The following is a 72,089-nucleotide window of genomic DNA, read 5'->3' on the forward strand; positions in this document are numbered from 1 at the left end:
GTCAGTGGTGTGATGAACAAGTATAATCTGTTGTTTACTTGCCACCAATTACAGGATGTGAGAGCATGTTCCCTGTGGCTGGAGTCAACCAGAAATAGAAGTGAGCTGAGCTTCTTTTGCTTTAGTTGATTCTGCAATCTCTTTCTTTCCAGACTGAGAGATAACATCTTTGATTTTTGATTTGCTCTAAATTTTGTTGATTTGTTTGTGCAGTTGAAACTTCTACTATTTATTGCTCAATACATGTTAGATATTGTATATTCATAACATTATAAACATATATAGCAATTTACTTTTGCTGGTTAAAAACAGCAGCCATTTGTTTCTTTATGTGTATTTTTCATCTTAATCTCAGCCATAACCTCATGGACTAAATTATCTTCTCTGAGCTGATGGGCTAATAGATTACAGGAAACTGATTCTATCAGGACCTAGGACTCTGCTAGGACTTCTAATTCTACTTTCTAATTAAAATAAAATCTCATATAGACATAGCATAATATTTTTGACACATTATCTTCCAGTCAAATTGGACTGATTAGTTTCTTTGCTGTGTAAAGTTTCTTAGTTTTTGTTTGTTTGATTGTTTGTTTGCTTTTTCACTTTAGTTACTCTACTGCAGAGCCCTTCTTCAGACTTCCCTAGACAAAGTACATAGCTTAAGAAATGCTTATTAAAAGAATCATGACTAAAGGCTAACTTTTCACTTAGAAAAGAATAGTTCATGGTGTCTGAATCTTTGTTGCTTTTCAAAGGTACTGTTAGGTGTCACACTCCCAGAAATTAATACTGCTGTCTCTTGCAAAAAATGGGAGGGGAGAAAGAAATAGAAACAACAACCCAAAAAGAAAGGAACTGTAGAGCAGTTACTTTCTTGCAAAAGGGTCTTATGCGCTTGGAATCACACAGCTTTCAATGAATGATATTGTGTAATATGTACCATCTGGAATTAAAATACTTATCATTTAGTAAAGTAGATAAAGAAAGAACATTTGGACATTTTTACAATATGTTCGTAGAATAAGCAATTTATGCAACAAAGATATATAGAAACCATTTTTTTGCCGTCATTTATTTTTTCATATTTCTTGCATGAAATATGAGAAATTAAATGTAAAACTAGTTTTCTTGTGAACTTTTCCTTTGGGTTTGCCAGTAAAGAGATGATATAATTATTTCCAGATTTGCATTGGTTTAATTCTGTTGTGCATGTGTATGTGTCTGTGTGTGTGAAAATGTTAAATGAGCTATCATTTTGGAATGTTTATTCTCATTTACCACTATGCACAATTTAAATTTAGTAGAATTACAACACACTTTTGGCATGAAGTCCCTGAACTAATTATGTGGTATTTAATTGCAAAGTGGATCAGTATATATTTACATAGCATCTGTAAAGATCATTTCAAATGGGTGTGGGCTTATTTTATTTTCTTGTGAACATGTTCAAATCCATAATTCCAATTCAGAAAGATAACTTGGAATATTAATTCAGTTCCCTCAGTCACAGCTGTTTTCTATTATAAACACAGAACTGACTTGGCAATTCTCAGTTTATTCTGTTGAGATCTTTTTCCAAATATTTGGAGAAATACTGGAATATTTGGAATTATTATTTAGGACCAAAAGATTCTGTCAGATAACTTAGGAACTGTTGAACTATCTTGGCCATTTAGTATTGCTAATAATTTAGATTGAGTATTCATTCTTCGTAAGGTTTATTTGCTTAGATTCTGAGAGTACCAATTTTCATCTTCCTAAGAAATGAACTGCTTTCAGAGAACACTAATTAGTTTTATTTCTATCAGAAATTATGCATGTATATATTTAAAGTTTGATGTATTTTGTAGGGCTGATAACTGAGGGTCGAATCTAGTAGCGATTGATGCATTTTCCCTTTTCTGGGCTCTCTTGTATGCAAAGATTTTTATAGCAATAGCTACTAATGCAGTCAGATTTTCCTTTAAGCACTAAGCACCTAGCAGATATACCTGTGTATATTAGTGAACAGTAACAGTTAGTCTGATAAAATGTGGGAGAAACACTCACACAATCTATTATTGTGTACCTTTACTAGTTGTTCAGTAAAATACTTAGACAGTCAAGAAAAGAAAATATTAAATTTTCTGAGGACTACTGTTATAGAATGACTTGTGCCCCCAAAATTTATACGTTAAAGCCATAATCCCCAGTACCTCAGAATGGACTGTATTTGGAGATAAATTCTCCAAAAAGGTGAGTTTTTTAAGGTAAATTCTTATCGAATCTGACTGGTGTATTTCTATGAAGAGGAAATTTGAACATCCTGAGTGATACCAGGATTTCATGTGCACAGAAAAAGGACCATGTGAGGACACAGGGACAAAACGGCCACCTGAAAGCCAAGGTGAGAGGCCTCGGGAGAAACCAAACCTGCCAACACCTTGATCTTGGACGTCTAGCTTTCAAAACGGTAGAAAAGAAACTTTTGCTGTCTAAGCTACCCTATCTGTGCTATTTCATTTTGGTAGCCCTAGCAAACTAATACAACTGTCACTCATAAGAATATAAAGATTTTAATGTTTTAAAAAGAGAAGCACATTTAACTGAAAATTTAGAAAGAATGATAATCAACTATAAGTTGTTTGGAGTTCCATAAATTAAAAAAAGAAAGAGAGAGGAGGAAGCTACATGGTAATTTCAATATTTAACTGAAGAACAAAATCTTGTAATTAGAGAAAACAGGAATCCTACTAATATCAGGCATACAGGGAGTGAAAGTGTATGGAGACGAGGTGTTGTTGGATTACTAACAGTGGAACATTTGAGCAAAGCTGTTTATGTAAGCCTAATAGAGCAATGCAATTTTACTAAAAGCATATACAATATTTACTCTCAAAATGAAATAAGTGCCTACCTCTACATTTGAAAGCCTAAATGTTGCCAAAGGTCATTCAGATTCAGCCACCGCAGTCACGTAACCCAGGGGACCATGCATAATTCCTTTCCCTTCCTGCTGTGGCTCCCTTATGACACCCTATTCTATACACCTTTACCTTTAACTCCCCACTTCCTGACACTTTCCCTAAAACTTCTCCTTCCGGCTTCAAACATTTATCTCATCCCAAGACTCATACACACTCCAGGTAGAAGATTTCAAACAGCTACATGACATTAAATCTTTAGTAGCATAATGATGGACAGGGAAGATGCTGTCTAAGCACACTTGTCTCATGTTTTCCCAGGATCCCATTGAAATCATTGCACAGAATTTTTAAAAGGACTAAATTTATTACAGCAAAGAGGATTCAGGAGGAGGTCAACTGTGGATGGCAGATTTCAACATCTCTTTGGATGATAGTGGAAAGAAAATGAACATGTGTCAACTAGCGTGTCAGAGAGGACAAAGTTACATTTCAGTATTTGCTGAAGGATGGATACAGAAAAGAAGCCCATCTCTTATCCTAACCTTGGAAAAAATGATATTTATATACTCACTATACACTAAACTGTCATTTTTAAACTTTCACATTTTAGAATCAGTTTATAGGCAATGCATGGAAAACGTAGTTAATGTTTAAGAAAAGGTAAACTTGAACAACTTTGACCATGAAATTAAAGGAATATTTCACAGAAGATGATGGAAGAATAGAGGAAGGGTTCTCTTTTCACATAGAGAAAATTTGAGATAATTTTCTAGAGTTGTTGAAACTAGAAATAGAACTGTAAGGTTTTATTTAAGTTTATTGCCTAAGTTAAGAAATACAGATAATAAGATAGCTATCAAAATCTAGGAATAAGGGAGTGGATAGGTGTGAGTATGCTAAATGGTTCTCTATATCAGAGTCAATAAAGCATGCATAAACTTGCTAAATCAGGAATGATAAAAACATGTTCTCAGCAGTATGGAGAAAACTACAAAAAATTAAACCAATAAACATTTAAAATGTCACTTCTAGAGAACTGGACTGGGTTGAAAGGGTGGGGCAGGAAATCACTTTTTTTTATTGGAAGCTTTTCTTCGTTATTTGATTTTTTACTAAGCTCATGTATCATTTAGTTATAAATAACTTAAATGGAAAATATTAAACTGATTATATAGCACTGTTTTCGAACTTTATCAGTTTACATCACTGAAAAGATATGCAAAATATGAATGAATTATTAAGGATAGGCTGTAATGCCATAATAACAAATAACCACAAATTCCAACGGCTTAATACCCACCCACCCAAGTTACTTTCCCTCAAATGCTATCTGTCCCTATGGCAGTTAGCAGGGCAGCTCTGTCCCATATAATCCACCAGAGAGCTACAGAGAGAGCTGACAGAGTGGCAGACAAGACTCACTACCATGGGAACCTGGAGCATGTGTACGTTTCTCTCCCTCGCAACAGTGGAATGGAAAAGAGGATTGCACCTCAGCAATGAAATCCTCTGACCTGGAAGTGATACCTATCACTTCCACTCCTTGCCCAGTGGCCAGAACTTATCATATGGCTTCTCTTCTTTCTTTCAAGGAGATGGGAAAGTTTAATCCTTCAGTGTGCCAAGAAAGAGAAGAAAATAGTGTGGGTGAACACTGGATTTCTCCAATACAATAAAGAAATATGCATTTAAAGATTTTGATAGGTTCAATAATATAATTAGTATTTTGGAGCCTCTACAAACCATTAGATTATGAGTGAAAAAAGCCTAACACATTTTCAAGTCCTTTTTCTACCTCTAGGTATTTTTTTCTAAAATTTTATGATAAAAATTTTCAAGCAACAGTATTGAAAGAATTTTACAGTGAGCACCTATATTCTAGGTCTTTTGACTTTATCATTATCACTTTGCTATATTTGCTTTATCACGTATTTTTTCCAGATATATTACTGTCTAAAACTTCTTTAGCATAACTTTGCTTAAGGAATTCAAATAATAATAATACCAATAATACTAATGATAATAATATTTATTGAATAATCAACAAGGTCCTACTGTATAACACAAGGAACTATACTCAATATTTTCTAGTAACCTATAAGGGAAGAGAATCTGAAGAATATATATATATATACACACACACACATATATATATATACATATATATGTGTGTGTGTGTGTATATATATATATATATATAACTGAATTGCTGTGCTGTACACCTGAAACTAACATGATATTGTAAATCAACTATACTTCAATTAAGAAGATATTTACCAAGCACCTACTGTAGTCTAGGCATCTTAACTACACTATTTCTTATCCTCAGAGGACTGTCATGTAAAGTACATATTATTCTCTGACTACTTTAATTAAAGAACCAATGATCAAAGAGTTTGAGTAACTTGCTCACGTTCCCTTAGCAGATCTAGGATTCAAATCATTTGTATCTGACTCTACATCCTTAATGCTCTTACTACTGTATCTCATCAGCCTTGATTTTAATACATCAGAAACTACTGTCACCTAAATCACTTTCTCTTTCCTCCTAAACAAACAGTGTATAAAAACTGTGTGTTTGATCCTAATGTGCTAATCTTGTATAGAAAATATGTTTGCTCCCTCTCTGTTTCCATCTTTCTGAAGTCAATGTTTCTACTTCTCAACCTGGATAGTGTTCCTGGTCTATATTCCCACTAACCAACAGCTTTGTTATGTCACTTTTAATGCAGGCTGGAGGCCAGCAAATGGAATATATGGCAGGGCTCTTGCCCTGTTGGAAACAAACCCTGGCACCATTATATACACTATAGATAACTTTTCCTGTGAGTTTTGCAAAAGGCACTCCTGCTAGTGATTGTACTGTTCTGATCTTTTTTCCAGGATAATTTTAACTTGTCTTAAGAAATCTTTAAGAACTGACAACGAGTCTCTTTTTTACACTTGAATTGTGTTTACTCAGCTGAATGTCACAAAGAAAGTGATATTTTTCCAAAGGTAGAACAATAAATTCAAGATAATAGTCCTGTGATTTTATAAATTACGTGTTATATTTACTTAACAATTTTGAATTCTACAATATGCTGATATTATATATCAGCTATATCAACTATATCAGCTATATCAACTATATCAACTATATCATTTTCCTTCTTTTCCCAGTACAGAAATATTCTGAGCAAAGTATTCCTGAGATCTGTCTCAGATGCATAAAGAACAAAAATTTCCTAGAGCTTTTTGGTAAATATGACATTTTATTGTTTTGCTAAATTATAAATTGCCTTCAATACATGCAATGCTTCAGATATTGTGCAAAATATAATTTCATAGTACACAAACTTTTAAACTGGTATTTTAATAATCAATTACTATAAGTATATATGTAATATCTTAGAATAATTTTGTTAATTTTTTTCAACCATAATGGCATATTTTATCATGAGAGGTGGTATAACATAATGATTGAAAGCAGGAGCTCTGAAGCCAGACTACGTGGGTTTAAATCCTGTATCTGCCATTCGGCAGCTCCATGACACTGAACAAAGATACTTAAAACTATTTGTATTGTTTGAAAGTTTTCTCATTTTGTGCTGACTCTTCTCTGATTCCAGGATGCTAAAATAAACTGGAAGCACTTGCATCTGAGATTCTTACAAATTCAAAGTCCTTTGGTCTCTTTGACCCCAGTGACATTCACTTCCTCATTTTATTGGTTCCTTTCCATAGCCACACCGAGAATCTCATGTCTTAGCATTGGGACTCAAGACATTTTAAGGTATAGTCTCCCAAGCTCAGATCACTCATTTTCTTCCAGGTCTTGTATTCTGTAATTCCCCTCAAACCTGTACTTCAGTCTTTTTTTTTTTTTTTTTTTGCGCTGTACGCGGGCCTCTCACCGTTGTGGCCTCTCCCATTGTGGAGCACAGGCTCCGGACACACAGGCTCAGCGGCCATGGCTCACGGGCCCAGCCGCTCCTCGGCATGTGGGATCATCCCAGACTGGGGCACGAACCCGCGTCCCCTGCATCGGCAGGCGGACTCTCAACCACTGCGCCACCGGGGAAGCCCTGTACTTCAGTCTTATTTCTTCCAATTTTCTTGTCCCCTCCTGATTTCATCTCTTTCACTATCAACTTCAGTCTCATGGTTCACTGGCCCCACTCCTTAACCCTCAACTCCATTTCATTGTTTACCCTCCCAATGCACTAAAACTTAAAACTTACAACTTGGATCAGTTCAGTCATTTTTCTCAGTTCCTTATTTGTAAAATGGTCTGGTTTGGAGAAAATGTGTGCAATTTTGTGTACTGGAGTCCCTACTTGTAATAAACTTTCTACCTATCAGTTATCGGATACTTTTTATGTGTCAGGTGACAAGAACTGCACATCTGTTCTCTCTCTTTTCTCCATAGCAAAAGTGTAAGATCGTAGATATTGTTTTCTATTTTGAAGATGAGGATCCAAAGCTTAGAAATGTTAAGACATTTTCCAAAGATCAAATAGTTAGTAAATGTCACAGGCAGAATTTGAAACTCAATCTTTTTCCTCTAAAGCACAAGCTCCTAACCACTGTACCATGTAATTACCAATATACATGGTAATACATGGCTTCAAATACACTACTTTTTTAGATGCATTCTATTGTCCTTTTATTACTTTTCTCTTCTTGCCTTCTTTTGGACTCAATAAATTCTCTTTGTCGTTCTATTTTTCTCTATATTAGTTTGACAGTTATACATTCTTTACCTATATATTGTGGTTAAGTTTATTTAAAAAATTATTCCTTATATATTATATACAATCCTAACTTTAACCAATAAACTTTATACTCCTCCTTGCCAATGCATGGTTCCTAGAACATTTTAAGTTTTAAGTATCTACATATATTCATCTCTCATCTATCTATCTATCTATCTATCTATCTATCAGTATACACACACACACATTTACATTCAACCATTTGGGAGAATTCATTGGATTCTTTGACACCAGTTTTGTCAAAGATGTCATCTGGGAATTTTCTTCCACCATGCCAGTTGTTCTGTCTAGTTTTTTTCTTTTTTTTAAGGGAAATCAAATAAAAAATTCTGTTATAAAGTTCTTACTACCAAAAGTCCATCTTTTTTTTTTTTTGGCGGTGCGCGGGCCTCTCACCATTGTGGCCTCTCCCGTTGCGGAGCACAGGCTCCGGACGCGCAGGCTCAGCGGCCATGGCTCACGGGTCCAGCCGCTCCGTGGCACGTGGGATATTCCCGGACCGGGGCATGAACCCGTGTCCCCTGGATCGGCAGGCGGACTCTCAACCACTGCGCCACCAGGGAAGCCCCCCATCTTTATTTTTTTAAACATTGTTTGCAAATACATTTCTCATTATCATTGGACACTGCCTTTTCTCTTTTTTTTTGCCTGTATGTTCATGATATTTACATGCAGAGATCATGGATAATGTTGTTTTGTTTTGTTCTGTGTTTTAGTTAGGGCCATAAATGAGGGACTGAGAGTTTATTATGACCCCATCCCATATTATAATCCCATCTCCTATTCTTCTTGATTTTCTTAATAGTCACAATGTATACATCAAGATTCGTAAATTTTAGGGACATTCTAGTAACTTTGTGCATATATTAAAAAATTAAAAATGAAGGAATTGATTTTAGAAAGCTCATTCTATTCCTCATAACTTCATGTGTCAATGCTTAGAGTTATGTGTGCATTCTCCTAATCCATCCTCTGTCCCTGACTCAGTCTTACCTCATGGGAACATAGATATTTAAATGCAGAATTCTTCCAAAATTATTGGAAATATCAATAAAATTTAGAAAATTTCTCCTACATGTTTATATATCTATTCAGGCCTCTCATAAACCTCATTTAACAACTTACATGACATCTCCTCTTGGATAAATAAAAATAATTTCAAACTAACAACGTCTAAAATCAAACTCATGATCTTCTCTTCTAAATGTGTTCTTCTTAGGAAATGTACTGCCATCTATTCAATTATGCATGTCAGAAAACATCTCACCTTCTTGCTCTCTTCCCATCTGTCCAATCAGCCATCAGATCCTAATAATTTTACCTCCTGATTTTCTCACAGTGTCCACTGCTCTCTACTTCTACCACCACGATCAGTGAACTTACACTTCGAGATACCATTTTTTTCTAATTTGTATTAAAATCCTTACTGATCTCCTCACGTCTAGTCTTAGTTTCCTCCAAATTGTTTCACTCACTGAGCCAAGAAGAAACTTTTGTGTATGTGCATAAATATATTGTATATATCTATCTAGTACATATCTCTATTTATATTATATACATATGCACCCAATGATAATAAAAAACACTTATCACTTACCATGTGTTAAGCACTCTTCAAGGCACTTTACATATTGTAACTCATTTAATTCTCACCATAAGGTAGGTATTATTATTTGTCCTTATTTTATAGATTAGGAGAAACTGAGACACCGAAAATTTAAAGATTCTGCCCAGGACCACAGGACAGTGAAGCTGGCATTTGAACTCAGCAATTTTAGCTTCAGTATTAATATTCTTTACCACTATGTGATATTACCTCAATGAATGTAATCTCTTACGACTTAAAACTCTTCAGTGACTTCCAGATTGTTCTTAGGACTATAGACTCTTTAAACATGGCATGGAATATTCTCCCCTTTCAGTCTGTGTGGTTAAATACTTCTCATGCTTTATGTGTTTCCTTAACCATTATTTCTTTAGAGAATCCTCCTTTCAAATTCCTTTGCACCATGCAGCTCTCTGTTAATATAGCTTACCACAGATGAAATTTTACATATTTTTGTGATTATGTAGCTAATTTGTGTCTCACCCACTGTAGTATAAATTGTGCACACTGTTATATTCCCTGTGTGTAGTATAGTCTAGTACAGCGGTCCCCAACCTTTCTTGCACCAAAGACCGGTTTCGTGGAAGACAACTTTTCCATGGACCAGGTGTTGAGGCGGGGAGGGGGCGGGGATGGTTCAGGAGGTAATATGAGCGATAGGGAGTGGAGGATGAAGCTTCGCTCACTCACCGCCGCTCACCTCATGCTGTACGGCCCCGTTCCTAACAGGCCAAGGACCAGCTGGGGACCCCTGGTCTATTATATATATGGCACTCAATATATATTTTATGAAATAAAGAAAAAAGACAGGAAGGAAAGACAGAAAGAAAAAAAGGAAGGCTGAAAATTCTTAGAGTTGAAAAGGTCTAAAAAGAACATTTTACAATTTTGCTTTCAGATCAGGAATTCTTTTCACATCCTTTCTCTCATTTTTTTAAATTGAAGTATAGATGATTTACAGTATTGTGTTAGTTTCAGGTTTACAGCGTAGTGATTCAGTATTTTTGCAGATTATATTCCATTATAGGTTATTACAAGGTAATGGGTATAATTCCCTGTGCTATATCCTTTCTCTTGAATCGTCTCTCTGAACAGTTTCAGTGGTAGGTAACTGTACCTTAGGAAGAGCTGCTTCCATCGCTGGGTGACTCTGATCAAATATTAGAAAATTCTTCCTTAGCTAGCTATGAAATATGGCTCCTTATAAATTTCACTCATATGTTCTACTTACTTTCATTTTGGAGCTTCCTGGAATATGTGTCATCCCCCTTTTCACATAGCAAGTTTTCAAATATTTAAAGTTATTATGTTTCTGTTAACATATTCTTTTCCCTCAGCCTAACAATATCTGATTACCTGTATTTTTATGACATAATTTTATATGACATTATTTTCATAATTTTCTTTATGTGCTTTGAAGTATTTTAAACTTTTTCTTTTTCTTAATGTCTTGCCTTCAGCCAGCATTAAAAACCTGTTCAATGTATGTTCATTGTTCTTTCCTCCCACCCCCAAATAAATTTTGGTATGAAAATACACAGGCAATCCTGCACATTATTTTTTCTTCTTGGGAATTCACTTAACAGAGTAACATATTAATTTTCTGAGAAGCCTTGGATTAAAGTAACATGTTGGGCTTTCATTAATGTGGTGATTCACAAATGTATATGATCCTTTTTCCAAGGAAATATATTTATAGAATTTTTCAGAATAATGTCTGGAAAAATATATGTAAATAGATGTATTAATCTGCATGGAATATTTATTGTTAATAACATATACCTAAAAAAGTCAGAAATATAAGAAAACTGTACTTTGTTACTTAACAAAATCCAGTTTTGTTTTGTTTTTGACTCATGAGAAACAGGTATATTATGTCAAGTGATTAGAATATAAATTTTTTCTCGTGTTCACTAGATAAAAGAGGAAAACGGGTAGGAGAAAATATATTTTAATGTACTCATGCTAGAAAAATGGAATTAATTGTTACTATAACACTTTTTATTAAAAATATATTCTTAATAAGACTTGTGAATAAGCCTCCTGAAATAAATATTTTACTTCTGTTTTGTTGGAAAGCATTCACTCTTTTTATTTCAGAAATCCAAAAAGCACTGGCAAATATAAGGACTGAACAATTTGCAATTCAAGTGGATTTCAAGTGTTAAAACACTAAGGTTCTGTCAGAAATGTGTTACAATAAATGTAGAACTTTAATTACTAGAGTACACTGTACTATATCTAAGAACAGCAGATATAAGAAATAGGTATAATGAACTAAAAATGACTATTGCTCTGTTATTTGATATTAAATGACTAGAATTTTCTTGTTATAAAGTATCTGATGCATTTCATACCCATTCGTGAGCTAAATACCAAACTTATACTTACAAATATTACTTAACAATCTGAATTTAATTATTTCTTTATAATTATGATAAAGAAATATCTCATTTTTTCATTTTCTCTAGAAATTCCTACCTCCTGTTAGATGTTGTGTTTATACTGTGAATATAATATCTGCATAAGCAATTTTGAACATTTGCAAACAAATATATCCTTCCTATTGAATCACAATGTATTTGTATTATTTGGTATTAATAAGCTGTGAGAGAGACGAAAAGGAACTATCTTTGAGTTGATAAACTATCTTAACTCTGTGTCTGTTTTATTAATTAAAGAAAAGCAGTCTGTGCTATATATCAAGGGGAAAAGCAATTTGAATAGAAAAAAAGTAAGCTATACAAATAAAAATGGTGGCCATAAGCAATTAGAAAAGTGATTTTTATCTTAAACCTATGAATGGCAACCAAATTTCAGGTCAGAAATATGAACTCATTAAATGAATTTTAGACTGTTGAAGACATGTTTAAATAATGACAGCCTGAAGGAGCCTGAAGCAGGTCATTAAATCCATTGGGATTGGTGGTTTGATTTCATTTCCATCCAGACGGAGGTAGCGAAGATGAGGTCCGTAACTGAAGGAATCATGTTCCGCAGGCAATGTGATAGGAGTGGTAGGACATATTACAGAGACGTTCACATCTACGGAGACAAAGAAAGCGTGGATAAATGAACTGGAATACAAGAGACTAAGGATGGGAAGACCAAGAGCTATTATAACAGTCTTATGGAGGGTCTAGTGGCCTGGTCTATGAAAGTGGCAGAGAGACAAACCTTTTTCATGTAAGCTGGAAGTTATGCATATCTGTTTTATAGAAGTAACCCTGAAAAAATGTGCATCGTACACATAGTCATCTCAGTCCATACTTTGCTATGCTTAATACAGAGCACTAGAAAGGACATATTGTTAAAAGTTGTGATGGAAAAAAGTTGTATAAGATATATCACTTGTCTTATTCCTTTAGCAAGCCAGATAAGGCATGATTTGATTACTGTAGAATGAGAAAGGTAGTATTTGGGCATTAGAGGTGGAAACAATGGTTCAGAGCTGGTACTGAAAGAATGGGTAGGTGCATGGTGGAATGGAGGAATAGATGGATGCAAAGGAAGGAAGCCAGTCTATTATTAGAGAAGGTGCTTGAAAGTTACCTTAAAAAAATGCAAACACTCAAACTAGTAGTACATGATGATAAGTTTTTTATAAAGTGCAATTAATATAACTTTATATATGTGATATTTGCAGAAAACAACCTTGAATCTCCATACTTAAGTGTATTTAATTGGAAATGAAACATTTGCCAAGAACTGAATTACAAAAATTCAAACCAGGAACTATCCTGTCAGCCTTTTCATATGGTTAAGATGTGAGAAATCATGCACCTGCCTTGGATCAGAGCCCTTGGCATCAATGTCTATACTGAAGTTTAGGAGCATTCAGGAGAGAAAGCCTCTTAAACCAGCGAAATTCTGACAAGTGTGCATAATAGCTGATCTCAACCATGAATTCATGTACTCCTTTTAAATCCTATTTTGAAACTGTTTTGAGGAAGAGATCTTCCCTTAGAAGATAAGACCCAACTAACTTTGGCAATGACCTTCCTTTTGTGTCCTGACTCGTTCTGAAGGATTTTATGCTTACAGTGAGGGTGCTTTGTTCTGATCTTATGCCATTTTGTGAATTCAACTTGCTAAAAATAATGACTCTGTATAGCAGATTTATATTCATCAAGGTATTTTTTCTTACATATATTATAACCTCATCATGACATAACCTGTATTGGGCAACATTATTATTCTCCCCACCTGGGCATTGCTGAAATAGTGGTTCAGACGGGTAAGGCAATGTGCACCAGGTATTTCAGCAAGTAAGTGGCAGAGCGGAGTCCCAGCCTCTTCCCTTTCCTACTACACAGGGTCCCTTGCCTGCTGGAGAGATTATGTCCTTTCTGATGTGTTATCTCCTATCCTTATCACCCTCATGACCCATAACCCATGCATGTGTGAATAAATAGAATGTAAAAACAAGCATTCTAAATTTAATTATATTTTCATAAATTAATTATAATGTTTCTGAGAGTACCAAGAAGTAACTTGTTCGAATAGATAACATTTTTGTCAAATTTAAAGTCCCCTAAGGTGTTCAGAAGAAATAAGTATTTCCATCATTTTGGATAAGAAAAGTTCACTGTCCTATAAATTCTGAGAACTCTTCATATAAGAGGTATGTTTCTTGGCAACCACTTCATTAACAACTAGACTAGATTATGAGGTAAGAAGAAGTAAGTACTTTAGCAGTTATTATAATGCATTGTGATACAATGGTGAGCCAAGAACTCTTGCCAGGGAAATTCTTCTTTTCCATTTCTTTTCTTGGAATATAGAAATGACCATGCTTGATATCTACATTAAGCAGCAAGTAAATCAATTTCTCTTTGTTGATGTTGTTGCTGTGAAAACGATTTTTACCTCTATTGATAGAAATTTGTCTTAAGTCTCATATTCTAGGCATTGAAGAAAAATGTGCTATGATAATAATGTTGGAGTGGGGGAAAAAACACCTAATATGGGAAACCTTAGGTTCAGGTCCTGGCTATTATACTTATCCTTTGTCCTTGGAAAAATAGCCTCACTTAGTTGAGCCTCAGTTTTTCTTTCTTCAGAAATTCCTAATAACAGCACACAAGGTTCTTTTGATGATTAATTTGTGGTTCTTAAAGTGTGGTCCCTGGACCAGCAGCATCCATACTACCTGAGAACTGCGTGGTTAGACCCCACCCCATACCTGTTAGGTGGGAAACCCAGAGGCTGGAGCCCAGCAGCCTGTGTTTTATAAGCCCTCCAGGTGGTTCTGATGCACATTAAGGTATGAGAATGATTGGAAAATAGAAATATATGAGAAAACTTTGAAAAAAACTCTCTAAAATAAAAGTGGAGGAAGAACAGAGTCCTCTTCTTTGTGTAACTTTGTAAAACTATGTAAGTCCCTAGCATAGGTGCCCAACTATGTGTTGAATTTTGCTATCTCAATCCTAAACACTCTCATTCTCAAGTTCTCACTTCAGGGGAATTCCCAGTTCACAAATAGTGCTCTGTGTGGAATCCCTTTAAATTAACTTCCTACATCAAATGTCTATGGGACTTTTGTTGTCAGGTAAGGAATGCACCTGTAGAAGCACAGAACTTTCATCAGGAAAAAATAACATTTATTTAGGTTGATATTAGCTGCTGTACTATTTGGTTCAGTGCACAGATTCAGCTATTAACATTTTTTTTTCTGTTGCATCTTTTGCTTTAACTACAAGATTAAACAATGTGTCTCATCACCATGGAAAAAAATCACTGCGGTGGGAGCAGCCTGCTCATGAGTTCCTGGATTTTATGCTCAAGTATGCTGTTAGAAAAAAACCAAAAAACATTGAAAAACTGAAGAATACCCAGTGCAAAATAGTCTATTCTTATAGGTTGGATGTTTATGTAATTATTTGCTTAATGAAAAGTTTAGTGAGTAATAAGCAGGCAGCACAACCTTCTGACAATTATCTGTGTCATTTTCCTGCAAACTATCCAATTGATTCTCATTTTAGGAATGTATTTTATAAGGTTGTTCAGAAACCTCTTCAAGATTAGCTTTCTAAAGGGCTTATGCTAGGGTGGAGCATGCATGGATACTTGCCAGGCTGGTATCATCCCCTGTAGCTGGACCAAGATATCGTCTACATCTACACCTGAGTCATCCTGGTCTCAGGCATAATTGTGAAGATGCTAAGTTTGCCTTTAACGTCTCCAGCCCCTTCTTTATATAACCACTTCTTCCCTTCATGGCACCTCTGCCTCCAAGACACTTTGCACTCATCTCTCACACGGGGAGGAGGAAGGGTACTCTGGGATGAAGTGAGAGAGTAGCATTGACATATATACACTACCAAATGTAAAATAGATAGCTAGTGGGAAGCAGCTGCATGGCACAGGGAGATCAGCTCGGTGCTTTGCGACCACCTAGAGGGGAGGGGTAAGGAGGGTGGGAGGGAGACGCAAGAGGGAAGGGATATGGTGATATACGTATGCATATAGCTGATTCACTTTGTTATACAGCAGACACTAACACAACACTGTAAAGCAATTGTACTCCAATAAGGATGTTAAAAAAAAAAGCTATTTTCAGGAAAGGAGTGTGTATTCTACCTTGTTGACTGCCATTAGTCCTAAGGAGTTGCCAACTTCCAGGGACATTTATTTCAATTTCAATTGAGCAAAGCCTTAAAGTACAATATTGGTTTCCCATGTATGGTCCCCAGAACATCAATCTCAGCATCCCTAGGAAACTTGCTAGAAATGAAAAGTCTCAGGTCCCACCAGACCTACTCAATCAGAAACTCTGTGATGGGGCCACCCATTTGTGTACTCTGAAGTTTGAGAAACCCACTGATCTAAAGCAGAAATTCTAACTAGGGTGATTGTAGGCATCAGCTGTCCTGTAGGTTTTAGGACAGAGGTCCCTTCCTGATACCTCCTAAATCATATTCCTTCTATTACTATTCATGAGGTTGCTTGTGGCTGGGGTACACTTTCTTCAGTAAGTCTTCCCACTGAGGCAGAAATATCAGAATCTCCTCAGAGTAAAAGAAGATAGAGACATTTAGTTTCTCCAACAGGTAATAGCCCTCTGTAGATTACTAAAATCCACTTTTCAATTTGCAATTTGAACATTTGAACTTCTTGGTTCATTGACACTGTCTGTGAATAGACAAAACTTGAAAATACACTAAAAAAATATCTAAGGGCATGAGAGCTGGAGAGAAAATGAACATTATTGATATTCTTAAAGAAGATATAGAATAAATTTAATAACCATGAATATCTTAGTCAAAGACACACCCTGATGCTTACTTACTTTTAATTTTGTTATGATCGAGGTGAAGGTGCTGCAGATGAGCACTGATTCTGGGGACCTTTGTGAGTTGATTGTGAGACAGTTGAAGATCTAGAATTGATGATACATTAAAACCACTAGAAGGGAGGCCAGCATCTGATAATTTGTTGTGGTTGAGTCTCAGGAAGGCCACTTTAGGAATCACATTAAAATAATTTTCTGGTATTCCTTCAATGGAATTGTTGTCTAAAAACAGCTGCATAGTATTGGCTGGTAATCTTGGTGGCATATTCCTCAGGGAGTTCTTAGCCATATTTAGCTGCATGAGGTTCTTGAGTCCTTTAAAGGTGTCTCTTTGAAAGGCATTGTCTAATAGTTTATTGTGCTGCAGGTCAAGAAGGGTCAGGTTCTCCAGATTGCTAAAGGTCCCTTGAGGAATTCTGGACACCTTGTTTCTAGCTAATTGTAATTGTTCTAAACTTCTTGGCAATGGAGAAGGTACCTCCTCTAGCTCATTATCTTCCAGAAATAAGAAAAGCAGCTTCTTCAGTTGGCTCAGGGCTCCTTTTTCAATTCCATAGTTGGTTATTTTGTTCTTGTTTAGATTTATCCATCTCAGCTGGGTGGCATTCTCGAATGGCTTCTCAGGAATGGTTTCTATCAGGTTGTTTTCAAGATAAAGATACCAGATCCTTGATGGTATAGCAGGGATTGCTTTGAGAGCCCGGTTTTCACAGTACAAAGCGGTAGGGAAACTGGGGGGACAGAAACATTCCCTGGGACAATGGAAGTCATGCACCATCCAGTCCTCTGGGTCATTTGCCTCATAAACCTGTCTCACACTTCGAGTCCATACAGTATCTGTTATGAATAACACCCAGATGATGAAACAGATTGTGGTTGCCATTTTAGTACCTAGAGTAAGGGATACAATTGTCAGATGTTTAACGATCTTGACCTTTAGATAACTGCATGCACCAAAATGATCCATAAACATTGCTTCTTCATGGGGAGGTAAAGACACGTCAGCATTTTATACATATTTATCAACCAATACCTATCTATTTAGTGGGCACGAATACCCATCTATTTAGTGGGCACTATATGCAAAGCATTTTTGCAAACACTGAAACTGACTCACCAACTTGTAACTTTCTGGTTTTAACCCAATCACAATGAAAACCAAGAAAGAAAAAGCAAATTTTAGGAACTCTTAAGTGCTTTTCCATTTCAAGCTATTTAATGCAAGGAAGTTAACTGAAATCCAGAGTTGAACACACGAGTACAAAAAAGTGACCTTTTAATAACTCAAATTTAGAGTCTATGTTGTTCCTAAGAAGTTGGCATATGCTTTCACTTTTACTCCTAAATGAGCAGAACATCTGGATGAGATTTCCCAGGCTCTTTGGCCCTTCAACCAAAGAAATAGAGAGATCAAAGAACATTTTAGCAACTTTTTGTGAAGGAAAATTTTAGGATTTGAAGAAAAATGTGTGATTAATCTCTTGCTCTGTTGCTCAACTTCTCAGGTAAGTTTTATTTTGGGGGTTTAGGGAAAGACTTCTAATATTTTAAGTAGAGGATCAAGTTGTTTAGCCAAGAAATTTGGATTATGAAACTCTATATATAGATATAGCTATAGATGTTGATACAGATATATATCACACTCACATAAGTAAGCGGTGTTACTATGGTTGATAAGAAACAAGACAAAACAAAGAACATGCTCAGGATACAGGTGGAGCTCCATATTTTCAGTATGGATGCTAACAGAGCAAAGGTTAACACTTACTGATATGTGATACATTTAAAAGACATAAATCCTCCCCGTTGAGTTTCAACAAGGTTATGGGAACAAAGAACTATCCCAACAGGAAAATAATATGTATCTATATAACAATAACGTTCTTATCAATGTACATTTAGTTCAAACACTTGGTAATAAAGACCAAATAAATTTCACTGATTCCTTAGGAAGAGATAAAATCAGCATCATTTAGAAATGCTGATCTTTCAATTTTGCCCCTAAATCGAGGGAAATGACAAGCACAGAGCAGCTTCTGCAAGCTGTCAAATTTCTTGCGATTGCAGAATACTGCTCTGGTCATCTTCCAACAGAGACACATTAAAACATTATTTTTTTTTTTTCAGAATAGGGATTTGCTTTAGTTATTGAAGCAGTAACCCTGCCTCTGATGAATCATAACTTTGAATTCTTAACTTTAAGAGTTCTGAAAAGCGTAAAATAGTTTACCTTGCTGTCCAGGAATGTATCGCTGAGTCCTGTGTCTGGATCTGAAGTTTGCTAAAATCAGTTAAGAAAAAAAAAAAAAAAACTTTTACTAGAAGAATTTGTTTTTATTTTATGCTGTCTAGCCTCCTACGAGAAAAAATAAAACCTCCTCTGACCAGTCACCATGAACACCTTTGATCTATTGTTTCCACTTTGACAGAGCTTCAGAACACCGCTTACCTCAGTTTTCTTGGCTCTTCCTCGTCCCTTTCTATTGGTCACTGCTCATTCAAAGTAATGGATTGACCCAGGCTCCACTGTCGTGTTTTGGTGAATCCTCCCTAATATATATGCATCCATGGCTCCAGCTTTAACCCCTCCAACAACCACAGCACCTCAGTACCTACGTAGCCCAGCACAGGAAATTCTGACTTTAATCTCAAGAACCTATAACAAAATTCAGTGCAACTTTCACTCTGAGTTCACAGTCCCAAAGATATTGTAATGCACTGATCTGGAGACCTGATCTAACAGCAAGAAACTAAAAGCAGTTTTGATTTCAACTACAACAAAAAGATTTTAAAGCATTTTTCTCTAGATGATCTTTTTAAAAAATTGGATACAAAGACATAAAGACCAATGTTTTCTGTTTATATGGAAATATTTTATTCATTTTTTTGTATAAAACAGATGCTGGGATTCTATTTAGATATATTGTTTTTGGTCAAGGGGAAAAAGATAAAAAATGTATTTGAAAAATTTTAAAGTGAAATCAGGAAAGCTCTACCTGATGTTGGCACTGAATATGGTGTATAGAAATAACTGTTTTATAGAAATAATTTTTGTGTCTCTATTTCACATTGGGAGCTTTATTCCAAATAATTATTAAAATGAGATTTTTCTTTCCTGCATTATAAAAGATGTTTTGCATTTAGGCCATTATAGGACATTCTGCTGCACTGTTTTGTTTTTTGTTTTTCTTTAACATACAAGTTTAGGATAATATGTCTTCCAGTTCTTGTAATTTGAGGGAAAAAAATGGTATGCCTCTTAAGGAAAGACAGAAAGTTTTGAAAATCTCATTTTCAGATATTACCCTGCTGATTGATTGTAATCATTTTGTTTTTCAAAATCTATCATATTCTGGGAAAAGGGAGTTGTATTGATATCACTCATTCAACACTGCCCACATAAATATTATCAAAGATAGAACACAGTAAAGAGGGGAGCGCACTGGACTCAAAAAATTTTTTCTGAACCACTTACTTCCTTTCTCCTAAACACAGTTTTGTCATCTACAACATACCGCTGGGGGCTTCCCTGGTGGCGCAGTGGTTGAGAGTCCGCCTGCCGATACAGGGGACACGGGCTCGTGCCCCGGTCTGGGAAGATCCCACATGCCGCGGAGCGGCTAGGCCCGTGAGCCGTGGCCGCTGAGCCTGCGCGTCCGGAGCCTGTGCTTCGCAACGGGAGAGGCCACAACAGTGAGAGGCCCGCGTACCGCAAAAAAACAAAAACAAACAAAAAAAAACATACTGCTGGACTACCTCGCAAGGTTGGCCCTAATTTGTTGTAAATGATTAGGAAATGTTAGCCTTTCTGTAGCATTAGCCCTACACTCTCAACTGAAAAATACCTTTAATTTTCAGAGCCTTGATAGCTTAACATCAAATTCAGACATGATCTCTTAGTAGCCCAACAGGTACACTCCTATCATATTTTAAGAAAAAAATCAAGTGTTAATTTGCTTTTGTCACAACAATGATCTCCTCTCTCTACTGCACTTTTCCTTTTCTCTTTCTTCTTTTTCTAAACCCTCAGTATAAAACAACAGATGATGTCTGAATCTGCATGGCCCGCTTTAGCTACTCTCTTATTTCTTAATTTTCTTTTTTAGCCAAACTTATTTTAGTCATTTCTTAATTCTATTACACAAATTTTGCTATGTGTCCATTGTAGGAAAATTAGTTGTACATTGGCTGCCTCCAATTTCTGTTTCTTATTCACCATTCCACCCATGATTCACCCATCAAAATAAGGTTTCTAATCCCTCTGCTTCCCTCACATTGCTCTAACAACAACAACAAAAAAGCAATAACCTTCATATTTACTAATCTGTTGAAGTCTTTTAGTGTTTCGCCTACTTGGCTTGTGACTTTGGGCAATGCAGACCCACCCCTTTAATAAAATGTTTCTTGGACTACATTCTCTCCTAGTTTTTCCTCCCCTTTCTTTGTGACTTCTCTCTATCTATGTTCTGAAGCTCTCTGTTTCCTCTAACAGTTTTTTAAAAAGCTTTTCTAGCATTTAAGTCTCTTTGAGATTCTAAGATCTCAAAGATTTTTAAACGATTCCAAGGTTTTAACCATTCCCTTTATTATGATGACTCCTGGGGCTCTTTCTTCAATCTAGCCTACGGAAGAAAAACTGCACTCCAATGTGTGTATCCACTTGCTTTCTAGACATCTCCTGTTGCAGGTCTCACAGCCATATATCTAAAATGAAATTCACTATCTCCCTTTAACTGCTCTTGTCACTTTATACTTTTGAGTGACGCTATCATCTTATTCAGTCTCCTAAACCAGAAATCTGGAAATCATTCTCAACTCTTCCTTCTTATTTTGTGAGCATATGATAGCAATCACATTTTAAGGACCCTGAGAGACATGATATAAATAAAAATGATCATCTACAATGCTTGCCAGGTTTGGTATCATTGTTTCCAGACTAAAATATAGGATGTCTTCTGCTGTTAGTATAATCTCTGTTTGTCTATGTCTTAATTTTTCCCATTACAATTCAATCTACCCTTCTTTGATTACTGATTCCTGAAGGATGGGGACTTAACTCTTCATTAGGACTGCTTAAGTGGAAGTTCAATAAATTAAATTAAGACAATGGTGCGAACCTCTGAGTCATGCTAGTTGTTATAAGAATTAATGGAAGACTCTGCCCAGTCTTATCTGACTCTGCTAAGAGGGAAAAATGAAGCCTAATGTGTAACGATGTGGCTTTGAAATTGTCCTTCTAATGACAGACTAATATTTTAGAAGTCCTTGGGGCTTTGGACATGGTACGTATCCAATAACTATTTACCAAATGAGCAAATGAACAAATAAACGCATAAGGCACATGTATCATTTTGATAGTTATGATTTTTTTGATCAGCATAACTACTATGTGTATAGGAATATGGTGAAGAACCTTCAAAATATGGTTAAAAAAATGTGAGTTAGAGTCTTCCTGTTGCATCTGACTAGCTGTTTGTGCGGGCACAGGTTATTTAACCATCGTAAGTCTACCCATAATTCACCTGTTCTGACTACTATGAAGGGTTGTTTGAAAATCAAAGAAGATAATGAAGGTGAACATGTCAGAAGGCCCAGAAATTTCTTTCAGCAGAGAATGTGATAGTTGGTATCTTGGCCCTCCTGAGAGAAGTCCTAGAAACTTGAGATGGAGTTAAAGTCTTGGTGGCTTAACCTCTTTTCCTTCTGTTAGCACGTTTTGATGTTTCCTGTTTGCTTATCTTGCTTGCTTCTACTCCTTAGTAAAAGGGAGGACGCTTTGCTAAACTGTCTTAGACTGGGGAATTTGTCTTGTTGCATTCCTAAAGATCGTTGACATTTAAAAAAAGAAGGCGATGCATAAAGGTATAAAAGACACGAAACTCTAGTAGGATTTCAAATTTGTTGGCATCTATGTTAGCAATAGTTGGACTGTTAGGTGCTCCCAGGACCTATGTTTATGTCCAACTGACTATATGTTTACTAAGAGAAATAATTTTCTCTTCATAGATCAATTTTAGCCTGTTTAACTAAATTCTGTCAAAAAATTTAAAAATATAAAAGGAATTCACTAAAATATATAGCTGACACACATGCATATACATGTGTATTTAAATTTTTTCAAAATAATACATTTAAAATATAGCAATGACACATTTAAAAGGTCAAAATTACTACAAAACTGATAATGAACCAAGCAATCCCCCACCCCACACTTCAGTGTAAGTCCCGCTCCCAAGAGGCCATTGTTTTCAACTCTATTCTGGATTTCTTTTAATATTTACTTCAATATCCTTGCTTGTACTTTTTGTTTAACTTATCAATTTTAAACATCAACTATTTTCTTTTATTTTTTTCTTTTTATTTTTTTTATTGGAGTATAATTGCTTTACAATGTTGTGCTAGTTTCTGCTATACAATGAAGTGAATCAGTTATATGTATACATATAACTCCTCCCTCTTGGACCTCCCTTCCACCACCCCCAATTAGATAAAGATTTAGCACATTTGCTCATTCCCACTCTTACCCCACCTGCAACCATTATTCCTTTCAATAACTCCTAATGTATGTATACCACAAACTTTGATTAAATATTTACTGCATGTTATTACATAATATAAATATTGTTTACTGCTGAAGAAAACAGTGCAAAATTAGTTTAATTCCTTCATTGTATTGCACTTAATTGCCATATATATACACACATACATATATATGTGATGCTATCTATACATATATATCTATGTCACTAATATTTTCCAAAACAGAATTATTTCTCAAACAGAATTATAAAACCATTTTGGAAATATTTTGACCCAGAGGGTAGGGTAACATAGTATGCTGGTTAAAAGTCAGATCTGCTTCGGCTTGAATAAATCTCTCTTATTTACTAGCTGTGAAATATTGAACAATTATTTATCTTTGCCTTAGTCTTCTCATCTGTAAATTAAGGATAATAATAATATAAATAATCATAGCAATAATACCGCCTCATAGGATTGTTATGAAAATTAAATGAGTTAGTATTTTTAAAGCACCTAGAACATGGTAAAAGTGTTCATAAAAAAAAAAAAAAACAGAAATATTAAGTTCACTTTTTTCTCCTGGGAGATATTTCTTCTGGAATTACATATCCTCCTACTTCAATCTAGTTTGCTTGCTGTTGTAAACCAACCTAAGCAAATTTGGTAAATGACAATTTTTAAGTTCTTTATGGTACATTTCAGTTGACTCATAATTAATGAGGGCTATAGGAATCTTCCCCTACAACCTACAAAGAGGTGTTAAGATTGATGAAAATAAGTTTAACTGTATGTTACATAACAGGCCTTTATTTTGCACCAAATATTTTAAAAATTCATGAAGTGAGTCTCCATTATAAAATTTCTTCAAATGTTAACTAAGCTTACCTAAGGTGTCAAAACTAATGCAAATTCAATATCTTATAATAACCTATAATGGAAAGGAATAGATATATGTATGTATAACTGAATCACTTTGCTATACCTCTGAAACTAACACAACATAGTAAGTCAACGATATGTCAAAGAAAAAAAACCAAACAACAAAATCAGCTGTCTCTGACAAAGTACTGTCTTTTAAAGTACATTTATGAATAATAGAATCCTTGGTCTCTGGTCCAGTGAGATTGTTGTGGTCCTGGACTTCCTTCACCCATCTCCTGGGTTAGATCCCTTGTTACTTTCTGAATCTTGTGTTCTGTTCTTTCTTGGTTAACTCCACAGCATTGGGGGAACACAGCTTCTGATCACTTCCTGTGCACGTGTTACCTCTCTTTTTTTGTGTGTGTGTGAAGTCACGTTTACAAAAATGTGTTTACTCAGCCCATCCACTTAACTGATATTTCGACTAGATACAATTCTAATTTGAAATAATGGTCCTTCCAAATTTTGAAGATACTCAAGAAAGTGATTGTCTTGTTGCTTCTTGAGTTGAAATAGAAAAGGTTAATAAAATTTTAATTTTCAGTTTTTAGAATGTGACCTTTTTTGCTCTCATTAAACTTTTGAGATTTTCCTTTCATCTTCAGTTTCTGAACTATTACAACAATATGTCTTGAGAGGGTGTATTTCACTCACTCACTGGGTACCCAGGGAGTCCTTTCAATCTGGAAATTCACGTCCATATGGTCCATCCATTTTTTTCTATTTTCTCTTTTTGAAAGTCTTAGATGGTGCACCTCCTTGTTACACTGTCTAAATCTTTGATCTCTTCTTTTCTGTTTCCATTATCAAAAGATTTTTATGCTTTCCAACAGATTTCCTTAATTTTGTCTTCTTTAAAATTTCTATATCATACTTCATGTATTTACTTTGGAAACATTCTCTGGTTGTTCCTTTCCTAAAGCATTCTTTTCTTTTATGTAATTACTACCTTCTCTTTTAATCTCTTCAAAATGAGACTAAAAACTACAAGGTTTCGATAGTATTGTGAGTTTTTTTCTGCTCCCTGCAAGAATTTTATTTCCCTTGATATCTTTTTTTTTTTCTTGGCTTGATTTGACCTATAGAGGTATTTCACATTGGAAACATTCCTCACATAGCTGATGGTGCTTTGCTGAATTTTGATACTTAAGAAGAAGCACTAGTAACCTTATTAGAAGATCTATGAGAATCAATAGCACTTGTCAGCTAAGGATCAGGTATTCTGTCTCTCTTTTTATATATATTACACACATACACACACATATTGGGAATAAATTGAAAAAGTCAACACGTATTCTTCTTAGTGTACTTTTTATAACTTTGATTTTTTAATTAAAACTGCTAACATGAATTTTTTTGGTTGTGACTAAATAGGAAATAACCTTCCATGCATAGTTTATCCTTTGTATATGAAGCGTCTTGAGGCTATGCTGTCCAAAATTTATCTGAAATTAGTAGCACACCCTGTCACTTATAAGCTATTTATGTTTTGATTCAATTTTGATATTTATGACTCTCTCTGGTGCCGGTTCCTCCAAGACTCTACAAGAAGACTTTGAATACCTAATCAAAAGATAAAAATAAAAATATCTCTGTGATTCTTGGGTGAGCTGTGTTACCAACTATCCAGAACCAATATGCTCTAGGATTGTTCTCCTCCAGCTTCTCAAGCTCCCTCCATTTCTACAAATGTTCCACCTTAGCACTATTGGCTTTCAGAGGATACTAAGATAACAGGAAGTGAGCAACTTGAAAGCCAATTAGTTTAAAGCTCGCTTCCAAAGCACTTCAGAAGGGGTCTCTTACAAGAAGTCATTTCATCAGAATAGTGAGAATTAGACTCATAATGTCTCCAGAATGTTGAGGAGATCCATTGAGTCAAATATGTATTCTTGTTCTCCTTAGCTTCTTATCAAACTGCCTTCCAGGGCATCCCAATCAGTCCTATACTGTTGCAGCATTTCACTCTCAATTTCTTCCTACATATCGTATAATTTTGATTATAATTTATATAATTATAATTGTATTTATACTCTTCTTAGTCAGCTGACCATAGAGAAAGCCCCCATGAGCCCCCGTGTACTTGATGAATCAGCACTGCTGACCAATTGAGATTAGGCTAGATAGATCAGGTAATACTAGGTTTATGAGTAGCTAATGTCAAATTGTTGTTTAGCTTCCCCTTGGGTCCAGTTTCTTAAAAGGATAGTAATTATTTGCTAAATATAAGCATATCCTTGCTTTGGAGAGCTAGGGTTTTAATTCTCTTACTAAGGCTTACCACACACTACATATAGCAACCTGACCTACTATGAACCCTTTAAATATCATTTAATCTGATGAGTGATAAGTAGCAGGATCACTGTGACCTCAGCTGTCTGGAGAGCCTTCTCTTGCCATGGGACAAACTCAAATCTTACAGCTTCTCAGCACCAGACTCACATGCAGTAATATGTGGCCTCCAAAATTCAAAGAGACTATTCATGTTCCTAGTGGTCATAGAGACATGGTTCAGCAAACTGCCTTCACTTTAGAGAGCTAGCCCAACTTTTCTTAGACCTCTTAACCTTTAAAATAAATCAATAACTTGACAGCCCTATAGTCTTCCATTGTATTTGGCTCCAATGTGTTGGCATTCAAGTGTCTAATTAATGTATCTAGCTAATAAAGTTTACCCTCTAGGTTGTATCACATGATGTTCTGTGAGATGGTATTTCTGCAGACTATAATGTGGTACAAAGCCAAGGAGTTAACACAATCCAGAAACAGTATGGCAAAATTATATTACTGTTCCTGCCTGGTGAAATAAAACAGACTGCTTCTAGTAATTTTGTTTATTGGAATAGAGGAGAAAGACATTATTCAGATCAGTTGCTTTATACAAAGTACTAAGAGCTATAATGATTTGGACCCCATATGGAACAGCAGTTGCAACAGAAGTTGCCATCTAATTAAACTTTGGAAAATCCAATTTTATCTTTTCAAACTATCCTTCCACTACTAAACACAAATGAGAATCCGCTGAGGATCATTAGCCCTGCACTTTTAAGTCACTAAAGATGGCACTAATATTTCTGATTTTTATTGAAGCATTATTGCTATTAGTTTAATATTTTTGTAGGAGTAGAAAGCTCTGCAATTTTCAACTTGGTATTTCCAATCAAAATGTTCCTTTTGCATGGGTTACAGAGCTGATATAAGAATCCATCATATTTTGAAGTCATCTATTCCAGCTGTACAAGAACTTGGGTAATAAATATGGGAAGGATAAAGGTAGCTTCTCCACTTGTCATTTTAACATCAAAATACCCTCACTAGTGGACTGCAGAAGTGTCCTGTGTCCCCGGGAATTAGTTGTGTTTCAAAACCATGTTTTCTTTCACAGGGCACAGTTACTTTGGTAACGAACTCTGGTTCTTTTAGGCGAAGACTAGGTTAAAAAAAAAAAAGATAGTAGCACACACTTGAGATATCATTGCAAAGTACTTATTTAAGACAAGATGGCCTCTCTTTCATTCTGGTGACTCGAGGTCCATGATTTACCTATGTTTTAAAAATTCAGTGGAGGGCAGAAGTTCCATATCATATGTCATAATGACACACCCAAGGCTCTGATGAGCAGTTCCGGAGGGTTATTAATTTCACAAATCAAATAGCTCTACAGAGGACTTCACACCTCTTTCATTCCCAGAAATCTAATTCTCAATTGGCTGTTAAGTTCTTTTTGGATCAGACTATTCTGACTTTGTACTGATCCTGATATCTATTAATGGAAAATGTATCTGTTTTACTCATTGGGAGTTAAATGACACTACGTTATCTCTTCCACTCCAGATTTGCCTTTCCTCACTGAAATCAGGGAATCAATTTTCATTGCTATGCCTTCCACCAACAATTCATGGACATCACTAAAGTCTTTTTAAAGATACTGGTATTCCCATCTCCAATATATGTCTCAGTTGGTGAAGATGGATGGGTGGATTATACGTGATAAAAACCCATTTTATCATATAGTATAAGAATTCCATTTTGTGAAAATTTTTATTTTGTGCTTCTATACTATGCCAAGGAATCAACTTCATTTAATGTATGCTTCCGTTGAGCTCCATTTTGCAGTGTTTCAGCAAACTAACAGACTCCCAGCTCCTTAAACTATGTTAATGGATCCACAGTCTCTGAAAGTACACTCATATAACTAATTCAGCTTTATCTAATGTTATCATTCTCTCTCCTTGGTTGAGTACCTTCAGAATCCATCCATCTTTTCCAATATTTAGCCAATATAAGTTAGGCAATTCCTGTAGTTCATTTATAACAGTATTTCCATCTCTAGATTTTACTTTCTAATTGATACCCTGTTGCTCCTTCTTATTATAGGTGGGCATCATTGAAGGCTAAGGGGAATGGGGCATGAAAAGAATAAATTCCCTCCTAAAGTTAATGCCTTGAGTTGAGGAACTAGTTGCATCTTCAAAAAGGAAGGAATTGCTTTACAAATCAAGTAGTTTGGGGCTCTTTCAGCAAACAAAGGAGGTTCGGTGGGGCTGAGAATCATGACCACTCCCTCTCATCTGTATCTTATTGTCTAATCCCTATGCCAATTCTTGGGTGGCCCTCTATTTCCAGATCAGTGGCTAACTTTGTTGGACTTATGAACAAATTGGACTTACTAATGTGCTCTTGGAAGGAACTCGTTTGTACGTAGGGGACTTACTGTATGGTTTTTCAAAGCCTTACCCTCAGGAAATGTGTCATTTCCGGTCACTATACAGGGCCCGTGTCCCATTTTTGTGGGTCACTGTCATCCAGACTCTTACCTCTGAATAATTTCAGGGTTCTGACTGCCCTTTACCTAAGCTATGCAGATAACCAATGTGAATTCCCCAATATTTCCCAACAATCTGATGTCAATAATGGATTTCTGGTATTGATATCTTTTTCTACTAGACTCCTTGGCTATAAATACCAGAGAATAATTCCAGGTGTTTCAACAAAAAAAGGGTTTCTTTGAAAATGATAGGTGGAATCACATAAATGAGAAGAGGGTGGAAGAGTGAACCTGGAAAACAGGCAGAAGATAAGGAAGCTTTTAAAAACTAGATAGAAATCATCTGGCCAGGAAACATTGCCATTACTGCTGAATATCACTGGAACCAGAGGGTCTTACCAACAGCCTTCACTGGGGGCCACCGCAGATGAATTCTAAGCCAAGAACACGCCTCTCCTTGGCTAAGCCTGCCATAAGCTCCACCCTGGCTTTATGAGGCTGGGAAGAGAAGAGATACTTAGGGGCTACTGAGCCCCACTAAGAAGATTACAATCAAGGGCAGTTTTCTACATATAAGAAAAAGGTCTGGAGGTGGGACAGATGAAAAAGTGACAGACCTTTACTCAGGAATATGTAATTGCCTGATTAAAAGCATGAACTGGACACTTTTCGGCACAGAAGCCTTCATGATCGTCCCTTGCTTACTCCAGGACTCTGTCTTGATGGGTCCCCCACCCTGCATCCACAAGCCCTCTGCTATATCCTTACCCAGATTTTTGCAGTTTTCTGAATTTACTGTTATATCTTCACTCCAAGCGTTGCTTGTGATGCTTGCTCAACCAAAATCCCCTTACCACCCATCCGTCTGTAGAACACAACAAATACAGCATCACTTCCTCAACGAAGGCATTCAATACTACTCTCCTTTAGAAATAAGTACATGCTCCTGTTAGAACCTACTTACCCAATGTAGACTCAATTCCAGCTAACAATTTGTGATTGTTTCTCTGTCTTCTACGCTACAAGTTTCTTGATGACAGGCAATTCTTTTTTTGTTTGTCGTTTTGGCCTTGGAACCCGATTGAAATTCCCGACAGATATTTATTGCAAAAACATTTCTCTTTATATAACAATTTAATCAGGCTGAGGTGTGATAAGCGGGAAGGCAGCCATTAAACAAGGCTGTCAATGCGGCAGGATCGTCTCCTCCTGCTGATGGGTGTGGCGTAGTCATGGCCGTTCATTAGAAATTAAAGCGGAACTGAAATCCATTTACTGCCTGATGGCGTGGAGCGCTGTTGTTACAGCTTAACCCAGCGTCTCCCGTGTGCTGTGAGGCCGACATATGTCAAGCAGCCTCCAGCTGTAATTCCAAGAAGGATCACTTTCATATGCTTTCCCTATGGCCCTGGACAGTTAGTTGAGCTCAGATACACTTGATTTTCCTGGAGCCACAGGTTGGAGGCAGCAGGAAGAAGGAGTGGAGAGGTGACAGGGAGAAGGGCAGGCAATTCTTTTTCTGCCTTTTTCCCCCATTGACTAACAGCATTGTGCTGGTATATCATAGGGGCTCAACGGATGCTTATATGATGGGGAAGATAAATTGAATTTGGTCAATAGTTCTCATAGCCCTTTTAGTCCAATTTTAACTCCCTAACAAAATAATTTTAAGCTACCTGTCCCCTTGAATTTTAAGCATTTAATTCTTAACTCTTCTCTCCATTGTGAGAGAAGAGTTATTGGTTATAAAATATTTAATATTATTAATAATTAGCATATTTATCGTTTATCTCAATAGGAATTTTCAGTTCTACTGATTGTAACTAGTCTCTGGGATTGAATAGTCCAATTAATTTCTTCCCTATGTATAGGTTTTTCCTTTTTTTTTCTTTTTTTTTACTAAATACTTTAGGCATTTAGTAAAACTTTTAGGGCAAAAATCACCTATGAATATGGGCTTTTTGTATTTTCCTCAAATTTTAAAATATGTTAGAGAAAAATAGTTTTAAATAAAAACATTGCTGTAGTAGTTTCCTCACTGGAAGGTAAATTATTTTTTTAAAGGATAGCTAAAGATAGTATGTAATTAAATGCTAAACACTGACTTCAACTATACACAAGAATTCAGTGAGAACTGGATTATAATGGTTAAGAAAGTCTCCAGAGTCAGGAACCTAACTAGCTGTGACTTTGGGTCACTCACTCAGCCCTTTCCATTAGTAAAATAGAGGCAATGGTGACATTACCTCATTGGTTGTTTTGAAAATTAGATATAAATCAATATATAAAACACATAGAACATTGGCAATCATCAAAGTTTAGCTGTTAACATCACTGCTATTTTAAGGAATAAGAGCGTCAGAACGCTAAAGGGAAAGGTCTAACTGGAATTGTAGTGAAAAGCTGGTTCAAGAAATGTCCGTCAGGGGACTTCCCTGGTGGTCCAGTGGGTAAGGCTCTGTGTTCCCAATGCAGGGGGCCCAGGTTCGATCCCTGGTCGGGGAGCTATATCCGACGTGCATGCCGCAACTAAGAGCTTGCATGCCACAACTAAAGATCCTGCAGGTGGCAACTAAGACCTGGTGCAGCCAAACAAATAAGTATAAAAAAAGAAAAAGAAGTGCCTTTTTTTTAAAAGTAAGAAATGTGCCTCAAACACACCTTAATGAATCAGGAAACTGGCATTCTGTTTGTTTATTTAGCCAGACTTCAAGTGTGGCTGATTGTGTTAATTGTCCATATAGGCCTCTCTTGTGTTTTGTTAATATTTTGCAGTTTTTACCATTTGCTTTTCTTGTGCCCCTCCTTATGAACAATACTTTTCATCTAATATACACCTTTTGGTTTGTATTTGTTCCTTTAAAATATGTATCTTTATATTAACGCATTTTTAATTTATATAAATGTTATTGGTTATATCTCACTGTTTCTTACTTTTTTTTTTTTTTTTTTTTTTTTTTGCGGTACGTGGGCCTCTCACTGTTGTGGCCTCTCCCGTTGCGGAGCACAGGCTCCGGACGCGCAGGCCCAGCGGCCATGGCCCACGGGCCCAGCAGCTCCGCGGCATGTGGGATCCTCCTGGATCGGGGCACGAACCCTGTGTCCCCTGCATCGGCAGGCGGACTCTCAACCACTGCGCCACCAGGGAAGCCCTGTTTCTTACTTTTTAAACCAGCAAGTTCTTTTTACGATTCAACCTTACAATGTGTACATCTTGTCCGCGACCTGTAATTGAAAGTCTGACTTTTTCTTTAGCAGATCTTTTAAAAACTGCTAGGATGTTGTATAACAATGTTCTTTTCGTGTTCTTGTTGGAATAATCATTCATGTTCCTGGCTAGAAACCACATCCATATTTTCCATATTCCTAACTTTGGATAAGATGCCTTCTTTTTCTACTAAAATGATGCCATTCCTAATTGAGGCATCAAAAAAAATTAAGAAACTCTAAAGAAAAAAATGTTTGGTGCTATTGTTTGACTACCATAGCTAAAGTACTGAAGAAGTGTAATACAAACCTACTTTTCTTGAATAAAACCAAATAAAATGTGTTTTTTATTCTATGCTTGGTGCCAGTGTACAGTAATGGAAATTCCAGAAACCACTGTGAATTTCATTTATTGAATCTGAAGAAATAAACTGCACTGGTGGTAATACAGCCAACCTTTCTTCACTCTCTATCTGCTAAGTTAGGGAAGCAGAAATAAAGTGATTGCAGTTGTGCTGTGAAAACCTCAAACAAATGCCTTTTGTTCTTTGTCCAATTTTTTAATAAAGATACCTTCTAGTAGTCTGAAGGAAAATTTATTAACTAATTAACTATTTTTGCATTAAAAAATCTCATCACTAATTTTATACCTCTCAGGACCATACTATTTTTACAATTTTGTATACAGTGTAATTTCAGTTTTTTCCTGGTGAAAATACAAACAAAGTAGTATTTAAATGAACAAAAGAGAAAACAGGAAAAAGAAGCTGTGTGATTCAAGGTCAATAATAAAAAGAATCTTCATCTATTTAAATTTTATTACTAATTACCTATCAGTGTTCAGTGCTTCAGAAAGTTCAAGGAGGATAAAGATTTTGAAATGGTCATTGTCTTTGGTCACTTACTTCACTTGTAATTAATTTAGAATTTGATGGCAGTAACTGATGGCCTTAACATGAGCTGTTTTTTGTGCGTAAAGAAAAACAATGTGAAAGATATAAATAGAAAGTTAATATTGGGGAAAGTTTTTGATTATGTGGCTGCTGGATCAAGGTTTTAAGCCAAGAAATGTCACACTATTTCAGATTTAGATCATGTCAAATCAAGTTTACCATCATTTACCTTGCTAAATGCTATAAAAGGTACAAACAATATAGAAGAGATAGTTTACCCCACAATTCTTAAGAACTGAGATGTCAAACTACTTCCCCATCCATTTGCCAGTCCCCATCCATTTGCCAGTTATTGAGTCTCCCAAAGACTAATTTGTTAAAACAAACCCACTCAAAGTCTCTGTACCATAATTTGTGTTTAAGGCTATTATGAAATAATCATACGCAATAAGTACAAAATGTGTGCTAGGGTATTAGAGGAGCCTGGAATAAATCCTTTCTGCAACAGTTCTTACGTTTTATAATGGAAATGTTACACAATCAGAACTTTTCCGCAAATCCAATTCAAATAGCTGTGTTTCCTCATATTTGGCTTTTCTACTATGAAGATTCTAGGGAATGCTATCTACCATATCATTTTAACTGTGTCTGTTGATTCTGAAGACCTTATTTCTAGAATCCTTAATATTTCAGTCTCTCTGTGCTTGTGAGAGAGAGTGTATGTGTGAGATTGCTATTAGTAAAGATGGATTTACCTTATTAAACCAGTAAGGAAAAACCAATATCAAATTAAAATTTTATAAAAACTTACACTTTCTAATTCTGCCTGGGGAAACATGATCAGCTGGGCCACCTGAGCTATCACAGTGTCAAATGACTGTCTGAAGCCCTTTGGAATTGTCTTTGCACTGTCTGCACACTTAAATCAGACTTAACACCTCAGCAAGAGGACCAACAGACATTGGATTTTCAAAATATCCTTTTCCTTCCCTCCTCAAACTACAAAATAGTTTCTCCACATTTACCTGAAAGTTCGTAGTGAGCTTAAGCATTTTGTTTATAAAGAGATCTGTATCCAATAAAATAAATTTTTAAAAAAGTAAAAATTTACACATTATAAATCAACCATACTTTAATAAAACATTTTTTAATAAAAAAAATTTTTTTAACAAAAAAAGTTTTTTTAAAGAGATCTGTACCCAAAATGAAATGATTGTTATTATTCTCACATTTGTATATTTTCCATTATAATCAAAGTTATTCTTACATCTGCTTGGAATTTAGCTAAAGAGAATTGTTAGAGAAAAAGAAAAATCCAAGGGGAAAATTGAACAAGCATACACATTTTATAGAAAAGAATTCTTGTGGGCTTCCCTGGTGGCGCAGTGGTTGAGAGTCTGCCTGCCGATGCAGGGGGCACGGGTTCATGCCCCGGTCCGGGAAATCCCACATGCCGCGGAGCGGCTGGGCCCGTGAGCCATGGCCACTGAGCCTGCGCGTCCAGAGCCTGTACTCCGCAATGGGAGAGGCCACAACAGTGAGTAGGCCCGTGTACCACAGGAAAAAAAAAAAAATTCTTGTAAACTAAAGCAAAGTTATTGGAATCTAAAGTGACTTTGCTGGGAGTACTTGCTACTAAGGATTTTTCCCCTCAGGTAGAATATTGCACATTGTATTTGAAATATTATAAATCTAAAAAGAACTGGCCCCATAATCCACTATACATTCACAAATTTCTCCCAAGCCAAACATATTCATTTCAAATAACGTTTTCAGCCAAAGGACAATAAATATTTTCACTGTTAAATTCATTTTCAATTGCTCAAAATGCCTCCAAGCTGTTGGCTTCATAAGTTGACAGCTCACTCCTTATAATCATTTCTAGGATTTTATCTCAAATTCATAGACTTTATGCAAGAATACGTGATTTTTTTTTGGCTTTTTAAGTCCTTTAATGGCCACCTAATTGCATTGCTTTTAACTTATTCAATCTATGAATATTAGGGAAAGTACCTCAAAGTAATTTTAAATATACCTCTTACCCTTCTCTAAATTCTTAGAAGAACAATTATCTAAATTCAGATTTTAAAAATAATGCCTTCCAGGGGTGGGGACACGGATGTAGAGAACAAACGTATGGACACCAAGGGGGGAAAGCGGGGGGCAGTGGTGTGGGTGTGTGGTGGTGGTGGGATGAACTGGGAGATTGGGATTGACATATATACACTGATATGTATAGAACAGATAACTGATAAGAACCTGCTGTATAATAAATAAATAAAATTCAAAAAACAAATCATGCCTCCTATAAATGATCCAAAAAGAAGCACATTTTTAAATGAAGATTCCTTCTAGAAACATTCTATATTCTTTCCATACCCTTACCTAAGGGATTCTTAAAATTTAGAATCATCCAGGGAACTTGTCCAATTTTCACGTTCCAAAGCTTTAGTATCAGAGACTCTGACTTAGTAAATTTGAGATGGAGCCCAGGAATCTGTACTTTTATCATGACTTCATGGTGATACTGATTCAGATTGTTCAAACAAAACACTCTGAAAATTTTTGCTGTCTATTTTTAATTAAATTTTGATTACTGATCTCAACCATTTTCTTTTTCCTTGTGTTTCCTGGAAGACCAGGGCCTACAGCAGAAGTTTTCAAAGCTGGGGAATTTCCTTTAGCTATATTATAATCGGTTATTAAAGAGTTACTTAAGCTTGAGGTAGAGAGAACAGCATAGAATTTCACTCTGGCACCTCTGAAATATAGCCTTGTTGTTCTTTAAAATTTAGAACTTTCCATAGCTTATGAGAAGGGAGAGAAAAATAGAGAAACCTTGAATGCACACCCTGCCAGTTGGCCATTATGCCAATGTGGGGACTGTAATGAAAAACCTGCATGGTTTTCTTTCCATTTTCACCAGATGGAATCTATCATAACAATCCATTTTAAAAGCCGCTCAGGCTGGGAGGGGTGTGCTGTAGACAGACTGTCAGCTCCAGCACTGACAGGATCCCTATTTCTAGGCACTGAATCTATCTCTTGGGAAACTTATAAACATCTTTGCAAAAGATATTAATTAGTCTTTAGCATTAATTCATTTTGCTGGCTTCTTTGTTATCATGAGCTTATTCCCTGGCTGTAGAGAAAGGAAACTTTCCTCTTTTCCCACTGGTCCAGCACAAGAGATGCTTTGGCACATTTAGCAGACATCAGTTACAGGTGGGAAGCCACCTTGTGTCGGTCCCCCAAGCCAAGAACACTTTTTGGTGAAAGTATTACCCTAGTAATCATTTGAATAAATGGAGATAAACACCTCTTCCATAGAACTCATCTTCCAGACAGGTGGAGAAGAGGTGTGTAAACAAGCTTAACACAAGGTATAAAATGGTATGTGGCATGAGACAGTAGGGACTGTCATAGAGCTCACCTGAAGAAAAGAAAGAATTAGAGGTGTGGGGAGAGGGACAGACAGGCAGGAGGTTCAGGGAAAGAGACTGTGATTTGATTTCATGATGGGAGGCAATAATGACTTTACAGAAAAAGTGGCATTTAAATCCCCCGTAAAAGTGTTTGGACATGGAGGTGGGAAAGTATGATGTATTAAGAGTATTGAATGGTCAGACTAGGTCTTTAAAGGAGTGTTAGAATTATCGCTGATGACACGTTCCCAGATACTACATTCAGTCGATCAGTATTTAGCCAGGGATGTTCTCTAGGGTTGGAGAAATATGGGTTGGAGGGAGCTAGAGAGAATGAAAACAGTTTTCATTGAGCACCTGAGAACTTCTCTTTATCCTTTAACATTTAGAGTACATGATGATAAGGACTCAAAATTCTTAGCCGTGGTTGGTTTTTTCATGAGATTATGCTCAAAGTTCATCCTTGTCAATAATGTTGATTTTTATTAAAAATGCGTAATCTTCACAATGTCTGAGAACAACTAGACCTGCATCACGTTTTACAACTTAAGTAGATGAATTCATGTACTTTTATTTCTATCAGATTTCTTTAAGTGATATTTTGTCCCCTGTAGGAGGATTCTGCAAGGATTCGTTCCTCAGAGACTAGGGGGAGAGCTGGGGGAGAGAACGGAGAGGTGGTGCAAAGAAATCAAAGATTTCAGTTCAGAAGGAGTAAACTAATAAAAAGAAATGCGCTTTAGATCAGAAAGAACTTGTAAGAAACTATGGGCCCTTGGTAACACCTGAATGTATTTCTCATATTTCTCTTACCTAATCAAGACACTAGATCACAAATTTTTCTTTACTCTCTATCGAAAACATAAAGAGCAAGGCCGGTTAATCTCTGAAAAAGAAGGTTTTTAAAAGAGATTTTGCAGGTGTTCCATTTTTCTCCTGTAATCAGTAAAATTGATTTAAATGTCACAATTTGCTGACCCTATTGTGGTTCCTGTCGGAAAGGAAAAAAAGCATTACAGAGGATCTCCCAAAACAAAGGAAAAAGTTTTGTGTCATCTTCTAGAATTTGTGCATATTTATTTTATACCATAAATGAACTTATTTTATATCTTTGAATGGAATGTCCTAGCACTTTTTAAAAAATAATGTGAGAAAACCTGATGGATTACATGTGGAATAAGGAATCTGGTCTTCATCAAGTTGTTTCTGTTTATTGTATTTTCTGAGCATTTGTCTTTTCTTTTAACTTTTCAATTTCCCGTATCCAAGGAGAAAAAGATATTGAATGATGGCCAAGACCAAGGACTCATCATGTCTCTATTCTGTCCTGCATTCCACTCTTCTTCTCCGCCCCAGGCATCTGGAGAATAAATGCACAGAAGTCAAGGCCATACAGATGCAAATTTCTTTGAGATGATTTTTTACTCCCAATGTTACTCCGTAACACTGTTGGCCCAAATGGAAAACACTCTTTTTCTAGATGAGGGTCAGACATCAGAGGCCAGCAACACTGGAGACCCCAAGCTCACAACTAAATCTTACTTTTCTATTCTATATTATTAGATAGGTGAGAATGGTGAGCTGTATGTATAAGTCTGGTAGGGAAAATTTTATACTGTGTCATCCTACAAATCTGTCAACTAGAAAACAGGCAAACTAACAAGCAATTTGGCCTTGTGGAAAAAAGAGAGAGAGACAGACAGAGAAAGAAAGAGAGAGAGAAAGGAGAGAAGGGAAGAGAAGAGAAGGGAGAAGAGTTTATTATTAGGAGACTCAAAGTCCTGAGAGAGAGATAAACGATACCCCAACAATTTAGTCCCATAAATGTCTATGCATTCAACAAATATTTACTAAGTGACTTATATGTGCCAGGAGCTAATGCTCCAGTAGGCCCTGGAGAGAGAGCATTAGAAGTAAAAGACTAAAATATATGCCTCCATGGAACTTATATTCTATTAGGGGTAAAACAATAAGAGAATGTAAATAAATAAAATATACATATTAGGTGGTGACAAATGTGGAGGAATGGGATAGGATGTGTGAAGAGATTTCAAAAATTAGTTAAGGGAATTTGAGCAAGGTGACATTTTATAAGGATCTGAAGGAAGCAAACCATTCTGAATCAATTTAGGTTCTTTGAGTTACTACCAAAAGCAACTCTGGCTAGTTTAAACATAGAGGCAGATTCATTAGAAAGATACCAGGGTTACATGCATAAGTAAGGAAGAGAAAACAAATAAGCAAACATGTAACAAACAAACAAACAAAGCAAACAAATAAATACTTTATAGTTTTAGAAGGAAACTAACAAAGAGCTTCTGCGCCAGGAGTTGATGGATTTCATCTTTAGCTACCTTGCAATGACCACATTCTTTTCTGTGTCTCCTTTGGACTTTTTATATTCTTAAGGGAAAGAACATTACTGACTCATCTCAGGTTGTAGTAAAAGCAGAATAACCATAGAAGGCAGAGGAAGCTTATTACAGGGGTGGGAAAGTTCTGCAGAAGTGAGGTCATGGAAAAGGGTAAGTAGTATGGAGTAGGCCTTTGAATTAATGAAAGAGAGGAACCAATTTGTATCTATCTACAAAACTGAGTAACCTGTTTCTTCTTAAGAGTATAAGAATCAAGAAGAGCCCATGGGTTATTTTCTGCCTGGGGTGTCCTTCTTAGTGTCTCTCAGCAGCCTCCAGGTAGGATAAGGCTACTGGAGATTGAGTGGACAGTCTGGAAACCATAAGCTGTAGAGAGACAGCGAAAGAGGCAACAACCCAGGATGAGCCAAAGTCCAGCTTCACCTCCTTTGTAGGATGGCACATGTCTAGCCCTGCTCCCTGCAATTGCCTGGGTAACCTGTGTCATCAAGGGGACCAATAGGAAGAATACTGAGATAGTCAAGACACATGGTGATCCCAAAGTCTTGCTCTGTGGCCTTGAATCAGTTAAAACAGCTCAGTAGACTGTGGGCTCATTTATTCCAGTCTTCTTGATTTATATATGAACATAACAAAGATCAAAGAAGTAATCACTCAGCCAGATACTTAGTGGCATAACCAATATATAGCCCAGGCCTCTCCATTCCCACTGAGTGTTCTTTCTGCTCTATAAAACCACCTACTTGGCCAGGAAACTTTGCTTCATTTTCTTCTTTTCAAAAATGGGTGTGAATGTCTACAGAATAGTTCACAGTCTTTAGGATGAGACGATCTGTGTTTAAACCTCAGCTTCAGATCTCACCATCGGTATGAAATTTGGCTAGTTAATATAAATTCCCTGAGCCTCAAATTCCTAGTGTGTAAAATAAGGGCAAGATTTACCTCATGGAACTCTTTTTTGCGGTATGCGGGCCTCTCACTGCTGTGGCCTCTCCCGTTGCGGAGTACAGGCTCCGGACACGCAGGCTCAGCGGCCATGGCTCACGGACCCAGCCGCTCCACGGCATGTGGGATCTTCCCGGACCGGGGCACGAACCCACGTCCCCTGCATCGGCAGGCGGACTCTCAACCACTGTGCCACCAGGGAAGCCCTCTTTTGATTTTTAAAGGAGGTAATTATATTAGGGTTTTGCATAAAACTGTTAATGATTTTAAAAAATAGCCTATTTGGGTTGTTTGTACAAACTGAATCGTTTATCAGTGTTGTTTGTTTGTTGCCACAGCTTACATACTTACATTATCTTGTCTTCGGTGGAGAAGAAGAAGGAGGAGGGGGAGGGGGAGGAAGGAGAAGAAAGAAGAAGAGGAGGAGGAAGAGAGAGAGGAGACAGCATAACAGCTTACATTCCAAGTGAATAACCAAACCTTCAAGTTTTGTCCTCACTCTAAACTTGACATGGAAAAGGTACAAGTGAGAGAGAATTCTTTTATCATAAGCTAAACATTCTCATCCTCTCAAGGAGGGAGATCTTGGACTCATGCTATTGGAATCTGTGTATCTAATACTTCAGCTCAGCAGGTGCTAGATGGGTTTACTTGAGAAACAAAGGAAGCATTTTACTTCTACGGTAAAAGAATTAATTGGAACCTGGCTGACTGCTGCCTGATACTTCATCTCTGAAGCGAGAATTAGATACACTTTAGAAAAAAAAGTACATAAATGAAAGGCTTCTCTAGTACTGAGTGTGGTGACATCTATCATGGTTACAAATAGCCCTGAAGTGTGTCTCCAGTTACTTTTTCAAGGTCTAAGTGAAATCTAATTCCACTTGTTTCTTGTCTGAGGAAGGGTAAAGGAAGGCTAGAGATAAGGCAAACTTAGAATGGTTGCCCTGTTTGAAATTGAGAATATTTAAAAATATACCTATTGCAAAAAGATAAGCTAAAATTGCTCTAGAGTTACTTCCTGGCATTCATTAGGCTTACCTTCTTTTTTTCTTTTTTTTTTTTTTTTTTACAGTATTACCTTTTCAGCTGTTGCTAAAATAGTGGAATGAGGTAAATAGAGGGAAAGTACAACCCTGGAATAGCTAAAACTATGCTAGCAGTCGTCGAGGAAACTCCAACCTTAGCAATAGCCTAAACAGCGATGAGAATGGTGGTGAACTGGGAGTTAGAAGTACTCGAGATTGTAATAGTCAAGAAACTCTCCCCCAAGGGCTTTTCAAAATACATATCTGGAAAATAATTTAAGTGTGTACATCCACTTCTGAGAGTGTGGTGATTTATTTGCATCGTTGGCAGTCTTTCCTGATAAAATCTGGATGTCTATTTACCAGGCAATGTCTCTTATTGAAATGATCTAAATTGTGATATCTAAGTCATGATCAAAAAGTTTAGCAAATGGCATTAGATTTCCCATTCTTTTAATTTTAAAATAATCCTTTTCTAAGCAAGTCTTTGTTAAGAATTTGGACAAAGCCATTTTCAAGGCTAAAACATCTGAACACCTCTTTATACATCCTAATAGCCATGAAGTCATAGTACTTGTAAATTCCATCTTAGACAAATAAAGGTTATTGTTTTCTTAGAACAATAAAATTTTAATAATAAACCTAGAATTAAGATGATTGTGCTCAGGACTAAAGGCCATTAAAAAAAATTGAAATGGAACCTTCCTCCCAGAATTTTTCTGGGAAAATGCCAAGGAATAGAAATGAGAAGACAGATGGAATTTTTTTTTTTTTGCCAGTGAGTTGACAAATTGGAAAAGTGATTGCAAAATCTTGGAAAGCTTTAGTCTTTCTAACTAAAGAGAAGAAAAGCCATGTTCCTATCAACAAAATGATCAGGTCCCATAAAAATGGCCCTGATTTTTAGACTATGTATTTGTCTGGGGAATAGAAGTACTCAAAGGAGTGTCAATCCTTGGCCAATGTTAACTGGCCAAGTGTAATTAGCAGAACAAATGATCTCTCCAGTCCTCTCCCTCATCTTTTAACAGCAATATTTAAAACTGAATTGATGTAGAATGGGAATCTGCATAACACCTAAGGGAGAATAGAATACCAGACAATCTCTGAATAGGTTATTTCGAGCCAAGGAATCTGCTAGTCTATGAGGGACTTCAGAATAAAAGTTTCTTTGGGTATTACCTAACCCGAATCTTTCAGTGATGTATGGGCCCTTGAAGCAAAGCAACTTAACTCTGGAAACCTGACAGGAACAATGTCTGAAGTGGTTAAAAATACAGGCTTTGGCCCCTGTCTTTATAGAGACCTCCAAATATGGTTATTCTGAGGTACTGGGGGTTAGTATTTCAACATATGAATATTTGGGGAGCTTAAATCCAACCCGTGACAGGAAGTAAGAGAGGGAGCAGAAAGATTAGCTAGAAACATTGCAGTTGTTCAGGCCAGATCAACTGAAGCTTGCACTAGGGTGGTAGAAGTGGAGATGGGGAGAAATGGACAAATTTGATCTACATTTTGGTGGCCTATTCATTAGAAATTGCTGATAAACTGGATGTGAGGTACAAGAGTAAGAGAAGAAGCAAGGATGCTCTCTAGTTTGCTGTCTTGAGAAATCTCTGGATATCATTTATTATCCTGGAAAGTTACCTTACCTCTCTTTTCCTCAGTTTCTTCATTGTAATTTTATGATATATCAAATGCATAGGAATGTTGAGAGGATAAATTCTAAGATATAAAATATATATGAAGTACTGAAATATATACTATTAGATATTATTTTCTCTTGATTTTGATGTATTTTTGAAATTCATTTTTTAATAACATAATGATACCCATGGGTAAAGCATCCATTCCAAGAAGTAGAGTGTTACCTGTCACTTCCATGAGCCTGTTACCTTCGTGCCTATGCTACCCTTCTAATGGCCACTCCCACCATGAAAACCATTGTCCTGAATTTTGTGTTTATCATTTTTTGATTTTGCTTTCATAATTATAATTGTTTCATATATATTTATACATAAATAATATATTGTCTTATTTTACTTAATATTGAACTTTATAAAAAATATATCAGTCTTCTCAGATTTGCTTTTTCACTCAATGTTCTATTACCAAGATTCATTCATGTTATTCTGTTTAGCCATAGTTGATTATTTTTACCACTGTATAATATACCATTTGATACTACATTAACTTTTTTATTGATGCACATTTGGGTTTTGCTACTCTTTTGCTATTTTTTAAAGGACCATTATGGATATTCTATACACATCTCTCTTTGCACATATGCAAAGTTTGTGTTGGGTTTGTCTTGCTATTCAAAGTGTGAGCTGACTGGCTGTGTGGGCATCACCCAGGACCTTGCTAAAAACATGGAATCTTGGCACATTCTTGAAAATTTGCAATTTACCAAGATCTCTGTTTTATGTATATGCACATTGAGGTTTGAGAAACACTGTAGAAAAGGAATTGCTGGGTTACAGGATAAATGAATTTTCAACTTTACAAGATGATGCCAAATTGTTTGCCTAAGTAGTTTTACCAACTTACATTCACATCATTAATAAATAAGAAAACTTATGTCTCCTCCAATGCTTTAAATTGTCATACTTAATTTTTGACAATTGAAGAGGCAAAAATTATGTCTTTTTGTGGTTTTAATTTACATTTCCCTAATTTCTAATGAGTTGAACATCCTTTCTTTTTTGGAGGTGGGGAAACTAAAGGGTCACAGTGTTTTCTGTCAAATCTCTATTCAGCATTTTTCCCATTTTAAAATAATGTCGGCCTTTTTCTCATTGATTTAGTGAGGTTCTTTACATATTATTGTTATTAATCCTCTACAGGTTATATATGTTGCAATTATCTTCTCTTAGTTTCTGTCTTTTCATTCACTCCCTTTTACAGTATTTCTTGATAAACAGGAAGTCTTAATAATAATATAATCCAATTCATCAATCTCTTCCTTAATGATTTGTCTTAAGAAATCACTCCTGGGCTTCACTGGTGGCGCAGTGGTTGAGAGTCCGCCTGCCAATGCAGGGAACACAGGTTCGTGCCCCGGTCCAGAAGATCCCACATGCCGCGGAGCGGCTGGGCCCATGAGCCATGGCCGCTGAGCCTGTGCGTCCGGAGCCTGTGCTCCGCAATGGGAGAGGCCACAACAGTGAGAGGCCCGCGTACCGCAAAAAAAAAGAAATCACTCCTGACTTCACATCAGAAATATATTCATCTATCTTTTTTTCTAAGCATTTTAAAGTTTGTGCTTGACATTTAGGTTTTTAATCTATTTGGAACTGATTTTTGAGTGTGAGATGAAGAATCCAAGTTCATCTTTTTTCCTTGTGGATTACCAATTTTTCCAGTTATTTTTGTTGACTTGTTCCTACTCTCCCTAGTGATATGAAACATTGTCTCTCATATATCAAATTTCCATACAAATAGGAATATGGTTATACATTTTGTAGTCTATCCTATGGGTCAATTTTTCTGTGCTTTGCCAATACCATACTATCTTAGTTATAACTTTATATAGTCTTGTAGTTGGACAAGTCCTCCATCATTTATTTTCAGGTGTGTCTTGCCTATTCTTTTTTTTTTTTTTAACATCTTTATTGGAGTATAATTGCTTTACATTGTTGTGCTAGCTTCTGTTGTATAACAAAGTGAACCGGCTATACGTATACTTATATCCCCATATCCCCTCCCTCTTGCATCTCCCTCCCACCCTCCCTATCCCACCCCTCTAGGTGGTTACAAAGCACCGAGATGATATCCCTGTGCTATGCGGCTGCTTCCCACAAGCTATCTATTTTATATTTGGCAGTGTATATATGTCAGTGCCACTCTCTCACTTCATCCCAGCTTAGCCTTCCCCCTCCCCGTGTCCTTAAGTCCATTCTCTATGTCTGTGTCTTTATTCCTGTGCTGACCCTAGGCTCATCAGAACCATTTTTTTTTTTTAGATTCCATATATATGTGTTAGCATACAGTGTTTGTCTTTCTCTTTCTGACTTACTTCACTCTGTATGACAGACTCTAGGTCCATCCACCTCACTACAAATAACTCAATTTTGTTTTTTTATGGCTGAGTAATATTCCATTGTATATATGTGCCCCATCTTCTTTATCCATTTATCTGTTGATGGACACTTAGGTTGCTTCCATGTCCTGGCTATTGTAAATAGTGCTGCAGTGAACATTGTGGTACATGACTCTTTTTGAATTATGGTTTTCCCGGGGTATATGCCCAGTAGTGGGAATGCTGTGTCATATGGTAGTTCTATTTTTAGTTTTTTAAGGAACTTCCATACAGTTCTCCATAGTGGCTGCATCAATTTACATTCCCACCAACAGTGCAAGATGGTTCCCTTTTCTCTACACCCTCTCCAGGTTTTACTGTTTGTAGATTTTTTGATGATGGCCATTTTGACCAGTGTGATGTGATACTTCATTGTGGTTTTGATTTGCATTTTTCTTATGATTAGTGATGTTGAGCATCCTTTCATGTGTTAGTTGGCAATCTGTATATCTTCTTTGGAGAAATGTCCATTTAGGTCTTCCACCCATTTTTGGATTGGGTTGTTTGTTTTCTTTGGTATTGAGCTGCATGAGCTGCTTATATATTTTGGAGATTAATCCTTTGTCCTTTGCTTCATTTGCAAATATTTTCTCCTATTCTAGGGGTTGTATTTTCCTCTTGTTTATGGTTTTCTTTGCTGTGCAAAAGCTTTTAAGTTTCATTAGGTTCCATTTATTTATTTTTGTTTTTATTTCCACTTCTCTAGGAGGTGGGTCAAATAGGATCTTGCTGTGATTTATGTAATAGAGTGTTCTGCCTGTGTTTTCCTCTAAGCATTTTATAGTGTCTGGCCTTACATTTAGATCTTTAATCCATTTTGAGTTATCTTTGTGTATGGTGTTAGGGAGTGTTCTAATTTCATTCTTTTACATGTAGCTGTCCAGTTTTCCCAGCACCACTTATTGAAGGGGCTGTCTTTTCTCCAGTGTATATTCTTGCCTCCTTTATGAAACATAAGGTGACCATATGTGTGTGGGTTTATTTCTGGGCTTTCTAACCTGTTCCATTGTCTATATTTCTGTTTTTGTGCCAGTACCATACTGTCTTGATTACTGTAGCTTTGTAGTATAGTCTGAAGCGAGGGAGCCTGATTCTTCCAGCTCCATTTTTCTTTCTCAAGATTGCTTTGGCTATTTGGGGTCCTTTGTGTTTCCATACAAATTGTGAAATTTTTTGTTCTAGTTCTGTGAAAAATGCTATTGGTAGTTTGATAGTGATTGCATTGAATCTGTGGATTGCTTTGGGTAGTATAGTGATTTTCACAATGTTGATTCTTCCAATCCAAGACCATGGTATATCCCTCCATCTGTTTGTATCATCTTTAATTTCTTTCATCAGTGTCTTATAGTTTTCTGCATACACGTCTTTTATCCCTACTTAGGTAGGTTTATTCCTAGGTATTTTATTCTTTTTGTTGCAGTGGTGAGTGGGAGTGTTTCCTTAATTTCTCTTTCAGATTTTTCATTATTCGTGTATAGGAATGCAAGAGATTTCTGTGCATTAATTTTGTATCCTGCTACTTCAGAAAATTCATTGATTAGCTCTAGTAGTTTTCTGGTAGCATCTTTAGGATTCTCTATGTATAGTATAATGTCATCTTCAAACAGTGACAATTTTACTTCTTCTTTTCCGATTTGGATTCCATTTATTTCTTTTACTTCTCAGACTTCTGTGGCTAAAAATTCCAAAACTATGTTGAATAATAGTGGTGAGGGTGGACAACCTCATCTTGTTCCTGATCATAGTGGAAATAGTTTCAGTTTTTCACCATTGAAAATGATGTTGGCTATGGGTTTGTCATATATGGCCTTCATTATGTTGTGGTAGGCTCCCTCTATGCCTACTTTCTGGAGACTTTTTATCATAAATGGATGTTGAATTTTGTTGAAAGCTTTTTCTGCATCTATTGAGATGATCATATGGTTTTTATTCTTCAATTTGTTAATATGGTGTATCACATTGATTGATTTACGTATAATGAAGAATTCTTGCATTCCTGAGATAAACTCCGCTTGATCATGGCGTATGATCCTTTTAATGTGTTGTTGGATTCTATTTGCTAGTATTTTGTTGAGGATTTTTGCATCTATGTTCATCAGTGATAATGGCCTGTAGTTTTCCTTTTTGTGACATCTTTGTCTGGTTTTGGTATCAGGGTGATGGTGGCCTCGTAGATGAGTTTGGGAGTATTCCTCCCTCTGCTATATTTTGGAAGAGTTTGAGAAAGATAGATGTTAGGTCTTCTGTGAATATTTGATAGAATTCACCTGTGAAGCCATCTGGTCCTGAGCTTTTGTTGTTTGGAAGATTTTTAATCACAGTTTCAATTTCGGTGCTTGTGATTGGTCTGTTTATATTTTCTACTTCTTCCTGGTTCACTCTCAGAAGGTTCTACTTCTCTAAGAATTTGTCCATTTCTTCCAGGTTGTCCATTTTATTGGCATATAGTTGTTTGTAGTAATCTCTTATGATCCTTTGTATTTCTGCAGTGTCAGTTGTTACTTCTGCTTTTTCATTTCTAACTCTATTGATTTGAGTCTTCTCCCTTTTGTTGTTGATGAGTCTGGCTAATGGTTTATCAATTTTTCTTATCTTCTCAAAGAACCAGCTTTAGGTTTGTTGATCTTTGCTATTGTTTCCTTTATTTCTTTTTCATTTATTTCTGATCTGATCTTTATGATTTCTTTCTTTCTGCTAACTTTGGGGTTTTTTTTTGTTTTCTTTCTCTAATTGCTTTAGGTGTAAGGTTAGGTTGCTTATTTGAGATTTTTCTGGTTTCTTGAGGTAGGATTGTATTGCTATAAACTTCCCTCTTAGAACTGCTTTTGCTGCATATGATAGGTTTGGGGTCATCGTGTTTTCATTGTCATTTGTTTCTAGGTATTTTTTGATTTCCTTTTTGATTTCTTCAATGATCTCTTGGTTATTTAGTAGCATTTTGTTTAGCCTACATGTGTTTGTAATTTTTACAGTTTTTTTCCTGTAATTGGTATCTAGTCTCATAACTTTGTGGTCAGAGAAGATACCTGATATGATTTCAATTTTCTTAAATTTACCAATTTTCACAAATTTACTTGATTTTTGACCCAAGATATGATCTATCCTGGAGAATGTTCCATGAACACTTGAGAAGAAAGTGTATTCTGTTGTTTTTGGATTCAATGTCCTATAAATATTATTTAAGTCCATCTTGTTTAATGTATCATTTAAAGCTTGTGTTTCCTTATTTATTTTCATTTTGGATGACCTGTCCATTGGTGAAAGTGGGGTGTTAAAGTTCCCTACTATGATTGTGTTGCTGTTGATTTCCCCTTTTATGGCTGTTAGCATTTGCCTTTTGTATTGAACTGCTCTTATGTTAGGTGCATAAGTATTTACAGTTGTTATATCTTCTTCTTGGATTGATCCCTTGATCATTATGTATTGTCTTTCTTTGTCTCTTGTAATAGTCTTTATTTTAAAGTCTATTTTGTCTGATATGAGAATTGCTACTCCAGCTTTCTTTTGATTTCCATTTGCATGGAATATCATTTTCCATCCCCTCACTTTCAGTCTGTATGTGTCCCTAGGTGTGATGTGGGTCTCTTTAGACAGCATATATACGGGTGTTGTTTTTGTATCCATTCTGAATTCTATGTCTTTTGGTTGGAGCATTTAATCCATTTACATTTAAGGTAATTGTCAATATGTATGCTCCTATTACCATCTACTTAACTGTTTTGGGTTTGTTTTTGTAGGTCTTTTCCTTCTCTTGTGTTTCCTGCCTAGAGAAGTTCCTTTAGCATTTGTTGTAAAGCTGGTTTGGTGGTGCTGAATTCCCTTAGCTTTTGCTTGTCTGTTAAGGTTTTAATTTCTCCATCGAATTTGAATTAGATCCTTGCTGGATAGAGTAATCTTGGTGTAGGTTTCTCCTTTTCATCACTTTAAATATGTCCTGCCCCTCCCTTCTGGCTGGCAGATTTTCTTCAGAAAGATCAGCTGCTAACCTTATGAGGATTCCCTTGTATGTTATTTGTTGCTTTCCCCTTGCTGCTTTCAATATTTTTTCTTTGTATTTAAATTTTGGTAGTTTGATTAATATGTGTCCTAGAGTGTTTCTCCTTGGATTTATCCTGTATAAGACTCTGTGCTTCCTGGACTTGACTGATTATTTCCTTTCCCATATTAGGTAATTCTTCAACTATAACCTCTTCAAGTAGTTTCCCAGTCCCCTTCTTTTGCTCTTTTTCTTCTGGGACCCCTATAATTCGAATGTTGGTGAGTTTAGTGTTGTCCCAGAGGTCTCTGAGAGTGTCCTCAATTCTTTTCATTTTTTCTTTATTCTGCTCTGCGGTAGTTATTTCCACTATTTTATCTTCCAGGTCACTTATCCATTCTTCTGCCTCAGTTATTTTGCTATTGATTCCTCCTAGAGAATTTTTAATTTCATTTATTGTGTTGTTCATCATTGTCTGCTCTTTAGTTCTTCTACATCCTTCTTAAACATTTTTTGTATTTTCTCCATTCTCTTTCCAATACTTTGGATCATCTTTACTATTATTGCTCTGAATTCTATTTCAAGTAGACTGCCTATACACTCTTCATTTGTTTGGTCTGGTGGGTTTTTACCTTGCTCCTTCATCTGCTGCATATTTCTCTGTTTTCTCATTTTGCCTAACTTTCTGTGTTTGGGGTCTCCTTTCCACAAGCTGCACGTTCGCATTTCCCATTGTTTTTGGTGTCTGCCCCCAGTGAGTGAGGTTGGTTCAGTGGGTTGTCTAGACTTCCTGGTGGAGGGGACTGGTGCTTGTGTTCTGGTGGATGAGGCTGGATCTTGTCTTTCTGGTGGGCAGGACCATGTCCAGTGGTGTGTTTTGGGGTGTCTGTGAACTTATTATGACTTTAATCAGCCTCTCTGCTAATGGACACGGTTGTGTTGTGTCTTGCTAGTTGTTTGGTATGGGGTGTCCAGTACTGTAGCTTGCTGGTCATTGAGTGGAGCTCAGTCTTGGCACTGAGATGGAGATCTCTGGGAGAGCTCTCACTGATTGATATTACATGGGGCATGGAGGTCTCTGGTGGTCCAACGTCCTGAACTCGGCTCTTCTACCTCAGAGGCTCAGGCCTGACAGCTGGCTGCAGCACCACAACCCTGTCAGCCACATGGCTTTTGGGAAGTCTGAGGTCTTCTGCCAGTGTTCAGTAAGTGTTCTGTAGGAGTTGTTCCATATGTTGATGTATTTGTGGGGAGGATGGTGGTCTCCATTTCTTAGTCCTCTGCCATCTTGAAGGTCCTTCCTTGCCCATTCTTGATTCATTGCTTTCCCACATAAATTTTAGAATCAGAGTTGAAGTTCACACACACACAAAACTACACTGGAAGTCCATTTTCTTCTTCCATCTATCAATTTTCCTCTAGTGTCTCCCCTGACAAACCTCTACAGGCAAAGCCATCTAGGAACTAGTTTCCAGAGTCCCATATCCAGCATTACAGAATATAAAGAAATGGCACTGGATCTCAGATTCAATAAGCAAATAAATGGTACTTTCTCTTACTATTTCTAATAATGTATCCATAGACTCTTTCATGTTTTCTAAGCAGTCATATAATCTGCAGAAATTTAGAGTTTTATAATCTTCCAATTCTTAATGCATTCCATTCTTTTTCTATTATGCTGGCAAGTTCTGCCAAGAAACTGTTGAATAGAAGTAATGATAGTGAATATCTTTTCTTTATCCCATATTTTAAAGGAAATCATCCTTATTCAAATTGAATATTTATTACATTAATTTTCAATTCAGTAACATGATTAAAGGCTATAAATTATTCTTAAATTACTAATATCACAGATTCAAACTCATTCTGATATACAATATTTTCACTATTATTTGTATTATATTTTTAGGTCTTTATTCAGATTTCTTCTTTTTGACCCATAAGTGCTTTAGAATTGTTTTCTTAGTTTCCAAATAAATGTGAATTATCTTCTTCATGGTCAACTTCTGATATATTTTGTGAATTGAGAATGGGACCTGTAGTCTACCTATTCTTTGAAACTTGTTAAAACAAACTTGGCTTTGTGGCCAAATATGAAATCAGTTTTTATAAATGCTCTATTTGAACTTGAAAAAGGTATTAATTCTCTAATTTTTGGTTATAGAATATCATATATGTCCATTAAATCAAGGTTGGAAGTTCTAATCTTCTATATCTTTGCTGATTTTTTAATCTTCTTGAATATTAATAATTAAAGGAGTGTTCAAATCTACCACAGTGCTATTAAAGTTTTTCTCTACCCTTCTTTAGTTATATTAATTTTCTATGTTTATTTTGATACTGTTCATTAGTTGCAAATATATTTAAAATTATTATATATTTTTATATTACATTAAACTTTAGGTTGTGATGTTGTGAACCTTCATTGCTAATGACGCATTTTGTCTTCAAGTGTATTTTGTCTGATATGATTAGAGCTATACCAGATCTTTTCCTAATATTTACCCCATATATTTTCCTACCCTTTTACATTTTCCTTTTCTCTTATGGCTAACCATATTTTTTAACTAAAACATTTGGTGTTATTGTGAAAGTTGATATATTGACACAATTCTACCATCTTAACTTTCGATTTCTATCAGTCTCATTTTTTAAAAACTCTTTCTCCTTTGTGTTTTTAAATTTTGATTTATTGAACCTTTGGGTTTTTTAAGTCAATTTTTAAAATACATATTTTTTTTTAATTTATAGACTCTACTGATTTTTCTTGCTCTTAAAATTTTACCGTACAAAGTTACCTTAGGAACAATAAAATAAAATAATATGTTGACCTCCTTCTTTAATGATAAAAGGGCTTAAAACATGTTCACCTACCTTACTCTTCCTAATTTACATATGTTTCCTTCTCAACTATATATTTCTACGTCCTTTTAAAAAATTACACAAATTCAACATGATCATTATAATTTGACACCATGTTTTATTTCTCTAATATTTGTCATTTAATTTGTTTAATTTTTTTCTTGCTCTTTAAAAAGTTTTTCTGAGATCAGTTTCCTCCCTGAAGATCATTTTTTGGAATATCCTAAGTGGTAAACTGTACACGTCTTTATTTTTAAATAGGTTTTTGAAAACAATTTTCACAAATATATATTATCAGTTATTTACTCTAACTGCTTGAATATATTATGCCATTATCTTCTGGCTTCCATTTTTCTCTTTTTTGTGGAGAAATCTGCTATAATTCTAACTGATGTTCCTTTGTAAGTAGTTTTTCCTTTCTAGATTAATGGATTTATATGTTTTATTACCTCTGAAAAATTCCCTGGTATTATCTTTTAAAATATTTTCTCTCTGCATTTTCTCAATTCTTTCTTTACAGGTCTTCTTTTAGACCTATATTAAAAATAATTATTCTAGCTTCCTTAATTCTAAAACTCACATTTTTTGTTTTCTCTTTATCTCCTTTTGCAGCATTCTATAAACTTTTCCACTTATGTATCTTAAAGGTCATTAATTCTCTCTCTAACTGTATTCAATCTGTTCTTTATTCATGGAACCTGTTTTTATCAAGTATATCTTTTATTGCTAAAACTCCTTTTTTTTCAATGATTATATTTTACATTTCTAAAATGCATGCTTCTACTTTCTGTTTCTATGATTTTGACTATTTTAGATATTTCCTATGAGTGGAATCATACTGCATATGTCCTTTTGTGTCTGGCTTATTTTACTTAGCATAATATCCTCAAGGTTCATCCATGTTGTAGCATGTGATAGAATAATCTTCCTTTTTAAGGCTGCAGAATAATCCATTGTATGTATACACCACATTTTCGTAAACCATTCATCTATTGATGAACATTTGCGTTGCTTCCACCTTTTGGCTATTGTGAACAGTGCTGCAATGAATGTGAGTGTGCAAATATCTCTTCAAAATCCTGCTTTGGGTTCTTCTGGATATATACCGTGAGGTAGGATTACTGGATCACATGGTAATCTTATCTTCAATTGTATGAGGATCCTCCATCCTTTTATCCATAGTGACTGCACCAGCTTACATTTCCATGGACATTGCACAAGGGTTGCAACTTCTCAGCATCTTCAATGACTTTTTTTTTCTCTTCTTTTGAAAGTGACCATCCTGATGGATATAAAGTAGTATATCATTGTGGTTTTGGTTTTGTATTTCTCTGATGATTAGTGATGTTGAGCATCTTTTAATGTGCTTATTGGTTACTTTGTATGTCTTCATTGAGAAATGTCTATTCTTCTGACCATTTTTAATCAGGTTATTTGGAGTTTTGTTGTTGTTATTGTTGAGTTGTAGAAGTTCCTTTTGTATTCTGTGTATTAACCCCTTATCAGATATATGATTTGCAATTATTTTCTTCCATTCCATAGATTGCCTTTTCACTCTGTTGATTGTTTCTTTAGACATGCAAAAGCTTTTAATTAGATGTAGTCCCATTGTCTATTTTTAAATCTTGTTATCTGCTTTTATTTCAGAATCAAAAATCATTGCCAAATCTAATTACCTTGAAGTTTTTCCCTATGATTTTTCCAGGAGTTTAACAGTTTTAGATTTTATATTTAATCTTTAATCCATTTTCAGTTAAATCTTATATGTGGTGTAAGATAAGAGTACAACTTCATTATTTAGCATGTGGATATTCAGTTTTTTTCAGCACGTTTTGTTGAAGAGACTGTTTTTTCCCCTATTGTGCAGTCTTGGCACCCTTGTCAAAAACTATTTAGCCACTTGTGCAAAGGTTTATTTCTGGGCTCTCTATTCTGTTCCATTGGGCTGTATATCTATTTTTATGGTAGTACCATATAGTTTTAATTACTGTTGCTTTGTAGTATATTTTAAAATCAGGGAGTGTGAGGCCTAAAACTTTGTTCCCCTTCAAAATTGCTTTCATGAGTTGAGTCCCTTGAGGAGTCCATACAAAATTTTCATATGTGGTGATTAGTAAAGGCCACTCTAAGCAGATGTCTTTTTTGACAGAGATCAGAGCTAAGTAAGGAAATAAACTGTGTCTATAGCTGGATCACAGGTAGAGACAAATTCAAGAAACCTGGGCCAAGAATAAATTCGGCATGTTCAATGAACAGCGAGACCAGTGTGTTTGGAGAGGAGTGGGTAAGAAGAGTGATAAGGCAACCAGACCTTGAAGGTCATGATAAGGGCTTCAGATTTTAAGTGTGATGAGAAAATATTTCAGCTATCTAAGCTGGGGTAGAACATAATCTGATTAATATTTTTTCAAGACCCATCCTGACTTGTTTGAGAGTAAACTGTAAGATTCCACTCTTGAGTACACTTTGAAATGCATTAGGAGGTTATTGTCTTAGTTCAAAAGAGAGAGGACAGTGGCCTGGACCATTCTTGGCAAACAGTCAGATTTGTGATATATTTTGAAGATGAAGCCAGAAATTATGTTGACAAATTCACTATGAAGAAATAGATTGATATTCCTATAACCATTATCCCAAGTTTTGAAATAGAGAATGTTCTGTTAAAAATATAGAGAGAACTGGATGAACCCAATGAATTAAAATAAACTGAAATATTTTGCGTAAAGTTAAAGAGACCAAAACAGAAGCAATTGTACTGGAGCTTGCCAGAAAAGGGCTGGGTCAAGATTGACCTCCATGACTTATCCCCTTGTCACTGCAGTGTGATTCCAGTAACCCTATCCAACAATCATATCTTCAGAACTTACCACCAGGCACTGTGTTTTGTCAGGGTGGGAAGAGGGAATTTACAGACACACATATAAACATATCTAAGCTCCTTTTAATTCCATGGGCGTCTACCAAGTCAGAACATGTACTCTGACAGTAGAAATCTGGTCTCCAATGAGGGTTACAGCACTTAAAATATGTCTGACCTTACATCTTGGCTTTTCTCCCCTGTTAAGTAGCAATGTACCATATAGGTATTATTTGAGCTAAAATAATACATAAAAAGCATTCCCTAAGTTATCAATACATAATATAATTTAAATAAATATTATTATTACAATTAAGTCTCTTCTGCAGAAAGGCTTTCCTTATCACTCAATCAAAAATCACCACTTCCTCCCCTCCCTCTTATCCCTTCAGGTACTTTATTTTTCTTCATAGCATGTATCACTACCTAACATCAAGTCACAAAGTATGAATTTATCTTCTCTATTGTTTGAATTCCTTATGAACGTCAACTTTGTTAGGGGAGTAATTTGTTGGTCTTGTTCACTACTGAATTCCTGACACTGACGCCATTCCTGGAGTATAGTGGGAGCTCAATAAATATCTATTGAATGAATTAACGGAAAACTTACAGATAGAGGCACAATAGAGGGAACTGTTAATTCTAGCTCAGAACTTTGATGAAGAATTTTTATTTTTATGATACAAGATTTTCCTATTATGATAAAGTATATTCATTCTGAGGAGGTAAAGAGGGATTTATGGCAAAAGGACAGAGTAGCTTAAGGTGAGTTTGAAAGTGTTTGTGTCAGTGTTTCCAAGCAGAAGGAGCATAAAGAGACCCCAGGAAGAAAAGACAGAGTTTTCATAGACACCAGAGCAAAACCAGCTGCAAAATGGTAAATATGGTCGCAGCATCAAGTGATTTAGCACGGTGCCAGTGGGACCTGGCAAGCCTGGCTAGAGATGAGGCTGTAAAGGTAACCAAGGACCAGATCAAACAGGATATTTGATATACTAGGTGATTAGTATGCTGTCTTGTGGAGCCTGAGTCTCATCCTGAAAATGATGGTGCATCACTGAATCATTTTAAGCAAGTAAATAATAAAGGACCAGGTTTATATATTAGAAAAACTCACTCTGGTAACATTGTGGATGATGAAGTTAAGCAAAACATGAGAATCTTTAGAAATCTAGATGAAAATTGAGCAAATTATAAAGTAAAGCAGTGGTAGTGGGAATAGAGAGGGGTTTATTTGAGACATAATTCACAGATAAGGTAGCTAAAGCTCTTGAATATTTTTAAAACATGGAATGTATTCTCTTTTATAGAACAGCAGTTACACTTTAAGGGGACAAGACAAACATATAGGTGATACTCTTTAGGTCAATCAAAACGTGAAAGAGGAGTTACTACACAGAAAAGTGCAGACCAGGGGTTAACAAAGTGAGCTAAAAATGCGTGGGACCTCACTCTTTTTATGTTGCCTAAATTTCTACTTTTTCCTACATGTGTTGTAGTTCAACTTTTTATATCATATTAGGAAACAAAATCTACTGAATGCATGAGTGAATGAATAAAAATATCTAGCTAGATATTTTAAAGGTTCATTTCTGTTTATTTCATATACTTACAGCATGTCTACTTTAAATTTTATAACATTGTTATTTTATATACACCTTTATTTCCTGGTAGTAAAGTTGCTTTAGAGTTCACTTTAACACAAATGATCATTTTCTTTTACTTGAGAGTAAAATGTTAAACAAGTTTACATGGTTGTTGCAAAATCCAACCAAAGAAAAATCTAAGGCCATCATTATGATAAAATTACTGCTATAGAAAAAACCGGAACCCAAACTTAAAAAATCACAAGGAAAAAAATTCACAGTCCTTTGTAAAACCAACCTTTTAAACTCTCCAGTATTTCTGAAAACAGCTATTACCAGTTGGAGAACTTTTAACTAAGAAATCAACATTCCTCTGGCTCATTTAGTGGTCTGTCTTCCATCTGTAGTTTTGTACTTATTAGGGCATGATAATTCCTCACAAACCTCAAAACCCAAGGACATCATAGTTCTCCTTCAACATAAAAGCATAACTTAGCCTTGATTTTCAAATGCAAATGTTGAAGGACTCTCATTTTCCATTCCCCCTGCTCCCCACGTCCCTGCGCCAAATCAGAGTCAATAGTTAAATCTCCAGTGAATCAATCTTAGTAAAAACTAATAATCCACATGCATCAGTGCTTTAATCCATTCATGGGGTTGTTTATCCAGAAGGAGACAAAATCAGAATCGTTGTTAGTGAGATAGTCAAGAGAAGTTCTTGCTTTAAATTCACCCTGTTTTGACCATTTCCCCTAGGTACCTTCTTGAACATTTAATCAAAGTAAATCCTAAGCCGTCTCTCTTGATGGAGTACCTTTTCTTGGAGAGAAAGGAGCATAGACAGGCAAGAAGTATCTGTGAAGCAACTCTTGAGTTAGTTGGGTGGCAGAAGTGGTACATGTTATCTTCATGAAGTTAGCTTAAATAAATTAGAATACAGGAAAAATAATATTTATTCTCATGTACGTGTACTGCAAATGACATGCTTCTTTCTATTCTGCTTCCCTAAAGAAAAGGACGTTTCTGCTTTTTAACTGTTTGGGATTTCAATGGCTGGATCACACTAAGTCGGTGTTTTTAAAAATGTGTATTGTTGACCACCAGTATAAGAATCACTTATTCTTACATTCTTTAAAAATGTGGAATCCTATGTTGCATAACTTTTCGGGTCTGTATATCTGGGGTACTGTGTTTGGTAATCTGAATTTAGAAAATCATTTCAACATGCTGATTATACACTTGAAATGTTGGAAAACGTTACCATAGCTGGGGTGGGAGTGGGAGGGATGAGAGAAGAGCAGATAAACAATCTTCAATATCCTTTCCTCCCTAAGGCTGTCACAATGAGTGAAAGAGCAAACAGTATCTTCTCTTCTCCAGCTCTGCCCTGGAGAGATGGGGTCTGGCCGCTAGAAAGAGGAGCTGTCCCCAAACAGTATCTAACTAGTGTCTTCCTCAGATGCTTCTGCAAGAAGTGTGACTTTGTGCTTAATTTGGTCCTTGTCAACCAAACATTAACTACAAGGGAAATTGCTGTTTCCAGAATTACATAATATACATGTCACACATCATCCAGTCAGTGCTGTCTTAACTGATAATGGTCCTTTGATGATAGGCCATTTTACCACAAGATAGAGTTCACTAAAAATGTTCTGTTAATGTTTTAATTATACTTGAGAGAGATGATGCCCTTCTTTTAGACACATTTGAGACTATATATACACTCATACAGGGATGAGTATATTTGACTGAACATTTGGCTCCAAACATATGCTTTATTGTTAACTAGGTAGGTAGAAGTTATAAATTATATGCCTTACTATTTCCCATTGTATAGAATCATGGATATACTTTTTCTGTATTATAAATTCTAACGTTATGTTACAAATATAGTGGTTCCAATATAAAGTGATATTTTAAATCTCATTTTCTGAAAATTTTATATACATTCAACATTTTCAGTCCTGGGAGTTATCTGCCGTTTTTGCTTACAACCAACTAGTGACTGCTGAGATCTTATAGCTGCTTTTTATTTGATATAATATCATTGCGTATAAATCTGTAAAACCAACAGGAATGGAAATAATGACAAATATCCAAGGAAGTTGTGAGATTTACATACTGTAATATTGTGATTTATAAGAAATATATATTTGGTCATTCAGATGATCGAAATATATTTCTTATATATATATTTGGTCTTTGTCCAAGGTTTCTGGCTCACAACTCCTAAAGCCTTTGGAACTTCCTGAATAAGCGCAATAAGGTGTCTTTTATTATGTTAATGAGGTGATTTTGGAAAGCTCTTAGGTAACCTAAGGATGGGGGGCTTGTTGCCAAGAGATCCAACGCATGATTAGAGTGTCTGAACTTTCAGTCGCTCTCCCTAACCTCCTGGGAGGGCAGAGGTACTGGAGATTGAGTTCAATTGCCAATGGCCAATGACTGTTTAATCAGTCATGGCTATGAAATGAAGCCTCCATAAAAACCCAAAGGACAAGATTCAGAGAGCTTTCTGATTGGTGAACCTGTGGAGATTTGGGGAGGGTGGCGTGCTTGGAGAGGGCATGGAAGCTCAGCACCCTTTCCCCATACCTTGCCTTGCATCTCTTCAATCTGGCTGTTTCTGAGTTGTATCATTTTATTTCATTTATTTATTTTTGGGGGAGTGCTGCTTTGAGACTTAGTTGCGGCAAGCGGGATCTTTCATTGTGACACATGGGCTTCTCTCTAGTTGTGGTGTGCGCGGTTTTTTTCTCTTCTCTAGCTGTGACACGCAGGGCTCCAGGGCATGTGGGCTCTGTAGTTTGCGGCACGCAGGCTCTCTAGTTGAGGCGCGTGGGCTCAGCAGTTGTGGCGCGTGGGCTTAGTTGCACAGCAGCATGTGGGAATCTTAGTTCCCCGACCAGGGATCGAACCTGTGTCCCCTGCATTGCAAGGTGGATTCTTCACCACGGGACCACCAAGGAAGTCCCCCGTGAGTTGTATCATTTTATAATAAACGAATAATCTAGTGAGTAAAGAGTTTTCCTGTTCTGTGAGCTGCTCCAGCAAATTCCTCAAGTCCAGGACAGGGTCTTGGGAACCTCTGATGTATAGCTTGTTGGTCAGAAGTGGAGGTAACAATCTGGACTTTCAACTGGCATCTGAAGTGGGGAGGGAGGGCAGTCCTGTAGGACTGAACCCTTAACCTGTACAATCCGACACTATCTCCAGGCACATACTGTCAGAACTGAGTTGAACTGTAGGACACAATTGGGATCTGCACACTTTTAAGTACATATTGTAAGATGTGTTTAAAAACTCTTTACAGGTGGATGCTAGAAGCAGATAATTTAGTTAATTAAAAATTCTATTTAACATAAGTAAAATATTTCAGGCTAGAGATCTTTTTTGAATTCTAATCTATTATTTTATCTATTTTTATAGGAGAGTTATGAATTTCACAAGAAGTCAAACACAGTGATGCCATTTGCTATGTTTTATTTTGCTATTAGCTTGTTAAACATAACATGCAAATAATCAAAAAGAAACATACATATGACTTAGAGTGAAAAATAATTCTAGAAAAGAAAAGTTTCATTAGGTAAATATATATTCCTAACACTAAAAATATTGCTTTGATTGTATGTGGTTTCATGAATTTTGTCTAATTTGCAAGATCATTTGTCTCAAAATTTACCTTCTATTTTTCAGCTAAACAAATTTGAACATTGAGATAATTTGCTTCAAGACAGTAAACATCCATATGCATGTAATCCATGCTTTTTGGCACATTAAGTTAAGGTTTAGAAATTATAAAACTTGGCTGACTTCCACGAAACCAGTAGAAAGCTTTTCACATCATTTGACAGGAGATAGGAAAAAACCCACTAAATTTACAAATAAAGCATTAATTTTATTGTCTATGTGTGTGTGTGTGTGTGTGTCTGTATTTGTGATGAAACAGGCCTGCCTTTCATCTTTTCTTTTAAAAAAGTAGTAAAATGTTTACAAAACATTTTCCCTCAGAATTTGAAATTTATGGAAGTAATAAACAGCAACAAAAAATGAATACTATAAAAACTGAAACACAAATAAACATAACCATAAACTGCTGTTCCAGGATATATCTCAATATAATTGGAATTAGTAGATATCAGTTAACGGTGATCTCATTTGCTACACGTAGACATTCATACATATCAGGTGGCAGACTGGTTTGGGTGATGCGATTGCCATCCAAACGCAAATGTTTGATCTTGGAGTAGGATAATGGTCCCAGGATCTTACAGAAGCTCTTTACTTCAAACTCTGGAAAATTAAAGAATGAAACACTTCAATCGTTTTTTTTTTTCTTTTTAGTACATGGGCTTGAAACCATCATTTTTAAAAACTTTCAAATCTATAATAATATCCAATAAAACTTTTTCCCACTTATTTGATGTACCTTTGAATTTGGAACTACTAAAGGAATATTTCAGACTACCAAATAGCCCAGCAATATTTAGTAAAGAATACTTATGGTAGGTCATAAGATTTAATGAAATGTTTCAAGGAAGAGAACTTATTTAAGTTCTTGATTTAGAAATACTTGCTTATAGAAGGACACTCAGTGAATGTGTCATATTGTCTAAGCTTTAGTTTGAAATATTAAGTCTAGCCTGAGGAAACCTAAAATTGGTGCTGTTATATGAGCAATCTCACCAGTGTAAATATTCTGGGTTTTTGCCTCTTAAAATAAAAGGGGTTAAATAAATGAACTCTAAACACTTTTCCAACAACCGCACTTCATGACAAAGATTCAAAACTCCAAAGCAAAAACCAAATCATGGAATGTCCACCATCTCAGCTCATGCCCTTTTCTTCTGTGGTCAAAAAGCTGCCACAAATGAACAACTGATTTAATTTTTAATGGACACTAAGAAGGTTACTGGGTAGCATGGTCTGTGTATGTATATAGAAACTGCCTATGGTTGCCCAAGTGTATTTCAGATTAACCTTATCTGGTCCTGTATCGTGTTATTTTCTTTCATTCTTCAACTCTAGCTAACAAAGATTTCAGTGGAAGCCCAAACGCACTGCAGCCCTTTCCTCTAAGATGTTGTCTTAAATAACTCATCTGTCAAATGCCAGGGTTCTTGGTTATGGTATCTGCCTCTGAAGTATGGAACAATGGAAAAAACATGGGTTTAGGTCTATATTAGTTTTTTACCTCTGTCGTTTACCATCTGAGACATTTATCAGATCTTCTTTTTAGATATATCTATCACACTGTGTGGCATGAAGATTACATTAATTAAGGTATGTAAAGCACTTCACACAGTGCTAGCACATACTATGTACTAAATAATTATTGGTGTCCTTTTAATTTTTTCTGTTTTCTAAATTGCTTTACACTAGGAAGATCTGTGACTAGCTTAACGCTTAAAGTTGCAAATTTGAAATATGACAAATTGTTTTTGGCTGGGTATTTCCTAGTATTGGAAAAACATTAAGGGACTCTTATTACCTTAAGAGAAGGTGGGCAGTTGGTATGCGTAATTATTATGCGGCAAGATAAACTAAGTTGAAGACACACATGCAAAGTCACACGGCAAGAATTCCTGAAATATGTAAACCTAAGTGTCAAGGATAAGGAAGGGAGAAAGGTAACTACTCACTTTCAAATGACTATATGAGCTGGGCATTGGGATTTCAGTCTCAGCTAGGCACCGAGCAGCTGCTGGCGTTTCTCGCAGAGTCCATCTGTCCCATCTCCTACATTGGCTCTTCCCTTTTCACTCATACAATGAAAACTGTTTTTTCCACCTTCAAATGCCCCTGCATCTATATCTCTCCCCTTTCTTGTCTCAGAGTAGGAGGTAGTCTTGCTTCTGCAGCTAACCTCCACCCACAAAATCTAATGGATTTCTTCAGCCCTCAAACATCTTACGTCCCATTAGCATTTTGGCCTGTCTGAGTATCCTTCCTCCTGACCACAAATGTTTATAATGTGGGACCATATATGGCCACATAGTGAATTTTGCCCTGGAAACAGCTGTAAGGGTTTAGCTCTGATAGCTTGACTGTGTATTATATGACAAACAAACTTTGCAGACACAAGAAAGAACACATGGCATTGCAGAGTTGGCAATCATGGACTCCTTCATGAGAACACCCCAGCCCTACTAGGAGTTACATGAAACTATTGCAGAATTACAGAACTACGATTGCAGAATTATATTAATAAGGCACACTGAAATTTTTTTTTCAGATGAGTGCCAATATCCTTACCCAGTATGACAAGGGAACCAACTTTTATAATATAAAGATGTTCAATTTCAATAGATTATTTTAAAATTTCAATAGATTATTATAAAATCATTTACTATGTGAATCAGTGTTTCCCACCTGAGTTTTCATTTTAAAAACTTCATCTGTGAATTATAGGTTTTTTTCTTCTTCCAACTTCCATTAAAGAATAAGGTAGGGATTGGTGAATGTCAATTTCCCATATGAATCTTTATAGCTTAAATTGAAAAATGTCCCAGGAGACCAGAAGAGTACATAAGCAGCTCAAGTGGAATAGGTCAAACTCCCACCCAGTAGATAAATGAAAAATAAACTCTGGAAGTAAGAGAAAGGAAGGAGAAACTGTGGGAAAATCAAATGAGGTGAAGGGTTGTGTATAAGAAAAGGGGCTTTGTAATTCTAGTAAAAAATATTCCAAACCCTTATCATATTCCTCCTTAAACTTTCTCACAGTCCTCATAAGAACACCATGAAGACCATACACACCAACCATAACAGTGATAACAGAGATAGATGATGGTCATGATAGCGGAGTAATATGTTGAGTCCCAAGTAAAGATGTCAGAGGAGACCGTGAGTGTACACGGGCTGCTCTGGGGACAAGCAGAGGCTCTGTAAAAGCCTCTGCTGGTTGTGGACTTGTTGATTTCTCCCGCAGCTACATCTTGTCAAGAAATAAATGTAGACACAAATCGAAGTCATGAAGGAGGCAAATAATAAACAGATAAAAATCAAGAGATAACACAGCAGGATTAATTAGCCCAGAGTATTACATTTGAAGAAATGAGTGCTTAAATTCTATGACCTTAATGGTTTCTTATCTGGACACTCCAAAGCAAAGCCAGATATTGGATAAATAACTAAGCTAGAATTCTATATTCTAGAGAAATATTTTGTTGGCATTTTCATTTTTTTTAAACTGGAGCCAGATGCAGTACTTGTGTCACACAACTTAGGCATTTAAAACCTTGAGGAAACATCAATCAATCATAGGCACAGCTTTCTACTTACTTTCAAGTTCATTGACCTCCAGGTAATAGTTTTCAAGGTTTTCACTGACAGTCGGTATGTTTTTAAGTTTATTATAGGAGAGGTCCAGCTCCAGCAAGGATGATACATTAAAAGAATTTCCAGGTATTCCACTATCAGCCAGTTCATTATGAGACAAACGCAGATACTGCAATCCATTAAAACGCTTGAAATACTCATCAGGGATGTTGCTGATCTTATTGTTGTCTAAGTAGAGAGTTAGAAGAGATACTGGGAGACCAGAAGGCATTTTGGTCATCTGATTGGAGCTCAAGTCAAGGTATTCAAGTGACTTAAGACCTTTAAAAGCAGCTGAAACAGCATCCTCTTTCAGCTGATTGTGTTGAAGGTGGATAAATGTCAGGTTAACCAGTCCATCAAAGGAGCCAAGCTTCGAGATCTTGTTGTTAGTGAGCTGCAGGTCCACCAGAGATTTGGGAAGTGGGCCCACAGATTCTGTCAGATTGTTGTAATTTATATGCAGCTTCTTCAGTTGCTTCAGTTTAGAGAAAACTTTTCCTTTTATCTTGGAATTTTCTAGAAGGTTATGATCTAGAATGAGCCACTGCAGATCAGTTACATTTTCAAAGGCCTTATCATCAATATGGTCAATCTGGTTATTCCTAAGGTAAAGGTACTTGATTCCAACAGGCACCATTGGCACACTTTTCAATTTCAGCTCATCACAGTACATGGCCGTTGGGTAGCTTTCAGGGCAGTTACATTCTGGTGCACAGTTTGGTGATGATCTCCCATAAATCGATAGGGGGAAATCATAATCTTCATAGTAGTAGCTGCCGCTGGCACAGCCAATTAATGCCAAGAGGAGAGGAAACATACCTAGATTCATTTTGGCAAATGCTTTGAATCCTAAATAAAGTGGAAACATGTATTATTATAAAATAGTATCCTTTCAGGAAAAGTATACTAAGAAGAAAGAAAATGCATTAGCAAATGTGAATTTTATTACTTTATAGTGCTTTTTTTTTTTTTACTGCACTAATGATGCCTTGTTAATTTGCATTTGAGGAGTAGGTTAAGGATATATGTTTACAATGGATGGGGAAGTGAACAGATTCCAGGGCAGATTGCATTCACATGCGCCCCCTTCTGGGCGAGCCAGGCCTAACTATCCCAGTCAACCTCTCTAGGTCCTTCCTTAATTAAATATCTTCCTGCAAGAGGTTTCTGGGAGGTGCCCATTAACCACCATGTTAGAACACTGCTTCAGAATACCTTCAAAACCAGAAGAAATGAAAACGAGAAGACAATTGTAAATTGTACCCTCTACCCCACCATTCAACATCATTGAAATGTCTCATTAAGTAGATCCTTACTGAAAACGTGGGCAATCTGTGATGTTGTCTGGAGGAAAGCTGGTCTTCTGTGTGTGTGGAGGGGGCGTGGTGGCAGTCGTGGCACGTTCCTTTAAAAATGTCTTTATGGTTGTTGATTCTGAGGAAGGTGAACAGAAGTCTTGGTGGGGGTGTGTGCATATTATTTCACCTTTTGTTTTAACATTCTATGCTTTTAAGCAAATTACAAAACTGTGTTTGAAAATTAATATTTAGTATATTAGGTTTAGTAAAATTAATGTTTATTCATCAAGGAAATGTCACAAACTCTAAACATTTTTTAAACCTAGAAAGAGATTTAACTGGTAGAGAATGATATTCTTTTCAAAGATTTGAATGAATGTTTTTCTTTCAATCACTCACAATTTGTCTACGTTCTTCATGTCAAAATTTAAGAAGGCAGGGTTTGCTTATCTGGATTTTAGTGTTTTCACTGAATGGAAGTGGGAGAGATGTGGAACTGAGGAAAGTCTGTATTAAACAGTGGCATTAAGAGCCATGTAGGAAAGGATAAATTTGAGAATATAAATTAAAAACAATTTGTAACAGTGATCTTCTCATATGAACTTTTTCTAAGGAGAGCTTCAAAGAAGTACATTTCAATCTCTTGGGGAAGCACCGGGTCAGCAATTTAGGTAAAGGCAAATAGGATATAACAGTTGGGCTTTTGTAGAATGAGGAGTTATAGCTGAGCAATTGGTAACTCTGGGAGGGAAATTGTTAATGTGAAGCAGTATCCACATTCCAATGGATACCATAAAATAAAATCTCTTCCTGTGAGAAACATGGTACAAGCTTTTGGATCTAGGTAGTTTGGGATAAGCAGGATTTTCTACTATCAGGAATTTTAAACATCTTTGCTTTGCTTTAACTTGGAATTATAAAGCACTTTATTTTAGCAGATGAAACACTCAAAAACGTTGTTAGAGTCACTCTTATAACTGAAATAACGTAGCCAGATTCTTTGTAAATTATTCTCTAAGATTATGATGGAGTCATTTAATTTAGTTGACAGGACTTGGCCATGAGATCTATTACATAGTGCTAATGTAATTATAGGATTCTTTACGAGTTACAATCATGTTAATGTTGTAAAGATTTTTCTTACTTCATTAATAAGCTTCCACCTTAGTTTAATTCAGTATACACTAAACTAGACATGGGAACTATAGTGCGAATAGTAATGGAAAATGCTTCCATATTTTTTGGCAGAGTCAAAGCAAGGGCTCTGAATTCAAAGAGAATCTGTAACCGTATAATGACTCCACTATGAAGCAAAACCATGCTTTACTGTCCCCCAGTTTTTTCAAATACCTGTGGCTATGAAGAAAATGCTTTTTTTTCAAAAAGTAAATCGTATTTACCAGAATTTCTTTAAAACATGTTCCTGTTTCTTAAGACATACATCCACAATCCAAACCTTTAAAATTAACAAAATAGAAATAAATAATCCTTTAGCTCACATTTTATAACAGCATAAAATGTTTATGGCAAATTATAACAAATTATAACAACATACTTGTGGCAAAATATTTTGATGACTGATTGAAATGGCCCTTCTTTGCTCCAAAATTAGGTTCTAACAATCCTAACATATTTAACTAATTAGCATGAAATAGCAAACATTTTAAATGCCATACTTTTTCACTGTGTCTAATTTTCTCATTCCAACCTTGAAACTTTTTATAACTTCCTTAGCTAAGTAAGGCATTATAGACTGTATAAAATGTATCTCAAATCCATAAATCATGGAAAGTATATTAAGCAAAATGTGAAAGTAAATGCTCAAAACTGTGGATTTGCTGTTGAATAGCAATTGGCAAAGTTGCTCTGGAATTTTTTCTGTTCCTGTTACAATAAACACCGTCCCAAACAGTCAGCATCCCCAGTGCTATAGTTAAAACAGCACTTACCTTACTGTCTCGACACTGCTTTCGTTAATTCTTAAAGCAGATGCTCTGCTTGGTGGACAAGAATCCACCAATATATGCTGTAAACTCTGTCAGGACGGAACTGGCTGCCAGATTCTTAGTGATACAAGAGCTGAGTGGGGGAAACCCAGCCCAGTCACGCCAGTCTCTGAATGGAGTTATGTCATTGTGGGGATCTTGTGGTGTGGCATGCAAACATTCTGCTCTCTAACGAGGTGCAGGTGGACTTGGTGAGCAAGGACAGCCCAGCTCACTCCCTATGGAATAAGAGAGAGATACATGCTGAACCAGCCCCAATACCATAGCTTTTAATCCCAAATTGAGTACTGCTGCAAATGAGGCATCTCCAGTGATAACATTTCTCTTACAAAGCGCTTTACTTCTATAGCTGTGGCAACAATTAAATGCAATTCTCTCAGCTAACTATCATGTTCATCTAAAGGTCGCATAAATCAACAGAGTAAACCATTTCAGGAAAATGCAAATGAGCAGACTCAGAAGAATTGAATCATTTTTGCTCATTACTCGTGAAATCTATACTGATTTACTTGGACTCAATTTTTAGCCAAGGGGGAAGCTTACATTAGTTTCTAAAATATTTGAATGCTTCATTTGTACTCTGATACAAGTGATAAGCAACAACATTTCCAGTTTACTTATGTTAAACAGACTCGTTTTATGCTCTTCAGGTCTGGAATCAATCAGTAATATTCTGCCTGTTTCTTATTTTGTGGATTTAATTTAGGAATTCATCCAAAACCTTACTTGGGGAGAGTATTCTATGGCTTATTGCCAAAAAACATAAAAGAACATGAAAGAAATAAATGTGTACTAAAAATATCACAAAGTAATTATTTTTCACTCTGTCTTTGCATGCTAGCAATATTTTTTCAAAACTAAAAATTATGCTAAGTTGTAATCTCCTAAAGGCCTGGTTTGGTATATCTTTCCTTATCATTTCCTGATGCATGCTTCTAGAAAATGAGAGATCTACTCAATATCTTGTCTATTTCATTTTGTGATTGTATCAGCTTTATTTATATGATTTTTTCCCTCCAAAATTTTCATTTCCTCATGTTCATAAGAACTCTTAGAATCAGATACTTTAAGTTGCCACATTGTAAGATTTTTCCCTTTTAAAATAGCTTAAATATGTCACTTTTTAGCTGTGAGACCTGTTGAAAGTTATTTAATCTCTGTGGCCACTGATGCATTTGCCTGAAAAATTAAATTAGTGTAAATGTCTCATTTTTGTCAGAGAACTGTTAAAAAAACAAAAGATAATCTTATTGAAAGTAATTCATAGAATGGTAAGGTGATTCATAGCATACCATTTTAAGAAAATTTTAGAAAGGCCTCAGTTTTACAATAGAGGACATGAATAAACTTAGAAGAAATCAAGAAGAGAAAGACAGGGCTTCCCTGGTGGCGCAGGGGTTGAGAGCCCACCTGCCGATGCAGGGGACACGGGTTCGTGCCCCGGTCCGGGAGGGTCCCACATGCCGTGGAGCGGCTGGGCCCGTGAGCCATAGCCGCTGAGCCTGCGCTTCTGGAGCCTGTGCTCCGCAACAGGAGAGGCCACAACAGTGAGAGGCCCACGCACGGCAAAAAAAAAAGAAGAGAAAGACAAATAGACCAATCACATATAATTAGTGGCTCATTGTAAGAGACAGCTAAAACAATTCTAAGCATTAACCTTGTGTGTCAAATTCTATAATCTGAGATTTTGTGTGTAAAGTTCCAGCTATATATTTCAAGGATTTTTCTTTATGAGCAATAAATGTGTTGTGGTATCTGTAATAAAGTTTAAATGCACTAAGTTGGATTTGCCTCATTGTGAAACTGATATTGTCCACATATACCTTTTTCTATAAAATTAGTTCTGTGAGACCAATAATTGGATAACGTTGCACATTTTAAAGCATATTGCTTGGGCCCACTAGAAAGAAATGAAATTAATATTTATGGTGTATCTACTTTATTCTATGCTTTATTCTCAGAATTTTCACATATTTCTGTTTAAATTTCATGCTTTAAAATCCATATAAATATTATTTTCACATTTTCAAAGAAGTAAAAATGGAGACTCAGAAAGCCTAAATAATTTGCTAAAAGTCACCTAACAACTAAATGGAAGAACAAAGTCATGAGCATCTTCACCCACTGGGAAGAGGGTGGACAGGATGGAGCTGAGACAAGGTAGTTAATCAGTTTAAAATATTTCCTAGGCAATATTATTAGCAGTTTAGAAAAGACTTAAATATAAACCAGCCAATAGTTTTCAAATGGCAAAAAAGTTAGCTAAGCATCATTTCTTTCTTTGTATACCACATGCTCACATTCCCACACATGCCCATGTGCACAGGTTAGAGCTTCTGGGTGAGGTCGGAGCTTTCCATCCTGGTGAATGGAAATCAGGTCCTTTGTGGTAATGGATGTTGGAGATTTCATCAGAATCCATGTTAAAATGATTAAGTTGCCCCCTCAGCCCATCAACTGGATTCCCACTGTTACTTGAGACCAGCAAGGATGATAAGGAACATTATGACTGTTTCACCTACCTGGTCTGAATCCAACCTTGGACTTCTCAAAGCCCCCAGGCTCACTGCAACTTGACTGTTCCCTCTGTCATAAGCATTCTGAAAAGTAGGACAGAAAAGTAGTAGTCGGAAAGTAGTAAACAGCCCAGACTTTGTGGAAAGATAGATATAGATTAGAAACTTTCTCAAGCAACCTATCAGGAGTGAAAATGAAAAAAGTATGTAATTTTGATAGCTTTAGTGTCTTCGTCTTTAAAATGGCTGTGATGATTTCTGTAGGAAAACATATGAGCATCAAAGGACACATGTATAAAGCCATTGATGTAGGACTTGGCTTAAAATAAGTGATTAATACATTTAAATGCATAATATTTTATAGCTATTATTAGTTATTATTCATAGAGTCATAGAACCACAGAATTGGGATGAATCTCAGAGATCATCTAATGATGGGTTCTATGAAACCAGTTCCACAAGTTCTGCTGCTGGTCTTTTTTTCTCATATGAAGAGCTAAAGATAATGTGATAAGAGTACTCCATCCAAATGAGTTGCAATATTGTTTTCCTTTTGTGGTGGTTGGATTGCATGCCATGTTCCCCAGAGCTCTGTGTATGCAGTGAGATACAACTGTGCATCTATGAAAGTGAAGTCATCCCAGAGCATAGAATAGGATGAGCTATAATGACAATCCCTGCTAATAGAGGAGAAAGTTCTATTTTTATCATTCTATACATTGAGGTTTCAGACTCAACTCTCTTCTTATTATATGTGACATAAAAGTTGTGTGTTTTGGCATATTTAGAAAATGCAGAGGAAAATAAGACAATAAGAATTTTAGCCCATTTGGAGAATACTTAGAGGGGAAAAATAAAAATATATATTCTAGCCCAGAGATAACTGTCTTTCGGTGATTTTCCTTAGGGTGTGACTATGTACACACACAAACCAACAGACATCGGTTTTCACAAAAATATTACAACATTATGTTTATAGTTTTATAATCTTTTTCACATAACAGTAAGTTGTGGATACTTTTCTATATATATATTATTAACTATTATTCTCTAATGTCATTTTAATTAACTGCATTAAATTCTATTATATAGAGGTACCATAATGTAGTTGTTATTTTTTAATATTACAACGAACACTTCCTTTCTTTTATAATTTGCAAAGCACTGTCACATGCAATGGAATTTTATTCTTCACATTGGTTGTACCTAATCTGTCTGTTCTGCTTATCTCAATAGACACATTTTAAATGAAAATGCCATTTTAGTAGGTGGCTTATGTTTTCGGATTAGACAATAAAGGAGTGGATTTGAAGTTTATTTTCTCCCTTCACATCAATCTTTTTACCATTCTTAATTTTAGCATTCCTGTTTTCCTTTCTTTTTTTTTTTCGGCACGTGGGCCTCTCACTGTTGTGGCCTCTCCCGTTGCGGATCACAGGCTCCGGACGCGCAGGCTCAGTGGCCATGGCTCACGGGCCTACCCGCTCCGCGGCATGTGGGATCTTTCCGGACCAGGGCGCGAACCCGTGTCCCCTGCATCAGCAGGCGGATTCTCAACCACTGCGCCACCAGGGAAGCCCAATTTTGGCATTTCTTATGAGCCATAGAACTATCTTTCATCTGCAGAGTCCTTACATATGGATGTGTATATATATATATTTTTTTCATGTAATGTCTGAAACATTTATATGAACATATTTCCATACAAATAACCCAAAGAACGTTTAGTATTAGTTGTTTTTTTTGGTTTGTTTGTTTGTTTCTTTAAACTGCAGGCCCTTATTAGTCATCAATTTTATACACACCAGTGTATACATGTCAATCCCAATCGCCCAATTCAGCACACCACCATCCCTACCCCACCGCGGTTTTCCCCCTTGGTGTCCATAGGTTTGTTCTCTACAACTGTGTCTCAACTTCTGCCCTGCAAACTGTTTCATCTGTACCATTTTTCTAGGTTCCACATACAAGCATTAATATACGATATTTGTCTTTCTCTTTCTGACTTACTTCACTCTGTATGACAGTCTCTAGATCCATCCACGTCCCAACAAATGACTCAATTTCATTCCTTTTTATGGCTGAGTAATATTCCATTGTATATATGTACCACATCTTCTTTATCCATTTGTCTGTCGATGGGCATTTAGGTTGCTTCCATGACCTGGCTACTGTAAATAGTGCTGCAATGAACATTGGGGTGCATGTGTATTTTTGAATTATGGTTTTCTCTGGGTATATGCTCAGGAGTGGGATTGATGGATCATATGGTAATGCTATATTTAGTTTTTTAAGGAACCTCCATACTGTTCTCCATAGTGGCTCTATCAATTTACATTCCCACCAGCAGTACAAGAAGGTTCCCTTTTCTCCACACCCTCTCCAGCATTTGTTGTTTGTAGATTTTCTGATGATGCCCATTCTAACTGGTGTGAGGTGATACCTCATTGTAGTTTTGATTTGCATTTCTCTAATAATTAGTGATGTTGAGCAGCTTTTCATGTGCTTCTTGGCCATCTGTATGTCTTCTTTGGAGAAATGTCTATTTGGGTCTTCTGTCCATTTTTGGATTGGGTTGTTTGTTTCTTTAATATTGAGCTCCATGAACTGTTTATATAGTTTGGAGATTAATCCTTTGTCCATTGATTCATTTGCAAATATTTTCTCCCATTCTGAGAGTTGTCTTTTCATCTTGTTTATGGTTTCCTTTGCTGTGCAAAAGCTTTGAAGTTTCATTAGGTCCCATTTGTTTACTTTTGTTTTTATTTCCATTACTCTAGGAGGTGGATCAAAAAAGATCTTGCTGTGATTTAGTCAGAGTGTTCTTCCTATGTTTTCCTTTAAGAGTTTTATAGTGTCCAGACTTACATTTAGGTGTTGAATCCATTTTGAGTACATTTTTGTGTATGGTGTTAGGGAGTGTTCTAATTTCAT

At 36.0% G+C, this 72,089-nt stretch overlaps 2 protein-coding genes across 4 annotated transcripts; both read right to left on the minus strand.

Moving 5' to 3' along the window:
- Window positions 1–11,313: 11,313 nt before the first annotated feature.
- On the minus strand, window positions 11,314–30,137 carry KERA (keratocan). The gene is made up of 4 exons (XM_022552470.3): window positions 29,742–30,137; window positions 18,797–18,847; window positions 16,564–17,457; window positions 11,314–12,314 (listed from the first exon to the last, which is right to left on the minus strand). Exons 3-4 carry the CDS (start codon window positions 17,447–17,449, stop codon window positions 12,139–12,141), a joined length of 1,062 nt encoding a protein of 353 aa, XP_022408178.1. The 5' UTR covers window positions 17,450–17,457; window positions 18,797–18,847; window positions 29,742–30,137; the 3' UTR covers window positions 11,314–12,138.
- A 28,713-nt stretch (window positions 30,138–58,850) lies between these two features.
- Window positions 58,851–66,756, minus strand: LUM (lumican). 3 transcript variants are annotated; one of them, XM_089921117.1, is made up of 5 exons: window positions 66,583–66,756; window positions 66,034–66,089; window positions 64,652–64,769; window positions 63,297–64,184; window positions 58,851–60,305 (listed from the first exon to the last, which is right to left on the minus strand). In XM_089921117.1, exons 4-5 carry the CDS (start codon window positions 64,162–64,164, stop codon window positions 60,151–60,153), a joined length of 1,023 nt encoding a protein of 340 aa, XP_089777243.1. In that variant the 5' UTR covers window positions 64,165–64,184; window positions 64,652–64,769; window positions 66,034–66,089; window positions 66,583–66,756; the 3' UTR covers window positions 58,851–60,150. The 3 variants fall into 3 exon arrangements, with proteins under 3 accessions (XP_089777243.1, XP_022408182.1, XP_022408181.1); XM_022552474.3 differs by lacking the exon at window positions 66,034–66,089; XM_022552473.3 differs by lacking the exons at window positions 64,652–64,769; window positions 66,034–66,089 and having other exon boundaries at window positions 58,853–60,305; window positions 66,583–66,755.
- Window positions 66,757–72,089: the final 5,333 nt, after the last annotated feature.

The sequence above is a fragment of the Delphinapterus leucas genome, chromosome 11, assembly GCF_059928025.1.
Source record: "Delphinapterus leucas isolate spDelLeu-1000000601 "Yukka" chromosome 11, BTC_Dleu_Yukka2, whole genome shotgun sequence".
Lineage (NCBI taxonomy): Eukaryota > Metazoa > Chordata > Mammalia > Artiodactyla > Monodontidae > Delphinapterus > Delphinapterus leucas.

What these genes read in the sequence shown, in the direction of transcription:
- KERA (XM_022552470.3), bottom strand. Translation starts at nt 17,449, where the DNA reads ATGGCAACCACAATCTGTTTCATCATCTGGGTGTTATTCATAACAGAT. An exon ending in CGATCATAACAAAATTAAAA is followed by an intron (nt 12,315 to 16,563) that starts GTAAGTAAGCAT and finishes TTGTCTCCGTAG; the next exon opens with ATGTGAACGTCTCTGTAATA.
- LUM (XM_022552474.3), bottom strand. Translation starts at nt 64,164, where the DNA reads ATGAATCTAGGTATGTTTCCTCTCCTCTTGGCATTAATTGGCTGTGCC. An exon ending in GGAGGTCAATGAACTTGAAA is followed by an intron (nt 60,306 to 63,296) that starts GTAAGTAGAAAG and finishes TTAATTTTCCAG; the next exon opens with AGTTTGAAGTAAAGAGCTTC.